The 72,089-nt window shown below is 42.5% G+C and overlaps 1 protein-coding gene across 1 annotated transcript; it reads left to right on the top strand.

Annotated features, from left to right (window-relative positions):
* The first annotated feature begins 13,817 nt into the window (after positions 1-13,817).
* LOC148349143 (protocadherin-16-like) lies at positions 13,818-71,808 on the top strand. Its single transcript, XM_088321667.1, has 28 exons — positions 13,818-14,636; positions 14,714-14,911; positions 15,118-15,891; positions 52,626-52,811; positions 55,422-55,653; positions 55,764-56,000; positions 56,076-57,128; positions 57,205-57,392; positions 57,471-57,567; positions 59,649-59,806; positions 60,571-61,002; positions 61,124-61,419; positions 61,500-61,615; positions 62,021-62,260; positions 62,329-62,454; positions 62,521-62,730; positions 62,927-63,183; positions 63,327-63,533; positions 64,774-65,170; positions 65,256-65,369; positions 65,477-65,688; positions 65,758-65,909; positions 65,979-66,109; positions 66,188-66,474; positions 66,543-66,684; positions 66,767-66,938; positions 67,241-67,650; positions 67,737-71,808. The coding sequence occupies exons 1-28, from the start codon at positions 13,818-13,820 to the stop codon at positions 69,782-69,784; spliced, it is 9,891 nt and encodes a 3,296-aa protein (XP_088177793.1). The 3' UTR covers positions 69,785-71,808.
* Positions 71,809-72,089: the final 281 nt, after the last annotated feature.

Here is a 72,089-nt window from a genome sequence, read left to right as displayed (position 1 = left end):
AACATCCTACGTGCCGACATTTCTTGTGTAAATATTGTGTAAATTATAACTATAACCTTATCCTCCTTGTTTTATTACCTTATCTTCTCCGTTCCTTTATCTTCTTGTTTTTTTTTACCTCACTGTGAATGTGTGAACCTGGAGTGTCATGCCCAATTTCGTTGTCACAATAGGTTAACCCATTTTGTAACAATGACAATAAAGGTATATTCTATTCTATTCTATTCTATTTTGCGGGAAATGGGGAGTCATGCACGTTAGGCAGCAGTCTGGCGTGAAATGATAGGAAGCCAGAGGTCGACGAGATCGATACCGATTGCCCGAGTAGATATCGGACGGATGGGGTCGATACCGGACAGGATGGGACAGACAGGATTGATAATGAAACAGGATATCGAAAATAAACAGGGCAAACTAGACGGGAACAAAAACTTGAGAGAATAATAAAGAGGACAAAAATAAACGGGAACGAAACAGGAAACATGAGGGCAAGGAAAAACTCAAAAACCTCAGCACAATGTTATATGATATGTTTGTATAACATATTCCTGAAAAAAAGGCCTTATTTTTGTTTTGTGTTCTCTCTGTAGATGATTAGTAAAGAAATTTCCTTGAATCCGAGAGTCAAACTTTCAAAAGCCAGTGAAAATAATTTGTCTTTGCCCTCGTATGGATTTCAGATCAGGGGATGGTGTAATTCTGTCACGGTTGCCCATGGCGCCCAATTGGCACTGCCCCATTTGGCGCCAGCTGCGGCTTGTTGACTGATTGGCTTCCCTCCTATTTAAGCTCTGCACCCACAAGAGGTGTGTTCTGATTCTGTCCGGTTTCATGCTTGTGTTTCCTGTCCGGTATCGTTCCTGTCTATTTTGTCCTGTTTTATATCGATCTCCAGTATTGTTCCCGGCTATTTTGTTCTGTTTTATTTCGATCTCCAGTGTCTGGTGGCGTTCCTGTCTCGTTTGTCCAGTTTAATTTTTATCTCCAGTGTCTGGTATCGTTTCCGTCTATCTCGTCCTGCTTGTTATGGGACTCCAGTCCCCAGTGCCTGATATCAATCCTGTCTGTCCCGTCCTGTCCGGTATCGACCCCATCTGTATCGATCTCGTCAGCCTCTGGCTTCCTGTTGTTCCACGCCAGACTGCTGCCTTACGTCTTCCGCCCAACGATCGCCGAATCACTGGCGTTTGGGTTAACGTGTATGACTGCCCCATTTCCCGTAAAATAGAGCTTTTGTGAGAAAAGTCACGCATTTGGGTCCTCCTGTTCCGGTTCATGACCAATTCGTAGTCTTTTAATTATGGGTTTTATAAATAAACATGGCTTGACATAAGAATGCAAGCATCACTTATTTTCGTCGATTATAACCACGACCCTCGATTCCATTGTAAGTTGAGCGCAGTGTGTGGTGTAACAGTTGACTGATCGGGGCTCATGTGTGGTCTCATTCATTTTTTAAGAAGGCTCAACTTACTTGCTTTGTTTTTTTTCCATGTTTTTTTTTTACAAGTCGACCGATACACGACAAAAAGGCGTCATTTTAAAACAAAAACAGAGAAGAGGCGACATCTTTGATCACTCGCGAAACTAGTGTTGGAGAATGGGCCGGTGCCGATACCAGGTACCGATAACGATACGTTTTAGCACAACAAATAATTAGGTACAGTTATATGAGGGCAGTATTCCGAAGAGAAATGGAATATTCCCAGTATTCCGGCGACGTAAAACCATGTAGACACTCACAATAATTCGATTGAGCTCTTTGACCGACTTTGAGTTTTCGGATTGCGATGTTTGGGTTAGTCCGTTCGTTTTCCGATTGCTCGTGCATGTATATGCATGCCAGTAATCCGATCGCTTGAGCAGACTTTTAAATCTAAACTTTAGTAGACTCTGAAAATAAGAGGAGAAGACATCAATGGATTTTGAATTTGCGAGGATGACCGGGAGAGAAGCTTTCAAATAAGAGAATTCCATTTCATCCTAAAGCCCTCAACTCAAGCCCTTTAAAAATATATATATATATTATAATTTTCTGTTTATTCAGTGTTTCAGACAATTGAGGGGGACATGGGGGTCTCCATGAAAAACGACTTGTATATATGCCATTGCCCACCCAGACAACACATTCAACCATACAGGCACACCATCCAGAAAACTAAAACAACTGATTAAGTAAATAAATATGATATGAAAAGGGGACGAACATGTATTGTAATAATAAAACATCTAAATTGAAAAGTTATAAACAGTAATAATCTCATCTCATCTCATTAGCTGCACCGCTTATCCTCAGTAGGGTCGCGGGGGGTTCTGGAGCCCATCCCAGCAATCATCGGGCAGTGGGCAGGGGACACCCTGAACTGGTTGCCAGGCAATCGCAGGGCACACAGGGACAAACAACTCGCTCGCCCATTCACACCTAGGGACAATTTGGACCGGCCAATCCACTTGAAATGCATGTCTTTAGAATGTGGGAGGAAACCGGAGTGCCCGGAGTAAACCCACGCAAGCACGGGGAGAACATACAAACTCCGCACAGGAAGTCCGGTAGCTGGATTTGAACCCACACAGGAGGTTCCCAAGACCTTAGAACTGTGCCGCACACGCGCTAACCACTGCCCCCACAGTAATAATCAACTAATTTAATAATGATAATAAAAGAAAGAGAAAAATTAACGAAAAAGGAAAAAAACAATAGATAAATAGGGAGGCGCTTAGAGGTAATCTATGATAGAAATTCTATATCAATCTGCAGGGTGGTTACCAGGTCTCCTTGCCTGCCTGTGGGGAGCAACTGAGGGAGATGCTGATTTTCTCAAGCTTCACATCTTTCCCCCTTTTTATTTAATCTTCAACAGTTCAGCCCCAAAGGGTGTGGAGATCAAAGAACAGCAACACGATTGGCCGATCGCAGCAATGATGTAATAGTCAAAGCAGTATAAAATGGTATAAAAAACCTGTATTGATTGATTTTGTTGGGGCATTTTCGTTTGATTTTACGGCCCCATGGCAAACGTGCTACAGTTGCATCCATCCATGTATAGTGTACTTGTAGAACAGGGACATGTGATACACGCCAACTCTGACTGAGTTGCTAAAAAAAAACGTGTATTTATTGATTTTGTTGGGACAATTTTGCTTGGTTTTACGCCCCCATGGTAAAAATACTACAGTTGCATCCATCCATGTATGGTGTACTTGTAGTACAGGGACATGTTATACACGCACACTCCGACTGAGTTGCTAAAAAAAACTGTATTGATTGATTTTGCTGGGACATTTTCATTCAATTTTACACCCATATGGCAAAAATACAACAGTTGCATCCATCCATGTATAGTGTATTTGCAGAGCAGGGACATGTGATACACGCAAACTCCGACTGAGTTGCTAAAAAAACCTGTTTGATTGTTTTTGCTGGGACATTTTCATTCAATTTTACACCCATATGGCAAAAATACAACAGTTGCATCCATCCATGTATAGTGTATTTGCAGAGCAGGGACATGTGATACACGCAAACTCCGACTGAGTTGCTAAAAAAACCTGTTTGATTGTTTTTGTTGGGACATTTTCATTCATTTTTACACCCATATGGCAAAAATACAACAGTTGCATCCATCCATGTATAGTGTACTTGTAGAACAGGAACAAATGATAAACACAAACTCTGACTTACTTGCGAAAAAAGTGTGAATTGATCCATTTCTCCAGGAATTTCTGTCTTATTGTTATTTACCCCAACGGTAGAAACGCTACAGTTGTAGACATCCATATATAGTGTAAGTAAACGCTTTTGACTTATATGAGCACTTCTTGTAAACACAAAAACGAAGCAATAAAGCTCACTTTTGGGGTAAAAAAACGTAGTATTTTGTTGTATATGGGGTTATTCGTTTGTCTCTAGGTAAAATATTCGTTCGGGTTGCTCAGAAATTCAATGCTGTCTTCAGTTTCTAATAATATTATTGCCTGCATGTAAACGCCGCCAATATTTGCAAATACTGCAATTAAGGCAGCTGCTTTAGACTGTTGTTCTCTAGTCAAATAAAAGGTTAAACCCCTCAAAATATCATTTAGGTTCTAATTCCGTCGCGTTTGTATTCAATGCTTCGATTTAATAATCTTAAGAAAACAACTGTAACTAAAAATATTACTGGACAAATCCCTGCAAGCTGGTCTGTCCTGGTCGCTCTAATGCTTTTCACAGAATTGGCCCCGCTTCTTAAGGCCAAACCAAATAAGTGGAAGGGGGGGAAAAATGTCAGGCTGCTTCTGGCAGGGCTGCAGAATCAAGTAAAAAATCGGATTCTGAACTGGAAACTTTAAGGAAAAATAACTTAGGGATGTTTTTTTTTTCACCTTTGTGTAATTTTTCACTCAATAACTCTGTTTTTACATTGAAATAATTTCGTTCCCTTTTTCGGGATAACTTTTGTAAGGGTCTAAAACGCCACCTTCCTCCAAAGGGCGCCAACCAGGAAGAAGTGGCAGGACTGTGCACGCCTGGGTCCAATCTCCCTTTGTACTGTCTATAATCATCCCAGGCCTTTGTATAGGGATTTATGTTTTTTATTTGTAGGTTGTTTTTAATCACTTATTTATTTACTACTTCATCTGTTGGTTTTGATAATTTCTTATTCAATGCCAGATGTTTTTCTTCAATTGCCAGCCAATATTTGCTAATTGAACTCATTTTCGTGGGCCTACAGAAAGTTTTTGTAGCTATATGTGTATAGCACATATCAAAAGAAAGTTTGAACCCTCATCTTTTCTATAAAAACTGGCATTTATTGTTGTTTGGTAAACAACAGTCAAGCATTGCTAATTTTCTTGAAAATACTTGTTTCCAAGAAAACTACTAAGAAAAACAGTTTTTATGTTTTTATAAAAGGATGCATTTCAAGCAGAACTTTCACTAGCATTTGTGATACATCCAATACCTAAACAATGCTTTCCATAAACACAAAAGCAATTTGCTTGCTAAATAATATTTTGTTGCAAGAACACTGAAGATATGTGTGAACGATGTATGAACTTTGCAATAACTAACACGATCTCGGTCAACATGGTGATCACGTTCCTGGGGAACTGCACGAAACGTCATCCCTCTCTGAGCAGATGATGACAATCGGACTTCGTCATCTTTTTTATGAAAGGAATAAGCTCTGTTGAAGAGTTAACTTCCTATTACCATTTTTCCAAATCTCACGACACTCACCAAACTGCTTCACTACACCTACTCACCATATGGGAGCGCATAAACACACTAGGAAGTTGGGCTTCTTCGATGTGTGGACAGAGAGCTGATCAAAGCCACTCCTGCCATCTAAAATAACTCCCAGAGGTTTGATACTTACCGACAAACAGCGGCAAACCCTTTATAATAGTTTTTAAAGGTACATTGCGTATCGTCAAATACGGACGAAAATCAGTGCCAAATGAGCACAGCATAGCAACAAGATGCCAAACAAACATGGTGGGGACTACCAGGTACGGATTCCCCTATGTAAAAGAAATACAAATTTCTCGATCTATGATTTTTTTTATAAAAAACTAACATGGGTGTGATGGTTAATGTGTTTTTATCCATTAGTCAAATCCATGTTTTTTTCAATTTACTGAATGAAGGTTTTTTGTACCACTAGGAGGCACTAAATGTGTCGTTTTAAAATACAACGAGAAAAACATATTTTCCAGTTTTGCCGCTCAGGGACAATGCTTCTTAAAACATATTTATACGCAATCGCATTGAATGAGTTGCCTCCGTTCCTGCTTCCCTGCATTTGGGTCCTCCCGCCAAACTCAAAAGATGGTCGAAATCCCAAAACTTTTTGGCTTTATCACCGACATTTTCCTATGTTTTGGATTGCCGCTAGAGGGAGTTACTCATTTTCGATGATGTCATTGATAACCTTGACAAACTTCGGTCAGCGCGTCCTCCAAACGTGCCAAAAACTAAAAAGTACAGCCACATCCGTGGCCTCCACATGTGGAGGGCAGCAAGCGTAACAGAGGGGCCGTCGTTACGCCCCCCCTTCGGGTCCCCGGGGACACATAGAAGGATTATTAATGGGGCCTCCTCGGGGAGCTGGTAAAACTAGCACATGTGGTCACGGTCAGAGGGAAGGCGCAAGTTGCTTAGTAAATCACCCTTTATATTTACTTGTAATATATCTCAAGGAGCACTTGAAAAAATATATCCCTAGGCCGCTCCCCTCCCTTAAAAAAAATCAATCGTAGAAAGGGGTTTGATGATCCTGCAAAAAAAACAACCACCACATACAGTGGAACCTGGGTTTTCGAACGCCTCTCAGTTCGAACAAATCGGAGTACGACCAAAAATTTCGAGAAATTCTTGCTTCGCTGTTGGGTCAAAAAATCGGAGTTCGAACGCCGGTAATGCGCGAGTGCGTACGCTAGGGTGCGATGCTGAGCGGCGTACGGTGTAGATTGCTCTTTTCGTCACCTACTGTTATCGCGTGCGGACGTGCTTCTTTTTGCTTTCGCTTTAGATATCGGTGAACGGAGTGTTTTAGCCCCTAATTATGCCTCCGAAGAAAGTCAGTGAAAGCAGCAAAGTTGCTACAGGTGAAAAAAGAAAAGTAGTGCGTACAACTATTGCATTTAAGAAAGAAATAATAGCCAAATATGAAGGAGGTGTGCGAGTGTCTGATCTTGCCTGCGCCTTCTGCTGACCACCACAAAGGTAAAAAATCCTATTCATAATTATTTTCGTTATCCTTTTTTTAAAATTTTAACACGTTCATGTTAGCGTAATCTTTCGTACGGAAGATTACGATAACGCGAACGTACGATTAGCCTGGGTTAGCTTCGTTTACGTTGAACATTCGAGGTAAACATTCAGGGTGTTGGAACGGAGCCCAACATTGAGGGTGTTGGAACGGAGCCCCCTTTCCAATGAACCGCTCACCAAGCCCTTTGAGACTCTTCGTGATTTAGGGCTATACAAATAAAAATGACTTGACTTGACTTGACTTGAGACCCGGGTGCTAAACGACTTGTAAACGACCTGATTTTTTTATTTTTACACGTTCATGTTAGCGTAATCTTTCGTACGGTAAGAACGTACAATTAGCCTGGGTTAGCTTTATGTTTATGTTAAACATTCAAGGTAAACATTCAGGGTGTTGGAACGGATTAAAACGATTTACATTATTTTTAATGGGAAAAATGATTTCGGTGATCGAACAAATCGGTTTTCCAACAGGGTTCTGGAACGGATTATGGTCGAGAACCGAGGTTCCACTGTAAGTTCTTTTTGCTTGGACCAGTGCTTGCGCCCCCAAGATTGATCTTTTTTAAAAAAGTGATCACAAAATATTGGTAGGGACGAAACAATCTATATCAATGGCAACACGTTAATAATAATAATAATTTCCTTTGTATTGTCATTCTTTGTAACAATGTACACAGAACGAAATGTCGATACACCTGACCCGTTGTAGCGAGTCGATGCAGCCGCAGCCAGAGGGCGCCGCCATTATACCAATTAGGTATGTCTCGGTCGAGGCGCGAACCAGCGACCTCCCAGTCTCAAAGCGGGCACGCTACCATCTAGGCTACTGAGCTGGTAACTCCATCTATGCCAAATCTACGCCTTTCAGCACATTTTCACTGAAGAAAAACTCAATTGTCTTCTCAGAGTGAACAGGTTGTAATGTCTGAAGGTGAGAACTTAGTTAAGTTGGGTTCATGCTGTCCGCTGCCAACATTTCTAACATACCAAGCACGTTTCCCTCCGTGGTCATAGTGAAGTGCTAAGTATGCTTTGTCAAACTATGTCTTAGCTTTCGGGAGGAGACTTTTGTCTGTCTCTTTAGCCTATTAATGTCCGTCTCTCCGTCCGTGTTAAATATTTTTTTCGTGGGGTCACTTGAAGGTTTGCTCCACTTCGTGTCTACACTTCACACTCAATGCTTATATTCTGTGCTATATGAACCGCGTGGAGGTTAAATGAAAACAAAACACCCTGCCAACTAAGGTGCAATTGCACTTTATTCTGGGAAAGTTAAAAAAAAAAAAACTACCCTGAAGTCAAATGCGCTAATGCGCCCCTAAACGGGCCCTTGTGCCCCCCAGGTCAACCCGCCCCACTATTCAAGAACCACTGGCTTCGACTCACACCTCAAAAGCACTGAGAACCTCCAAGAACACCATTTTTTTTCCTTTTAAGCAAGCTAAACCCAAAGGCTAGCATGTTAGCGCATGGTTTCAACATCCAAAACATTTTGGCTTAAAGGACTGCTTTGTACTTAAATTACGATAAAAACAACAACAAACTTTCTTTAAACATGGGGCTGTCCTTCTTTATTTTGTGGAAAGTTGAAGAAGGGAAGACAACACATAACATAGAATTAGTATTTTATTTCTTTGTTAGCAAGATAAACTTGAAGGCTAAATCGTTAGCGCATGGTTTCAACTTCCAAAAACAAGTGGGCTTGAATAACTTTGTTGTACTTAAATTACGACAAAAAGACAAATTACGTGGTTTCAACATTCAGCCGATTGTTCCTGAAATGTTTTTTCAATTACTGTAGTTTTATTTCAAAGTATTTTAAATCATTTCTGCAGTTGTGTTTTTGTAGTATTTCCATAGTATCGTTTTTGTAGTATTTTGATGTTATAAATTATGTTGTATATGCTGACGCCGCTATTGAGTGTGTGTGTGAATGGGTAAGTGTGAAGCACATTGTAAAGCACTTTGGGAGGTCTTCAGTGACTTGAAAAGTGATATATAAATCCAAACCATCATCATTTTTGTAAAAAGTTAAAAAATGGAAGACTACAAATAACATCAATCTTTTTCATTTGTAAGAAAACTAAAAGCTAGCACGTTAGCGCATGGTTTCAACTTCTAAAAAAATTGGGGCATAAAGAACTGCTTTGTACTTATGATATGACAAAAACAACAACCTACTATGTTTCTTTGTGGCAAGTTGAAGAAAGGAAGTCTAAAAATAGCATTTTTCCTTTCTTTGTAAGCAAGCTAAACTTGAGGGATAGCATGTTAGCACATTATTTTAACTTCACAAAACAGGTGGGCTTAAGGAATTTCTTTGTACTTAAATAAATACAAACTTCTCTCTTTGTTTTATAAGCTAAACTTGAAAGCTAACTTGTTTGTCGTATGGTTCTAAATGTTAAAAACAAGGGGACTAAAATCATGACCCCAAAAAAACTTTGTTTCAACATCAAGCTGATTTTATTCTTTTGTGAAAATTGAAAGAATAGAAGACTAAAATTAACACCAAACATGTTTTTCTTTGTAAACAAGCTAAACCTGAAGGCTAACGTGTTAGCGCATGGTTTCAACTTCCAAAAACAGGTGGGCCTAAAGAACTTTTTCTCACTTAAATTACGACAAAAGCAACAACAACTGACTTTGTTTACTGGTGAAAAGTTATAGAAGGGAAGTCTACGAATAACACGTTTTTCTTTCTTCGTAAGCAGGCTAAACTTGAAGCTAGATCGTTAGCGCATGGTTTCCACTTATGACAAAAATGGACACAAATGTTTCAACATCAAGCTGTCTTTCTAAGGTTGGATTTGGAAAAACGAGCTGAAAGAAATGACATGCATTCTACAAATAGCTCGCTCTAAGTTGTTATTATTTATGTAAGCTAACAACAGCTCCCACCCAAAAAAACAGAAAACTAACATGTTAGCGCATAGTTTCCACTTACGACAAAAACGGACACAAAAAACTTTGTTTCAACATCAAGCTGTCTTTCTAAGGTTGACTTTTCTTTTTAGCATGAATTCCATAAATAGCACCTGGTAAAAAAGTTAACTTTTGTATAAGCTCAAGACAAATAAAACAAAAGTTAACATGTTAGCACATAGATCAGGGGTGTCAAATTCATTTTAACTCAGGGGCCACACGATAGAACAAACATTCTGTCGGGGGCCGGACTAGTAGATTAAAGAGAAAGAAAAAGAGAAATAAAGAAATAAGAGAAAGAGGGAGGGAAAAGGAGAGAGGGCGGGACAAAGAAAGAAAAAGAGAGAGAGGGAGAGAGCGCGAGAAACAAAAGATAAAAAGTCGTAAGAGAGGGGGAAAAGATAGGGTGAGGAAGAAAGAAATCCAAAGAGAAATAGAAAGACAGAAGGGGAGAAAAGAGAAAAGAAAGCGTGAAGGGTATGGAGAGAGAAAGAGAAAAGAGAGAAAAGGAAAAAAGGAAGTTGAGCAAAAGAGGTTAAAAGAGAGAGAAAGAGACAAAGGGCAACATAGGAAGAGAAAAAGAGAGACACAGAGAGTGAAAGAGACACAGATAGAGTGGGAGAAAAGGGGTGGAAAAGAGAGAGAGAGAGAGAGAGAGAAATAAATACAAGTACAGTGTTTTTGTGAGAGGCACCTGGCTTTGGCAACATCAAGTTGACATATTCCAACCTGCAGCTTGTTTTTCTCTTGCACTTCTCTGAGTGTTGTCTCGCGGGCCGGATTCAATTTCATAGCGGGCCTTATCTGGCCTGCGGGCCCCCATTTTGACACCTGTGACATAGATTAAACTTTTGATAAAAAGTTAGGTTTAAACAAGTTGTCTGTACCAAACTTCAGTCAAAAAAAATGGTTAAACATTGAACTAAGGTTATATTTTCAAACATGGATGGTAGAAATCCAAAACAAGAGTTCTAAAAATGCTGTCCTTGCCTTTTGTTTAAGCTAACACCAGCAAAGATTAACAACCATAAACTGCTAACAGATGGCACCAACATTATTATTATTATTTTGATAGTGACTCATTTGAAAATACAGTGGAACCTCGGTTCTCAACCATAATCCGTTCCAGAACCCTGTTCGAGAACCGATTTGTTCGATCACCGAAATCATTTTTCTCATTAAAAATAATGTAAATCGTTTTAATCCGTTCCAACACCCTGAATGTTTACCATGAATGTGTAACGTAAACATGAAGCTAACCCAGGCTCGTACATTCGCGTTATCGTAATCTTCCGTACGAAAGATTACGCTAACATGAACGAGTAAAAATAAAAAAATCAGGTCGTTTACAAGTCATTTAGCTGGCTAGCGCTTTATTGGAAAGGGGGCTCCGTTCCAACACCCTGAATTTTGGGCTCAGTTCCAACACCCTGAATGTTTACCTCGAATCATAAAGCTAACCCAGGCTAATTGTACGTTCACGTTATCGTAAGCTTCCGTACGAAAGATTACGCTAACACGAACGTGAAAAAAAAAAAGATAAAGAAAATAATTATGAATAGTATTTTTTACCTTTGTGGTGGTCAGCAGAAGGCGCATGCTGTATTTCCTAGCAAGATCGGAAACTCGCACACCTCTTTCATATTTAGCTGTTATGTCTTTCTTAAAGGCAATAGTTGTACGAACAACTTTTCTTTTTTCACCTCTCCTGCTTGCACCGACCTTCTTCGGATTCATAGTTAGGGGCTAAAACACTCCGTTCACCGATATTAAAAGCGAAAGCAAAAAGAGGCAAGTCGAGATAACAGTCGGTCACGAAAAGAGTGATCTCCACCCGTACGCTGCTCAGCATCGCACCCTAGCGTACGCGCTCACGCATTACCGGCGTTCGAACTCCGAATTTTTGATCGAACAGCGAAACAAGAATTTTTCGAAATTTTTGGTCGAGAACCGATTTGTTCGAACTGAGAGGCGTTCGAAAACCCAGGTTCCACTGTACAACACATAAGAAGATAAAACAATACCTCAAACCTTATCCAAAATGCTAGCCGTTAGCCTGCTAACCGCCCCTGGATGTGTGGCAGATGTAAGGGACATTCCTGCTACTCAGTGTTCAAATTTGATTTGCACCGCAGGAACCGTCATGCGGATGAGCGCCGCTCGCCCGATACCTTTGGCTGACGAATGGCTAACGTTAGCTCAGTGCGCTCCCGTCACGCTGGGATGTTTTGCTTGGACGGGTTTCCCACCAATTGGCGCCAACCCATGACGACCTGTAGCGTGTCAGCATTTGACTGTCCGTCAAGAGTTTCTCTTTATGTAGCGCTGTAGCGTGAGGACAGGGGCTAAGCGTGCCCCGTCGTCTCCCTCCGGACGCTCGCTAACTCTTTCATGTCCCGACTACAATCCCGTCTTTGTGACTTGGAAGTGAAATTTCCTTTTTTGGAGAGTTCTGTAGTTTGAAAGTTCAATACAGACTCATGACCAATGTTCCCTGTAATTTTCCACGGGTCTGAGCGTTCACACAAAGTCGGTGAGCAACGCTTGAAACAACAGTGAGCAACCATAATCCCAAGTGTGGCAAGATAATTCATTATCAAACATGTCCAAAACTTGACATTTTGCTGAGTTTCCGGCAATGCAAAATGATTTTTCTCTTTTGAATGAATTGACTCATGTACTATTGCAAAGGTTGTACGGCCTACAAACGTCGTTTGTTCTTACGATTCGTTCACAAAATATCCATTTATTTTTATTTCCTGATATATTTTGTCGCATAATATTAACATTTGGGCAGCACGGCGGCGCAGTGGTTAGCGCTTGTGCGGCACAGTTCATGTCATGGGAACCTGTCGTGGGTTCAAATCCAGCTCCAGACTTTCTGTGCGGAGTTTGTATGTTCTCCCCGTGCTTGCGTGGGTTTCCTCCGGGCACTCCAGTTTCCTCCCACATTCCAAAGACATGCATTTCAGGTGAATTGGCCGGTCCAAATTGTCCCTAGGTGTGAATGAGCGAATGAGTTGTCTGTCCCTGTGTGCCCTGCGATTGGCTGGCAACCAGTTCAGGGTGTCCCCTGCCCACTGCCCGATGATTGCTGGGATGGGCTCCAGCCCCCCGCGACCCTACTGAGGATAAGCGGTATGGCTAATGAGAGATGAGATGAGATATTAACATTTATGGGGGCTTATTGAGTCGGTTGTGAGATACAGAACTGTTCTTATTCACATTTTTTAGTGGAAGTACAATGTTGGCAACAAGATTCACTTGATATAATTGGGAATGATTTGAATGCAGCACAAACTTTTTCTTCTTTTTTCCGTGTTTTTTTTCTACTTTTTTTTTTAACTTTTATTTTTTCCGAGCTGTTCCTTTTTTCTCTTTGTTCTCTATTTACTTTTTTCCTACATTTCTTTCTTTTTTTCTGGCTTTTTTCTAAATTTTTTTCTCTTCCTTTTGTTTATTTTTTTCTCAGCTTTTCATTTTGGTATTTTTTTTCTTTTTTGTTCTATTCCCCCCTTCCTTTAAGTCATTTTGTGCATAATTTTACTTAATATTTGGTCATGTTGGGATGAAAGAAGCAAAACCAACGTGAAGAGCCGTTTAGGACCCGAAGAGCCGGTTCCTTTTAGTGAGCCGAGCCGAAGAAGCCGGTTCTCGACAAACTCTACTAACTTTACTCAACTTTGTTCGACTTCAAAATACTGCATTTAGGACACATCGTCAGGGGAACCCGTGTATTTTTACCTTCATGCACTGTAACTTTGACTTAAGTCGCTTCTTAATTAGTAATTTTGAGCCCTCATTTTTGTGCGCTGGCTAGATTTTCTTGTGCGCTGAGAATGTGCGAGCAGTGCGCGATTGCGCACGCGCGCAGCTTAGAGGGAACACTGCTCATGACCATTATTTTTTTTTTGTCTAATTGTTTTTACTTCCTGGAACAAGGTTTTCCATATCTGGTTCTTGGACTGGTCGTGTGGGTACTAGACAATCACAGGGAAGCAGTGAACACCTAATGGATAGGTTGCCAGTTACAGCCGTGGGGACACGGTTTTTCCTGTAACCATTGGGGACACTGTCAAAAACTAAAATTTTCAAATTTCTGTTTTGCTCAACCAGGTGTAGCTGAGCCATGTCTTTAAGAAGCAAATGGTCGCGACGACGGCCCTACAGCCAGTCTTTCCCGTCACCTTCTTGGCGACCACTCATCTTCTTACCCGTCCTTCTGGTGCTCCTCCGGTCTCCTGTGGCCATATCAGAGACGCTGGAATTGCAGCTGGACGAGGAGCAGCCAGCAGGAACAATTGTCGGGGACATTAGCGCCGGACTACCTCCAGGCGAGTCCGCCAGCCTCTACTTCATCTCAGATCACGAAGGGACGGGCGTGGGCAGCGACCTAAACATAGATGAGACCACAGGGATCATAACCACGGCGCGACGGCTGGACCGTGAGCAGAGAGACCACTACAGCTTCATTGCCGTAACCATGACTGGTGTCACCATCCAGGTAGCCATTACTGTCACCGACATCAACGACCACACTCCGGAGTTCCCAAAAAGCAAAGCTCACCTCAAAATCCCCGAGCACACAGCCGTCGGGACACGGTTTTCTCTTGAACCGGCCGGGGATGCTGACAAGGACCAATTCACTACGCAAGGATATTCAATCAGGGAGGGGAACGTTGGTCAGGTGTTCCGTTTGGAGACCAAAAGGATGGCTAACAAGGCACTATATCTGGACCTGGTTGTTAGTGGGCTCCTTGACAGAGAAAAACGGTCAACTTACATATTAGTCCTGGAGGCCTTTGATGGGGGCTCGCCAAAACGGGTGGGCTCCATGACTCTAGAGGTGGCTGTGACGGATGTCAACGACCATGCGCCGGCTTTCAACCAGAGCCGCTACCATGCCATCATTTCAGAGAGCCTTCCCCAGGGTAGCAGCATCTTACAGGTCAGTCTAAATATGTCCCCATTATTTAAGTCACACCAGGTTCAGTAGGTGACACCTACACTATTTTGTTTGTGCAGGTCTTCGCCACAGACCAGGATGAAGGGGACAATGGCATGGTTCTCTATGAGATCAACCGCCGGCAAAGCGATCCGGAACGCTACTTTGTCATAGACCTCAAATCCGGAGTCATCACGCTTAATAGGCCGCTGGATTACGAGCTCAAGAAAGTGCATGAGCTAGTGGTACAAGCCAGGGACAACGCCAGCCACCCGGAGGTAAAACAACAGTTAAAATCTAAAGACTGGTTCTGAGGTGTCAAGGACTGCAGTAAATTGTAGGATATGTATACAGCAATGAACTGGCAGCTGGGAAGGTGAAAATTTATAACAAAGCTCAAATATAAATTCTGATATTTTCACTAATTCAGACTCTAAGAATCCAGGTTTTACTGAACATATGCTGATCTTTTCTTCTTTTCCAGGCGTCCAACGCTTTTGTAACCATTCACGTGCGTGATTACAACGACAACCAGCCTACCATGACCATCATCTTTTTAAGTGAAGACGGTTCACCAAGAATCTCGGAGGGTGCTCAACCAGGCCAGTATGTGGCCCGCATCTCTGTCTCCGACCCCGACTACGGCGAATATGCCAATGTAAATGTATCATTGGAGGGCGGCGATGGAAAGTTTGCTCTCACCACCAAGGACAGCATCATCTACCTGATCTACCTGGACCAGGTTCTGGACCGAGAAGAGCGCGACTCCTATGATCTCCGGGTGATGGCTACCGACTCGGGTACGCCCCCTCTCAGGGCTGAGTCCTCTTTCACCATCCGGGTGACGGACGTCAACGACAACCCGCCTCTGTTTGACCAGCGGGCCTACAGACAGACCATCCCTGAGGTGGTCTACCCAGGATCTTTTGTCCTTCAAGTCACTGCCAGGGACAAAGACCAGGGTCCGAATGGTGAAATCCGCTACAGTCTTCTCAAGGGAAGGAATTCCCATTCAGAATGGTTCTCAGTGGATCCGGTGACAGGGATCATCACCACAGCCGCTGCTCTGGATTTCGAGTTGCAGCCATCGCCTAGCGTGACGGTCGTGGCGACGGACGGTGGGCAGCCACCGTTGTCTTCCACGGCTCGGGTAGACGTGGTCCTACAGGATGCCAACGACAACGCCCCGGTCTTTTCCAAGAGTTTTTACAACGCCACCATAGAAGAGAACACTCCGTCTGGGACCTGCTTCCTCCAGGTAAGGCTACCCTCATCTGGTGCTCCCCAGTCACAGTCAAAGGTCTTTCTCCTAAATTGTCGTTTTGTTAACTGGGATCTGGTGATTACGTGGAACTGGAATTAATGACGTTAGTGTTACAGTTCCTAAAATCAAATGTCACAAGCTAGTCACTCTGAGATCAGTTTGTGGTCATTTTGGGTTGATTGGTCAAAGAGGATTACAGAAACTGTGCTAGTTAAGCTTAGGTAACCAAGTAGGACCTATGATAGCATTAGGGCTATCAGAGGCAAATCTGCATTTTTGTCTGGAAAAATGTGTCGTTTTTCTATATCTGAAATGGAGTTATCCATTTATTTAGTATTTTTCAGATTGGCCCTGTCCAGACTCACAAAATTTCCATCTCTATAAATTTCTAGGAAATTCCAAAATACTAATAAAAGCCCACTCAATAAAACACAGCAATAAGTCAAAGGAATGCTAATGCTAACGGCGAAACGTGTGCCAAATTCAATTTCGTATCTCATGTTGATTATTTCAGTGCAGCTGTTGCTCCTCAAGCTCTCGAGCGCTAACGGGACCAGATGCCGCCAAAGACACGTCCCCCGGTAGAAAGTGAGGGGTTTAATGGGGGAAGGGTGGGGATTAAAGCTCACAAATTTGAAATCCGCCAACGCACACAAGCGTGTCGTGTGTCATTGTTTGGCAGCTGCAAGAGCAACTCTGAAACCGCAAAAAGCTAATTATCCAAAACGAATAATTTACGTTTTTTTGTCTGTACATGTTTTTTTCAAATGTCTGTTTTCCTTTTCCTCTTTTCGGAAGACTTTTTTTACATATCTTGAATGAAAAATCCTAAGTATGTAAAACCCTGGCAACATTTTGCAAGACCGATCGTGAGCGTGAGGCCGAACGACCAACAGCTGCACTTTGGTTAGGTTAAGAACCGAAACTCGATCAGGTTCTGCCAGCTAATGACCTCCCAGCTGCCGATGACTTGAAAACACAAGTAATTACAACCGGGGTCTGCCACAAAAAGCTTTGTCGGAAAGATCGAAGGGGATTGCATTAAGTTGAAACTGTATTTTGAGATTTCAATCATAGCTCAAAACCCTTTATGAAATCTTAAGCACTCCTTGAATCCTCACCCTTGACTGCCTACCCCTTGTCTGAAACCTTAATCTAGTCACAAAACTGTCCGGGAACGGATAAATGGGTCAGTAGCCAGGACAGGAGAGCAAAAACCTGGTCGTGGTCGGAAACGAGTTGTAAGCAAGGAGAGGAGAGTAGACGTGGTCAGGATCCAAAATGGGTCGAAGCCAGGAGCAAAAAACAGGTGGTAGTCAGGGTCAAAAAAGGCTTGCTTAGTGTAAACTGAGGTTCGTAGACGGACTGACAACAGGTGACTGAAAGGGGTGGGTTTAAATAGGGACAGGGAGCCAATCAGAGTCCGAGACAGTTGGTGCCAAAGTAGCGGGCACAGGTGCATCACATCGGTAAACATGACACAAAACCATGATTTTAAAACCTAAACCCATCTCAAAACCCATATTTGCCCTCCTGTGCTAAAAATATTAATTCCTGTAGACCCCAGGCTAAGGCAAACTTGCATCTGGACGTTTCACAATAAGATGTTTTTTTGGTCCCACTTTACAGCTTTAACCCCACTAAACAACATAAGATGCCTGTCTAATACTGTGTCATATCAAACGCTGGCCCGCTGCTTCATGGGCAACATCGAAATGTTTATAAGCTATTGGCTGAACTACCTCCCACTATTCCTTTCTGTCGTTTTACAGTTCAAATTCTCGTGTGCTTGAAAACTTAAGGTGGGGTGCCATCTAGTGATCCAATATTACACATTCGGGCTTTAATATACATTATTTTATGATTTCAATGTTTTGTCTGGAGTAAGAGGGTTCGGAGCTATTTACCATAGAATTCCACCACCCCTATTTGGTAATTTCACTTTGCGATCCCCATGCTAGGGTCTGGCACGCTTTTCCTTGATTATCCTGTTTCCTGTTTTTGGTTCGGACGTTCCGTTTGTTGTTTAGTGCCCACTTGTTTGTTACTTTGTTTGTTGAATTTCCTCTGCCACAACAGGTTTGTTTTTGTCAGGACCAGAACGGAAACAGGACCCAATTGCGTAACGTTCACCACAAGTTTTATTGAAAGACAGAGGAAGGGCTGCGCCCACGATCCGGTGTTTGTTGGACGCGGGAAGCAAGTCGCTTTCGCCCCCGGATTGTGATCCAATACAGAAGTGGATCTTCTGTAGCGAGTGATGGCGGTGTCAGGGATGGAAAAGCAGGTCGGTAGCTGGGACAGGGAGAGCAAAAACGTGGTCGGGATTGAAAACGAGTCGTAAGCCAGGACGGGAGAGTAGATGTAGTCGAGATCAAAAATGGGTCGTAAGCCGGGATAGGGAGCAGACGTGGTCGGGGTCAAAACAGGTCTTAGCCAGAGACAAACGGAAGCAAAAACAGGACAGGCGGGAGTCAGGGTTGAAAAAGGCTTGCCTAGTATACACTGAGTTTCGCAGACGGACTGACAACAGGGGACTGACAGGACTGGGTTTAAATAGTGACAGGGAGCCGATCAGAACCTGCGGCAGTTGGCGCCAAATGAGCGGGCACAGGTGATACTAATCAGTCATCATGGGAGTTTTTGGTTTCTCATTAGGACAATTCATTAGTGTTTAGTACCCACTTGTTTGTTACTTTGATCCTTGCATTATCATTTTTGTTTAGACATCTTAATTGTTTTGTGACCCATTTTTTTGTTTTTTACTTTGTTCCTGGTTTTGTTATTAAACACCAGTCTTATTTTGAGAACCCCTGCTTCCTTTGGGATGACACCCTAGAACGTAACGTCGCACCCGAGAACGGCTTAATGTGGTATGCTCATTGAATTTGGATAGCACGGTGTCCCTAATGAAGTGTCTGTTCAAACATGGGAATTTTTAACACCAGTCGTTGTAAAATTATCCAGTATTAAAAAACATGTCAGCGTGAATTATTGATGCACAAGCACGCACACACAGAAACTTTTCCCAATCCCGATTCACATAAGAAACACGAGACGCGTCCACAAACGCAAAGCAAAAGGATGACGGTCGTCATGGCGATGATGGATGAAAGCTGAAAGGGGGAAAGAAAATGGGGGGGGGGTCTCACTTAATCACACATTTACCCCCTCGCGCGTCAACGTGCGTGCAAGGGTTCGAATATTTGTCACCCCGTGAAGGACGGGCTGTAATGATGTCATACGGTAAACGCTCGTGCAAGGGTTGAGGTGCGATATTTTTCAATAGGTCGGAGTCATCCTTCAGCCGTAACCATGGAAACAAGCCTCTAAGGACGACAGGGAGGGGAAAAAGGGAGAAATTGTCCTGATGGGGGAGGGTATCATCTCATTAGAGGGGGTTCAGCCTTGTGTGTGTTTAATGATAAGAAGTAACGGATGGCACCCTTGTATTTCTTTTCACCCCCAAATCATTTTTAAAATGAGCTCAGCGCTTTTGACTCATCGGCTTGTGAATCTTTTGAGCCGAGCCGACTCGAACGTTGATCCTTGAGTCGCCCGCCATATTTCTTTGGGGTGCTTTACTTTGACTTAAAATATTTGGTACTGTAATCCATCTTGCATGTTTAGGTTCTATTGACTCATTTTGTTTTGGGTGTAATTCCACAGTTGACCAATAGGGGAAGCCCTGCAATTTTGGAAATTCTAAGAGAATTTATCACTTAATTGATACTAAACTAAATATCTGTTGAACATGCACCCGAATGAAAAATATTTTCTATTACTGCCCCTTTAGGACTGGAGTGTAAAACATCAGAAATGTGCAATTCTTGAGGATACATTTTATTGAAAGCTTTATGCAGCAACAATTCCATTCTATTCTATTATTGCCCTTTCAGTTCTGGAGTGAAGGAATTAAAAATATGCAACTATTTCATTATTTTTTCTTCATGGGTTCCCTGCTCAAACAATTATCTCATCTCATCTCATCAGCTGCACCGCTTATCCTCAGTAGGGTCGCGGGGATGCTGGAGCCCATCCCAGCAATTATCGGGCAGTGGGCAGGGGACACCCTGAACTGGTTGCCAGCCAATCGCAGGGCACATGGGGACAGACACCTCACTCGCTCATTCACACCTAGGGACAATTTGGACCGGCCAATTCACCTGAAATGCATGTTTTTGAAATGTGGGAGGAAACCGGAGTGCCCGGAGGAAACCCACGCAAGCACGGGGAGAACATACAAACTCCGCACAGTAAGGCCGGGAGCTGGATTTGAACCCACTCAGGAGGTTCCCACGACCTCAGAACTAACCGCACGTGCTTCCCTCAAACAATTATATTTGATTATTTTGTATTCTATTACTGCTCCCCACAGGACTGGAGGGGAAAACATCAGAAACCTGCAACCTTTGAGTCCATTTTTTTATCGGTGGTTTTATGCGCCAACTTTTCTATTTCTTTCTATTCTATTCTGTTCTATCACTGCCCCCTTGAGGACTGGAGTCAAAAACACCAGAAAATAGGCAACCCCTTAGTCTAATTTTGTTCTTGTAGGTTTTATTCTATTCTATTCTATTCTATTCTATCACTGCCCCCTTGATGACTGGAGTCAAAATAGAAAATATGCAACCCTTGAGTCAAATTTTCTTATTGTCGGTTATATCCTCCAATAATTCAATTCAATTCTATTCTATTCTATTCCTGCCCCCTTGAGGACTGGAGTCAAAAACATCAGAATATAGGCAACTCCTTTGTCTAATTTTGGAATGATAGTTTTTTTCTATTCTATTATTTTCTATTCCATTCTATTCTATTCTATTCTATTCTATTCTATTCTATTCTATTCACTGCCCCTTTGAGGACTGGAGTCAAAAACATTGGGAAATATTTTGTTATTATAGGTTATATCCTCCAATTATTCTCTTCTCTTCTCTTCTCTTCTCTTCTCTTCTCTTCTCTTCTCTTCTCTTCTCTTCTCTTCTCTTCTCTTCTCTTCTCTTCTCTTCTCTTCCTACGTCTTTCAGGTCTGGAGTGGAAGCTTCAGAAGTATGCAACTATTAAGTCTAATTTTGTTTTGGTAGGTTTAATCCTCTATTCTCTTCTATTCTCTTCTATTCTATTCTATTCTATTCTATTCTATTCTATTCTATTCTATTCTATTCTATTCTATTCTATTCTATTCTATTCTATTACTGCCCCCTTGAGGACTGGAGTCAAAAACATCAGAATATAGGCAACTCCTTTGTCTAATTTTGCAATTGTAGGTTTTATTCTATTCCATTCTATTCTATTCTATTATTTTACTGCCCCCTTTGATGACTGGAGTAAAAAACATTAGAAAATTTGCAACCCTTGAGTCAAATTTTCTTATTGTAGGTTATGTCTTCCAATTATACTATTCCATTCTATTCTATGCTATTCTGTTCTATTCTATTCTATTCTATTCTACTCTATTCCTGCTTGTCAAGTCTGGAGTGGAGGCTTCAGAAGTATGCAACTATTAAGTCTAAATTTGTTTTTGTAGATTTTATCCTCTATTCTATTCTATTCTATTCTATTCTATTCTATTCTATTCTATTCTATTCTATTCTATTCTATTCTATTCTAGTACTGCCCCCTTGAGGACTGGAGTCAAAAACATCAGAATATAGGCAACTCCTTTGTCTAATTTTGAAATGATAGGTTTATTATATTCTATTATTTTCTATTCTATTCTATTCTATTCTATCACTGCCCCTTTGAGGACTGGAGTCAAAAACATTGGAAAATATGCAACCCTTCAGTCAAATTTTATTATTATAGGTTATATCCTCCAATTATTCTCTTCTCTTCTATTCTATTCCATTCTATTCTATTCTATTCTATTCTATTCTATTCTATTCTATCCTATTCTATTCTATACTATTCTATACTATTCTATTCTATTCCTATGTCTTTCAGGTCTGGAGTGGAAGCTTCAGAAGTATGCAACTATTAAGTCCAATTTTGTTTTGGTAGGTTTTATCCTCTATTCTATTCTATTCTATTCTATTCTATTCTATTCTATTTTGATACTGCCCCCTTTGGGTCTGGAGTGGCCAACATCAGAACTATGCAACTTGTGAGATTATTGTCATTGTAGCTTTTACACCTCACTAAGTCATTTCCTAGTGCAGCAATTAACCCCAAATTTCATTTCTATCGTGTCTTTTTTCATTTTCATTCATTTTTCATGCTACATTTATTGACTTGTACGTCAGCACTCGCCAGCAGCTTTAAAACAGAACCTTTTGTTTCCCAAATCATCTCATTAAATGCCGCTTGAATGAGGCCTTTGCACAATGACACACACAAAGCACACAAACCAGCTGCTACATCAAGAAGTGAAAAGGGGGGAGCACCAGGGGGGTGTTAGGCACGAGCCCCTTTACGCCCCCACTTCACATCCTCGGAGAAACCTTTTCCTCTCTCACTCACACACAAAAAGGAAAGTCAATGTATTTTTTTTCTCTTAGACTCAAAAGGGGGATGAATGGATGACCGAGTGGCCCCCGCCCCCCACGTCATCTGCTAACCATAACTGCCGCGTGTGCACAAATGAGATGCTTATAATCCACCTCTTATATTTTAGAGCAGGGGTGTCAAACTCATTTGAACTCGGGGGCCACACGATAGAACAAACATTCTGTCGAAGGCCGGACTAGTAGATTAAAGAGAAAGCAAAAGAGAGATAAAGAAATAAGAGAAAGAGGGAGGGAAAAGGAGAGAGGGCGGGACAAAGAAAGAAAAAGAGAGAGAGGGAGAGAGCGTGAGAAACAAAAGATAAAAAGTCGTGAGAGAGGGGGGGAAAAAAGGGAGCGGAAGAAAGAAATCCAAAGAGAAATAGAAAGACAGAAGGAGAGAAAAGAGAAAAGAAAGCGCAAAGGGTAGGGGAGAGACAGACACCGGATCCACTGAGAAAGAGAAAAGAGAGAAAAAGGAAAAAAAGAAGTTAGAGCAAAATAAGTTAAAAAGACACAGAGAGAGAAAGAGACAAAGAGCAACAAAGGAAGGGAAAAAGAGAGAGAGACAGAGAGTGGGAGAAAAGGGGTGGAAACGAGAGAGAGAGAGAGAGAAAGAGAGAGAGAGAGAGAGAGAGAGAGAGAGAGAGAGAGAGAGAGAGAGAGAGAGAGAGAGAGAGAAAGAGAGAGACATAAATACAAGTACAGTGTCTTTGTGAGAGGCACCTGGCAACATCAAGTGGACATATTTCAACCTGCAGCTTGTTTTTCTCTTGTGCTTCTCTGAGTGTTGTCTTCAATCCCTTAGCGGGCCTGATTTGGCCCGCGGGCCGCCTGTTTGACACATGTGTTTTAGAGTGATTTCATCAGATTTTTTTCCATGCGGCGAGAAGAAAACAGTTTCTTAGTGCAATTAGCATCAGCGAATTTCGGAATAACTGTAATGACGAGCAGATGGGAGAAAGGGGAAAAAACCTCAAATGAATTTGGTTTAATTTTTGAGCCTGCGAGTTCTCAAGCAATGTTCCCTGTAATTTTCCTTACGGGTCTGAGCGTTCACACAAAGTCGGTGAGCAGCGCTTGAAACAACAGTGAGCAACCATAATCCCAAGTGTGGCAAGATAATTAATGATCAAACATGTCCAAAACTTGACATCACGTTACATTTTGCTGAGTTTCCGGCAATGCAAAATGATTTTTCTCTTTTGAATGAATGGACTCATGTACTATTGCAAAGGTTGTACGGCCTACAAACGTCGTTTGTTCTTACAATTCTATCACAAGATATCCATTTCTTTTTATTTCCTGATAGATTTTGTCGCATAATATTAACATTTTGGGGGGCTTATTTCGTCGGTTGTAAGATACAGAACTGTACTTAATCACATTTTTTAGTGGAAGTACAATGTTGGCAACAAGATTCACTTGATATCATTGGAAATTATTTGAATTCTTTTTTCCGTGTTTTTTTTCCACTTTTTTAAAATTTTCCTTAAAAAAATCTCATTGTGTTTATTTTTTCCGAGCTGTTACTTTTTCTTTTTGTTCTCTATTTACTTTTTTCCTAAATTTCTTTCTTTTCTTTTTTTCTGGCTTTTTTCTAAATTTTTCCTTCTTTTTTTCCTCTTCCTTTTGTTTCTTTTTTTCTCAGCTTTTCACTACTTTTTCATTTTGGTATTTTTTTCTTTTTTGTTCTATTCCCCCTTCCTTTAAGTCATTTTGTGCATAATTTTACATAATATTTGGTCATGTTGGGATTAAAGAAGCAAAACCAACCTGAAGAGCCGTTGAGGACCCGAAAGAGCCGGTTCCTTTTAGTGAGCCGAGCCGAAGAAGCCGGTTCTCGATGAACTCTACTAACTTTACTCAACTTCGTTCTACTTCGACTCGACTTCAAAATACCGCATTTAGGACACAACGTCAGGGGAACCCGTGTATTTTTACCTTCATGCACTGTAACTTTGACTTAAGTCGCTTCTTAATTAGTAATTTTGTGCTCTCATTTTTGTGCCAGGCTAGATTTTCTTGTGCGCTCAGAATGTGCGAGCAGTCCGCAATTGTGCATGCGCGCAGCTTAGAGGGAACACTGTTCTCAAGTATTTCTTATAGATCCAGTTTGGTCTCATCAGACCGCTCTCGCTCAAATGTCAAGGAGTCGTTTAGCCCTGTTAACATAAGAATTATCTAATTATTTCCACTTTCGAAGGAGTGATTCCGTCCGCAGTCGTACTCTCGGTCTCCGTGGAAACTTCAAATAAAATGACACATTAAGCGGGCGGTATTAAAAGTACCGCGTCATAAACATGGCGCTTGAGTGTTGGCGGGCGCAACAGGAAACGGGCAGCGGCGAAACATCGGCGCCGATTTAAGTAGCGTGACAGAGAAAATCTGCATCTGGTGTATGAGTTAAGTTTGTTGAGTGAGGGGAAACGCCTGGACGCTGTTTTCTTTTATATATACATATAAAAAATCAAAGATTGGATTTGGCTGCTTGTAGTGGTTGGTGGTCGGGAGCTGCAGTACACAATTTAGCCGACAGAGGGTGTTAAGAACCCGAGGAAAGCAGGACCATACAGAAGTAGATGTTTATGAATTGTGCTGGTATTTTGGGGGGTGCCCACACTTGTTAAGTCTCCCGATTTGGTCAGGAGACTTTGGCTTCGATTCTCCCGCCTACCGATCTGAGAGCAACATGTACCGATTTCTAAAAATTTCTTTTTTTTTTTTTTTTTTTTTTTGGGGTCGCCGAAATTTTTATGTTAACAAAGTTTTGCCAATTAAAATGTAGCCGAATTGTCCATAGTCTTTATCATCGTCTTTTTCGCCGTTCTGCACCGGAAAAAGCTTTGATCGAGACTCGGCAATCTTAATCTCGAACTCCACGTGATCTCATTCCTTCGAGAGCAGCAGACGAATATGACTATGTTAAAGAACACCAGAAAATTAAACATTGTAATAATCACATGTTAACATAAAATAACAATAAAGTAAATTAAAAAACGAATTTTATTGTTGTCTTTTCAAATAATAATGATAATAATCGCGTCGAAAAAAAAAAACTCCCGATTTCCCATTTCTGAAACTTAACATCTATGGGTGCCTTGACACGAAACCTAGCTAAAGACACTCGTGGAGGAATAAAGTACAACTGTGTAAATTTGCACAAAAATCGGTTGGACTGTTTCAAAGTCTATAAGTCACAAACATTCAGAGGGCTTTACAGACCCCACAAAAGCAAACCATTCAAAAGTAGATTTTTTTTCAATTTTGTTGGCATTTATGGGGGTGCGTTGAGACGAAACCTAGCTAAAGACACTCATGGAGGACTAAACTACAAGTGTGTAAATATTCAGAAAAAATGGTTCTGCTGTCTCGGAGCCTATAAGCGACATACAGCAAGGGGGCGTTACAGACCCCATTAAAGCAGACCACACAAGGGGGATTACCACTTGTGGGGTCCCTTCTCAAGGTTTCTCTTTTTCCTCACGCTGAGGTTTTGAGTTGTTCCTTGCCCGCATGTTGGTTTAAGATCAGGTAATTGTGTCATTGTAATCCTGTGCAGTCCTTTGAGAGTTTCAGGTTACAACGTAGTTGAACGGGAAAATATTGCCTCTACAAAGGCGTTTCAAGATTCGAAGTCAAAAACAGTTCGCGCTGCTATGAGCCACTTCCAGCGTTTCCCGAACGTAAACAAACTGCCTATCGCTTAAAATCTGCCTAGCAACCCAGTGCGTATGCATGCTCTTCGTGTCACCGCCACGGTTAAGAATTCAGAGTTCAGAGACGACGACGAGGAGAACGCAGCCATCATTCAATCAGCCCAAATTAAAGACATGTCAGCAAAAAATTTTGAAGCCTCAGAATTCGTGGAAAAGAATCACCCGGTCAAAAGCAGACGTCACTGAATCAGTCAAAAACTGAAATTTGTTCTTTATTTTTACAATATGTGCCTCTTGTTTTATGTCTATTGTGCGGTAATCTATATCTAACTGTATTTGTTTCATGTTATAATGCTTTTTTTATGATTTGTTAAAAAAATATACTGTACTTTTGAGAGGTTTGGAACGGATTACATCATTTATTAGGGGTATTAGGGGTTCAGTGTCTTACCCAGGGACACTTCAACATGTAACACGGACGAGCCGGGATTCGAACTGGGATCCCTTGATCCCAAGACGAGCGCTCTACCTCCTGAACTACTGCCGCCCTTAAGTAGAGATACTACTGTATTTAAAAAATATTGATGGACATATAGTTAACATCACTTGCAAGGTTGGGTAGGGTTACTTTAATTTGATTACTTTCAATTACTTTTGGATTACTCCAATATATATGCTAATAAAAGACAAAAGAAACTAAATATGAATAAAAAGACTAAATTTTGTGCAGGCTTGGGGAGTAACGGAATACATGGAACGGCAAAGATAATGTTGGCAAGCTGTTTGGATTTATTTTCGTTTTGTTTTGCCGGAGATCAAAGAGATCAAAGCCAGGAGAGAAAGCTTACCACGTGTTGTGAGTCGTAATTTTAGTCATATTTATTTTCTTTTGTCTTTTCTTAGCATATTTGGCATTGGAGTAATCCAAAAGTAATTGAAAGTGATCAAGTTAAAGTAACCCTACCCAACCCTGATCACTTGATTCAGACATTTTTAAAGCCAGCAGAGAGGGACTTGCAGGCCCTGGCTGCCTTCCACTCCTAAGAATCTAATCACTGGGAACCAAACAGAAGCAGGTTTCCAATTTCCATGCCTTTATCGAGACCCGTCTCGTCACGTCTGGTCTTATCTGGCGGGATCGGTTTCCGTCTGGTTCTCTGGCAAAGATCCTTTTTCAAATCCCCTCACCCGAAAAAAAGCAAAGCGACCGATACGTGCCTCCGCGAAATTCACCATGGCGGTGTTGACTTAATAGTCCTTGTTGTTTATGAGCCTGTAAAAAAAAAATCAATGAGGGCGCGTAGCATGTGTAACACAAGCCGGGGTTAGCTTGCCGCAGTTGGCGTCACCGACCCCCGTTTGTAGAAAGCGGGCGTAAAAGTGTCGCTAACCGCTAACGCTAACAGTTCGGTTATCTTCTCCGGGCTATCGGTGGTGTTTGTGTAAAATTTATGCCGCGATTGCGTCCTTAGACGTCCCTTTCCCCCGACCGTGTATCGTCCCCGGCAGAACGTCCGCTTTTCCCGTCTCGACAATAGCGGCCCGGCCGAGGGTTTCCTGCGTCACGCCGCGTTTCCCGTCTTGGCTTCCGATAATCCTTGACGGGACAATGTGCAAAAGGAAGTCCAGCCAACAGTCAAGGAACTCACACGGTTCTGAAAATTCTCACGCTTGAGGTTAGATATCTGAATCAAACCAGTTTTGAAATCCTGATTTGTGTGGGGGTGTGTTTTTTGTGACTTATAGGCTCTGACACCTTTACATAGTACTTTAGGTCCCCGGGAGTGTCTTTAGCTAGGTTTCGTGTCAAGGTTTCTCCAACAATATCGATAAATATTTGCTTTCGTGAGGGCCAAATTCGGTACGGCAACTCCCCACTGACCACTCCAAGCAGCCAAATCCAATCTTATATAAGAACATTTATGCATTTCCTTCACCTGAGTAGAATGTCCGGAAAAGGCGAGGCCATTCGCTTGTTTCCTCTAATAGTTTTTGTCCCGAACTAGCTTTGTTTTATCGTTGCCTATTACCTTTTTCCTGTACTAGTTTTTGGATATACTAGCTCTACAGTGGACCTCCAGGATACAGCGTCCCCGTCTTATGCAGTTTTCACTTTACGGTGTTGAAAGCTTTGTCAAGATTTAGCAAGTTGGACATACAATGAAATTTTTCTTTGTAATGTATCTATAAACTATGGGTCCCAAGACTTGCAGTGATGCTAAAGGAAGAAGCAAAAACATAATCACCATCAGAATGAAACTTGCGATTATCAAGAAAGTTCTGATCAATCCTTGCAAGTGGAAGCTTTACAATCAGTGGCAATTTATTTTCATTTATTTACCCCCCACCCGCCACCTATGTCTGCATCCACCCAGTAACTGCACCGTACCACCTAAAGTCAGGTCACTCCAAAGCTAAATACAATGTAAATCCTCCTTTACTGTCAGGACCAGAACGGAACCAGGACCCAATCGCGTTACGTTTCTCACAAGTTTTATTGAAGTAAAGAGAAAGGGCTGCGCCCACGATCCTGTGTTCGCTGGGCGCGGGAAGCAAGTCGCTCTCGTACTCAGATTGTGATCCGAACACGGAAGTGGATCTTCCGTGGCAAGCGATGGCAGTGTCAGGGACAGGAAAATGGGTCGGTAGCCGGTACTGGGAGAGTAAGGCGTGGTCATGGTCGGAAACGAGTCGTAAGCCAGAACGGGAGAGCAGACGTGGTCGGGATCAAAAACGGGTCGTAAGTCACGACGGGAGAGCAGACGTGGTCAAGATCAAAACGGGTCATAGCCGGAGAGAGACGGGAGCAAAAACGGGACAGGTGGGAGTCAGGGTCGAAAAAGGCTTGCCTAATATTCACTGAGGTTCACAGACGGACTGACAACAGGGGACTGACAGGACTGGGTTCAAATAGTGACAGGGAGCCATAACCCGTGGCGGATGCCGCCAAATAAGCGGGCATAGCTGAGTCATATCAGTAATCATGACATTTACGTGTATATCTATGTCTGTTATTTAATCATTTTCGCGTATATTAAATAAAAGTAGTACTTATTATATACTAATTTGTTATTTTAAAGTTTTTTGGGGGTAATGAGGGTTTGGAACACATTCGCTAATTATCATTGATTTCTATTTCCTGCCATATGATAAGTTCACTTGGTGATCCCCACTTAAGAATGGATTCATGTCGTATCCCGGGGTCTACTGTACTAATAATAAAAGATTTCAAAATTCTTGCAGACTTTAGGATAAACTATGACTTGGACAGACCCCCATTTGAGACTCCAACGCCCCCTTTAGGGGATCACACTGAATCATCCTGACACGATGATGTCACAACAGGAAAAAGCCAATCAAGGACATTGAAAAAAAAAGATAGTTGAAGGTAAAAGGATCGGAATAGAAAACTAGTACAGTAGCCCGCAGAACAAGAATAACAATGAACATTTTGGCTCCTACACAAAGTGAATTTGTTGTATGGAAACCTATGGTAATCAGCTGATGTCTTCCAAACCTCCAGAACCACTTCTAAAAACATAATAAGCACAACTTATCTTTAATATATGTGTATATAATTAAATAGCATGAATAAACATGCATGTAAAGAAATCAGAAATTTTATTCAACATTTGTCCTGGTACGTTGGAGTTAGTGAGTGGATGCAGAGGGGGTAGGAGACAGCAGATTAAAAATAATACTGATTTTAAAAAGTTCCACTTGCGAAGGGTGCCTTTTTTTTTATAGAAAAAATGAACCGCTTAAATCGCCTCCTTTTTAATAGTTCTCACGATTGTCTATGGGTTACAGACATACTAGCGACATACTGGTTTCATGTGCCTTCTTTGTATTTCTCGCAAGCTTTGTTTCCATGGTTATGATGTTTTTTCTCCTCAGTTTACTGCAAATCTTGGGACACATAATTACATTACCAAAATATTGTAATGCAGTGGCAACTTACTAAGTCTTGACAAAGCATTCTACCCTGTGAAGTGAAAACGCCATAAGGCGGGGACGCTGTATTCAGGGGAAAGCTAGGATTTCAAAAAAGTAGTCCAGAAAAAAAAATATTTGAAAAAAGCTAGTCTGTAACAAAAAGAGTGTCAAGTGTAACTAGTAGAGACACAAACTGTTAGAAGACATTGAAAAAAAACTGGTGGTTGACAAATCTAGTATACAAAAAGACTATTGTATAACCAATAAAGAAAACTGGTAGAAGGGTGAAAGTAGTAAAAAAAACTGTAAAATGAGTGAGGACAGTACAGTACAGGATAAAATTAGGAGAGGAAAACGCTCATAGAAAACCAACTGCCGAGTGATCCTCTGTGTCGATGACGGGAAGCAAAGTGTTGGAAGATGGAGGGCAGAGTCCACACGGTCCGCTAACCAAAGACAGAAAGCAAGGAGTGCCAAAACGAGCCAAGAACTTCTGTTCCCGGGAGCCTCGTTCGGCCCTTGATGTGCTGAGCTCAGCTGAATGTGAGTCACAGTCCAGATGAGGACAGAGAAACAATAGGGCATTTTAATGACTGAGAGACCAAGTCCAAATCTTCCTAGACTTGGGTTTTCCAACCTTTTTCAAGATGGGAGCTACTTAGAAATAATCCAAAAATTTAGCCTGATATCTATCAAAAAGAGTGAAATGATAGTGAGATAGCTTAAATAGCATAAAAAGGTAGCTTGGAAGTTAGCTAGAAAGGTAAACAGGTAGAAAACTAAAAGGGCGCTAGCCAGCCAGCTAGCTAAAGTAGTAAAAACTGTAAATAGTCAGATAGAAAGCCAAAAAACCATGCTAGATAGCTAGCTAGAAAGTAGTTCAAAAATTTAGCTAAAAACCAGCAAAAATATGTTGGAATTAAATATGAAAATGTACCGTTTATCAAATTGTTCGAATGAGTAATCTGACTCCATCAACCAAACACAACCTACATTCAGCCAACAATTTATGCGCACTCGTTTCTTGAGGGAAAAGATGAACAGGAAGCAGATATTTTCACACGGGGGCAGATTTAATTTCCCTAACCAAAGAACTAAGTGAACTCCATCGTAAACGGCCAAATTAGTGACGCTGGAGTCTCTGGGAAGCCTTTTTCTCAAGTCCTTTAGCTTTCTCCTATTGGCCATCTTCTCCCCGCATAATGGCGTGCCGACTCCTCCCATGGGCGCGTCAAGGAAGCCCCCTGGGCTTCACAATCTCATAGAAGAGCGTCCCGATGTCTGTGGTACTCAAAACAACGCCGAGCGTTTCTCAAAACAACGCCTGCCATCCTCCGTCAGAGTCCGGTTATCAACAGAACTAGACAAAATATTCTGCATTAGGAACATCCTGACCTGTCATTGAACTAAAGCCTACTCAGTGAAAATCTTCATTGCATTATGAGTAAATCGTATAAAATCCTTTATAGTCAAATGTATAAAATCCTTCAAAGAGTAAAATGTTAGCTAGATAGCATGCTAAATGGCTTTAAAAGATTAATAGTCGGCTAGAAAGGTAATTGGTTAAAAACCAAAAGGGAGCTAAATAGCTAACTAAAAGAGTGAAAGCCATCTAAATAGTTTGATTGGAAGCTAGAAACAAAGCCAGATAGTTAGCTAGAAATGAGTCCAGAGTTTAGCTTGATAACAAGCAAAAACAGTAAAATGGTAGCCAGATATCTTGCTAAATAGCAAAAAGATAAAAGGGAGCTTCATAGTTAGCCAGAAAGGTAAACGGGTAAAAAACTGAAAGAGAGAAAAGGCTTCTAAATATTTGGACAGAAAGCTAAAAACAAAGCCAGATAACTAGCTAGAAATTAGCCCAAAATTTAGCTTGATAACTTACAAAAATATTAAAATGTTAACTATAAGGCTTGCTAAATCGGTAAAAAAAGTAGATTGATAGGTAGCTAGAAAGGTATACAGGTGAAAATCTAAAAGGAAGCTGAATAGCTAGCTAAAAGAGTAAAAATAAAAACTTTTAAATAGTTGGATCGAAAGCTAAAAACAAAGTAAAATGGCTAGCTAGAAAGGAGCCCAAAATCTATCTTGATAAATAGCAAAACAAGTAAAATGTTAGCTAGATAGCTTGCTAAATAGCAAAAAAAAGTATCTTGATCATTAGCTAGAAAGGTATACAGGTAAAACAAAACTAAAAGGGAGCTGAATAGATAGCTAAAAGAGTAAAAACAAAAACGTTTATATAGTTGGATAGAAAGCTAAAAACAAAGTAAGATAGCTAGCAAGAAAGGGGCCCAAAATCTATCTTGATAAATAGCAAAAAAAGTAAAATGTTAGCTAGATAGCTTGCTAAACAGCTAAAAATGTGTAGTAGTATTTTGGTAGTATTTCCATAGTACTCTTTTGTTGTATTTCTATAGTATTCTTGTATTATTTCTGTAGTATTTTGTAGTCTTTCCATAAAAGTATTTTTGTAATATTTCTGATGTCATAATTCTGCATTAGCGCTTTTGTATTAAAGCATTATTGTAGTAATGTTTATGTTGTATTTCTATAGTATTTTTTTCTTTTTTAAATGAAAGCAAAATAATATATGAGGTCCCTGTTTTTAAGCACTAAATATTATATTTAGTTTTATAGCAATTTTGCGGTAGTTTTGCAGCATTTATGTCAAAGTATTTTTTGTGGACACACAAAAGGACAATGGGGACAAATTTGGAACCAAAAACATTTTTATCTGTAGTACTTTATTTACATTTATAGACATATTGTCATTATATTTTGACCATTTTCGTTTGGCGGGCCAGATGAAAAAGCCCGCCGGGTCGCATGTGGCCCGCAGGCCGTAGTTTGCCTACCCCTGGATTACAGTATATTTCTTAGTATTGGAATTTTGGTCACCAGGGATCCAACTGTTTTTGTTTGTACAGTAATTTTACAGCATCCAAGGTGACAATACAACATAAAACAAACCAACACGATATAGCGGGCCAGGAGTTTGACACTGGGTTGGGTAGGGTTACTTTAACTGGATTACTTTCAATTACCGTATTTTCCGCACTAAAAGGCGCACCGTGTTATAAGGCGCACCTTCAATCAATGATATATTTTTAAACTTTCTCCATACATAAGGCGCACCCCATTCTAAGGCGCTATAAGTGCATGCTGGTTTAAGATCAGGTAATTGTGCAATTTTGTGATTGTATTCCTGTGCAGTCCTTCGAGACATTTTTGTGATTAAGGGCGTCATAAATAAATGTGACTTGACTTGGCTACAGTAGAGGATGTAGTTACGTTATGCAACCATTAGATGGTGCCGCGCTAAAGGTAATGTCAACAAAACAGTCAGATAGGTCAGTCAAACTTTATTAATAGATAACAAACAAGCTTTCCACAACTCCATTCACTCTTTTATTATTTTCTCTGAGGTAAAGCATTTTCGTGACACATCTTTAACATCTTTGAACAACAGCAAGGCATAACATTTTACTTTTCCTCCATTTAGTCAACACGCAAAAAAACGTCTGATACTGTTATGGTAAATTAAACGTTAGTGCAATCGCAATATAGTGACACTCGTAATGTGCAAAAACAACAATTGCAAAACAATAACATAATAACTGTAAAATGTAAAACGTAAACACACACCAAGTAGGACCACCTCTGAATTCTTTAATGTTAAGTTCCCGTGCCAGCGCTGTTGCCTTCATTCGAATAGTTATTGTACTGACACTTCTACTTGCTGCTCTTTGTTCAACAACCCACTGTTCAAGTGTGTCGTCTAACTGTGTCGCTTTATTGCCACGGAAACTTTGTTTAATCTTCCTTACTTGGCCATCGATTCATTAATGTTGAACTCTCTCGCTGCTGCTCTATTCCCGTGTTCTACTGCGTGACTGATCGCCTTGAGTTTAAACTCTGCGTTGTAAGCGTGTCTCTTAATAGGAGCCATTTCAGGGTCTTTATACAAACGCACAAATAAAAGAGAATCGTTGTTTAATATTTCCCAGTATGCACAGCGCACTTCTTCTTCTACGCGAAAAATGGAGTCGGTGGCTGCCGTAAGTTGCGAGACCTTGTAATTCAATATTGATCCATATATAAGGCGCACCGGATTATAAGGCACATAGTCAGCTTTTTAAAAAAAAAATCTGATTTTATGTGCGCCTTACAGTGCGGAAAATACGGTACTTTTGGATTACTCCAATACCAAATATGCTAATAAAAGACAAAAGAAAGTAAATATGAATAAAATGACTAAATTTTGTGCAGGCTTGGGGAGTAACGGAATACATGGAACGGCAAAAATGATGTTGGCAAGCTGTTTGGATTTATTTTCATTTTGTTTCTGTCGCATTTTATGTTAGTTTTGCCGGAGATCAAAGCCAGGAGAGAAAGCTTACCATGTGTTGTGAGTCATCATTTTATTTATATTTAGTTTCTTTTGTCTTTTATCAGCATATTTGGTATTGGAGTAATCCAAAAGTAATTGAAAGTAATCAAGTTAAAGTAACCCTACCCAACCCTGCGATATGGCATCGGTTGAACGGTCAAGTTCCATTAGTCCAGTTTTTGATAATGGTTTTTCGGCCGAGAGTTTTCCAAATCGACGAGTTATTTTATTTCCATACCCAAATACTTTTAGCATAGCATAATCTTCATCGTGCTCCGTCAAGCTCAACACTTTAAATCACTAGCTTTGATGTGGCTTCTAATCTTCTGTTCGACTCCCAGGCAGCTTTGGTCTTTCTACTTGTCCCCAGCTTCTCCACCTCCCCTGCCGCCTTCCCCGTCATGTGATGACTACGACCTCCTCACATTCCCGTCGTGCGCTACAGAGTCAGTGCCAAACCACGTCGGAGGTCCGCTTAAACCCGTGACACCCTGTCCCTTTAATCCACACCCTCAGAGTCCAGTCCGAACCCGGTAATCTCCTTCTTAGTCCTTGCGGTAGAAGTGCAGGCATATATACACACAGTAATCGGTAAATGGGGAACAGAATCCTTCGTGAAAAGTGAAATTCCTTCATAAAAGTCCCCAAACTTACCTCGAGATGTCATCTTTACCAACTGAGAGTATAATATAAAATAACAGCTACGGATCTGGCAGCACGGCGGCGCAGTGGTTAGCGCGTGTGCGGCACAGTTCAAAGGTCTTGGGAACCTCCTGTGTGGGTTGAAATCCGGCTACCGGACTTCCTGTGTGGAGTTTGTATGTTCTCCCCGTGCTTGTGTGGGTTTCCTCCGGGCACTAGTAAGTAAGAAAACGATTTATAGACTGACTACCTGCACGTTAGCATCGGGCAACCTCTACTTGAGCCGGGTCGGCGTGATGATTGAAATACAAGTCACGAATGTAGCAGTTTCTTACGAGTTGTAGCTCCAGGTCATCTGTTTCATGGGTAATGAATCTGGCGTTGGTGGGATACAGGCTCAGCAAGGGTGTCACAAACCAGAACAGGAAACAGGAAGCAGAACCCAATCGTGTAACGTTACTCACAGTTTATTGGGGAGAAGAGGAATGAGTGCACACTCGATCCGGAGATCGTTGGTGGCGGAAGTAGATTGATTGGAGGTCAAAATCAAACAGATCGGGCCGAGAACAAGACAGGATCAAAACACAGGCAAAAACGGAGATTCACAGGACTTGACGTATCACAACAGAGTCTAACAGGAGTTTCGCAGACGCTCCGACACCATATACCCATAGACAGCCTTTAAGTAGTCAGGGAGCAATCTGTCAACGCGTTTCAGCTGGTGTCTGTGGGCGGGGCCAATTGGGCGCCGTGGCAACCGTGACAGAACCTGGCGCCACACGTCGGGGACCAATTGGGCTCCATGGCAACCGTGACAAGGGGTGGCTTAACCCTTGGCTGCATGACCTACCAGTGCATAATCTCTTCCATGAGTGGTGGTGGAAAATGTATGGCCAAAAAAAAAATATACATCATGTCCTAAACATGTTTTGTGATATTGAACAATAAAAACCCATGGGGTCATTTTTGACCCCACTCATGCATTGAAGGGTTAAGAGAGTTGTTACGTAGCCTAGCTGTAGCACTAGCCCAGACCTGCCTCTATCTCTTCCCGGACCCAATAACAATCCACAGAGACCCGGTGGTGATTAACATTTCTTTGCACTCTTAGGACTTTCCTCTGAGTCTGATTTAATCTATACATTTATTTTCAGTGTAACAAGCCGCAAAAATACTAGCTGCCACTATGCTTCGCAGTTTGTTTTGGTGGCCATATTGTGCCCGCCTCGCTGTTTGATTGACAGCATACACCATAGCCAATCACAGTCACCCCCACCAAACACACATAAACAAAGCCCTCCCCAACCTGCTCCCGTGATATGGATTGCTGTGTGCCTTCTGTTGCAGAACACAATGCACGATACGTTGATATCAATGACGATAAAGACAATTCAATTCATAATCCGCAAAGTATCGAAATGGTGAAAAGTAAACCGCGATAGAGCGAGGGATTACTATATATGCAGGGTTGGGTAGGGTTACTTTAACTTGATTACTTTCAAATACTTTTGGATTACTCCAATACCAAATATGCTAATAAAAGACAAAATAAACTAAATATGAATAAAATTAGTAAAATTTGTGCAGGCTTGGGGAGTAACGGTATACATGGAACGGCAAAAATGATGTTAGCAAACTGTTTGGATTTATTTTCATTTTGTTTCTGTCACATTTTATGTTAGTTTTGCCAGAGATCAAAGAGATCAAAGCCAGGAGAGAAAGCTTAACACGTGTTGTGAGTCATCATTTTATTTATATTCAGTTTCTTTTGTCTTTTATTAGCATATTTGGTATTGGAGTAATCGAAAGGTACCGTATTTTCCGCACTATAAGGCGCACCGGGTTATAGGACGCACCCCCCAAAAATCGTTTTTGGTCCTATATTTTCCTTACATAAGGCGCACCGGATTATAAGGCGCTACAATGCAATTATTCATATTTAGTTTATTTTGTCTTTTATTAGCATATTTGGCATTGGAGTAATCCAAAAGTAATTGAAAGTCATCAAGTTACAGTAACCCTACCCAACCCTGTATATATGCAGTGACATATTTCAATATAACAACAAAACAGCACTTCCTTGGTTTCAACATTTCAGGGTTCTTTTCTCTTTTTGAACCAAAATGGCCGACTTCCCTGTATCTTTTTGGCCATGGCTTCTCGATGCTTTTCAGAGTGTGTCCTGGTGATAGCGTGTGACTGGATTTTGTTGATTAGCATGCTTTCCTTCCTAAATAGGCCAAGCTAATCCTTTGCAAGAAAACAATGTAACCGGTTACTATCTGGAAGACGTCCCTAGTGGCTTTTATCCGCGGAAGCACGTCTATTGTTTATTCGAATGCGTTCGGGTACGAGGAAAAAAAGGATAGAAAATCGAGTCAAAGGCTAACAGGAAAGAGCACAATAAGCTATGACATCACCGTCGCGGACTCGGAGACACGATAAGCCTCCGCCAACTATATTATCTGTCCGTCAAAAGACCTCCGGAACACGTGCCGGAACCTTCGCGGCGGACAGCTGATGTTGAATATTTATAACCGTTCGTTTCGAATCCGTCTGGTACCAGAAAAGGATTGACACCTGTGAAATGAGGGACCTCAACCTCGCTAAGCGCTAGGAGGGATGCTAATGAAGAGCTTTGGGGGGCGAGTATCAAGGAGGACTGTTGTGACTGTGAGATACGCGCTATACATAAGTCAATATTCAGACTGTTGCCTATAAGCTTCCACGGGTCTGAGCCTTCGCACAATGCCTGTGAGATTAAATGGAGTTACATTTTGCTGAGTTTCCGGACAATACTACCGTAAATTCCGGACTATAGAGCGCACCTGAATCTAAGGGACGGCAGTAGCTCAGGAGGTAGAGCGCTCGTCTTGGGATCACGGGATCCCAGTTCGAATCCCGGCTCGTCCGGGTTACATGTCGAAGTGTCCTTGGGTAAGACACTGAACCCCCAATACCCCCAATAAGCAGGTTAGCGCCTTACATGGCTGCAAGGCCGCTATTGGGAAATGTGGAGCACATTGTAAGCGCTTTGGGAAGTCATTGACTTGAAAAGCGCTATATAAATGCAGATCATTACATTACATAAGCCGCACCCACCACATTTTAAGAGGAAAACCGTTTTTGTACTTCCACAAGCCGCACCTGTATATAAGCCGCATGCGCCCACATTAAAAAATGTAACACAAAATTAACCCAATCCCGACTTTAAGTCCCGCGATTGAAACTGAATGTCCTTCATTGAAGTACACAGCCGGCAAAATGAACGGAAAATGATACCGGTACTTAAGGTTTGATGCAGACCTGCAGAGTCCGGGTCCCGTTGAAAGTAATCCGAGGAAAAAAGTGTATATTTCCAAAGGTAAGGGTGGGAAAAATATATATCCACTATTGTCCGCCGCGTCCACAAACACATCTCACGTTTACTCCACTTCCTGTCAGCCCCCGTGGTTTTCGTCCCTTATTTTTGATTCGCCCGTGCAAAACATATCAGAATAAGTCTCTAAAATAAATACATTACAAAAATATACAGTTGCAAATACATATTATACATGGTTACACATAGTTACAAAGATAGACGGTACACCGAGAGAGTTTTCAAAGCTTTAATAATAATAATATAACTTTCATCCCAAACGGTGCCTGTGACAGGTAGCAACACGCCAGCAACACGCTCGCAACACAGTAAACAGGTCTGTTAAAAAAAACGTCCTCATCTTCCTCCTTAGAACCGAAGCCATCAAAGTCGTCTTCCTCAGTGTCGGAAAGAAACGTTGTCATATAGACGTCGTCACACGCTCCCATCCACTCCTGATTCGGTTCCCTCCTCTTCGTCACGCAGCAAAACCGGATTTTCGGAACCCGTTGGTGATGGTGGATTTTTTGATGCTGCCCCACGCTGACAGGATCCACTGGAAGACTTGGGATGCGGCCAGTTTTAGTGAAAGATTTCTCGCTGCTAGTCAAGCCAAGAAGTTGCAGTCTTCCTCGGCGCATATATTCCACAGGTCTAAATCTTACCTTTTGTACTCGAGCGCCACTGGTGGCAGTTAGAAAAATTACATAAATTAGCCGCTTCACTGAATAGGCCGCAGGGCTGAACATTTGGGAAAAAAGTAGCGGCTTATAGTCCGGAATTTACGGTAGTTAGTTTTTCAAATGTTAATTAATTGACTAATGTTCTTTTGGAAAGGTTAGACGGGCCAGAACTTTTACAGGAACTTTCCTTTCTAAAAAAAAGTATATTTTTGTCACAAGCCAGAAACGGAGGCAGGACCCAATAGCGTTAGTTTTTACTCAGTTTTATTGAGAAAGAGCAGTGCTTGCTTCCACGGGTAGCTGATGGCAGGAACGCGGAAGTGGCACTTCCGTGTCCAGCGAGGATAGTCGTAGGCAGCGGGAAAACTGGTCGATAGCCGGGACGGGGGAGCAAGGGTGGTAACGAGTCCAGAAAAGGTCGGCAACAGGTATCAGCCAGGAAACGGGGCAAAACAGGTCGATGGCCGGGATGGAAGAGCAGGGCATAAACGGGTCCAGAAACAGGTAGACAAGAGGTATCAAGCAGGAGAAAACAGGGCAGGAGAATGTAGGAAGGTACAGAGCTTGCCTTGCTGAAAGCATAGGTTTGCAGGACAGTCTGACAGTTTACTCTTGGAAGCCTGGGGTTTAAAAAGAGTCAGGGAACCAATCAGCGACCAGGGCTGTTGGCGCCAATCAGCAATCATGACATATTTTGCAATATAATACCAACCTTTTGTAAATTTGTTTAGATGATTGCACAATAGAGTAATTTAATCACACTTATTAGAGGAAGTACAGTATTACCAAAAATATTATCTACAAAAAGATATTCACAAATTATTTAAATCAACTGGTAAAAAAACGTGCCAAAAATTGTCTTTTTTTTCTTTATTTTTAAAATTATTTTTCTCACTTTTTTCTCTTCTTTGTTATTTTTTCCCATTTCTCTTTAATTTGTTTTTGTCTATTGTTTCTTTTTTCCCTAACTTTTTACTTGTTTTTTCTTTCTCATTTCTTCTGAATGTTCTCTGTAGTCCCCCTCCCCTTCTCCCTGGCTCAAGGAACTCAAGATCGTATACGCGCTTACGTTCGTTTACTCAATTTCTTGCTGACATTGACTTCAAAATACCACACCGCAGAAGGAGTTTCCGACAATACTAGCTAGTTTTTCAAATGTTAATGAATTGACTAATGTACTTTTGGAAAGGTTACACAGCACAAAACTTTTACATGAATTTCTTTTTTAAAAATAAGTATATTTTGCAATATAATACTAACATTGTGTAAATTTCTTTAGCACAAAAGAGTAATTTAATCACACTTACTAGAGGAAGTACAGTATTACCAAAAATATTATTTGCCAAAAAGATATTCACAAATTATTTAAATCAATCTATCAAAGAAAACCCTTTTTTCCTGATTTTAAAAAATATTTTCCCGTTTTTTTCTCTTCTCTTTATTATTTTTTCCCCATTTATTTTTAATTTTTTCCTTTGTTTCTTTTTCCCTCACTTTTTACGTGTTTTTTTTTCTTTTTTCTTCCAAATGTTCTCCGTAGTCCCCCTCCCCTTCCGCCTGGCGCAAGGAACTCAAGATTGTATACGCGTTTACTTTCATTTACTCGATTTTGTGCTGACATTGACTTCAAAATACCACACCGCAGAGGGAATCGACATTGTTTCTACCCGCGTGCACTGTAATTCAGACCGAATTTGCTCGTGAATTAATCTCCCAATTTCAAGCTTTGCTTTTAATGTGTGCTCAGAAGGTCTGGACAGTGCACAGTTGCACACGCACGCAAGAACATGGATTCTGATTTTCCTTATGGTAAACATTTTGGTCATCAAAGCTGGATGGAGTGCGTGGAGTGTATATTCAATTTTAGCACAGCGGTGTCTTCTCCAATAAAAACATGGCCAGGATGCGGTAGAGAGATGGAGGAATCTGTTGTTTTTTTGGCATTCCACTGGTCCGGAATGCTAAGACGATCATCCCGTGGTGCGTTGGCCCTTTATGATGGAAATGAAGCTTGGAATTATGGAAGGTTTGTTTTGTTATAGTTTGGAATTTGTAGCGAGCCAGGACTTTTTGACTTTAAATTCAACTTGTGCTACTGAACTGTGAGCTGATTTTAGTATTTTGAGCCACACAGGATATACGGTTTTCTGAAAACACACTAGCTCGTATGACTCTAATTGCTTTAACTCAGTGCTTCTCAATTATTTTCTGTCACGCCCCACCTCGAAAGAAGTAATCTTATTTTTTATTTTCCTCATGTTGAGGTTTTTGAGTTTTTCCTTGTCCTCATGGAGGTTTTAGATCAGGGGATGGTGTCATATTTGTCTGTAGTTTGCAGTAGTCTGTGGTCTGTGCAACCCTTTGAAACTCTTTGTGATCAAGGGCGTTACAAATAAACATGACTTGACTTGAAGTTTTTGAGTTTTCCCTTGCACTCATGTAGGTTTTAGATCAGGGGATGTTGTCATAATAGTTTGTAGTTTCCAAAAGTCTGTGGTCTGTGCAGCCCTTTGAGACTCCTTGTAATTAAGGTCATCGCTAATAAACATGACTTGACTGAAGTTTTTGAGTTTTTCCTTACTTGCATATTGGTTTTAGATCAGGGGATGGTGTCATATTTGTCTGTAGTTTGCAGTAGTCTGTGGTCTGTGCAACCCTTTGAAACTCTTTGTGATCAAGGGCGTTACAAATAAACATGACTTGACTTGAAGTTTTTGAGTTTTCCCTTGCACTCATGTAGGTTTTAGATCAGGGGATGTTGTCATAATAGTTTGTAGTTTCCAAAAGTCTGTGGTCTGTGCAGCCCTTTGAGACTCCTTGTAATTAAGGTCATCGCTAATAAACATGACTTGACTGAAGTTTTTGAGTTTTTCCTTACTTGCATATTGGTTTTAGATCAGGGGATGGTGTCATAATAGTCTGTAGTTTGCAATAATCTGTGGTCTGTGCAGCCCTTTGAAACTCTTTGTGATTAAGGGCGCTACAAATAAACATGACTTGACTTGAAGTTTTTGAGTTTTCCCTGGCCCTCATGTAGGTTTTAGATCAGGGGATGTTGTCATAATAGTCTGTAGTTTCCAATAGTCTGTGGTCTGTGCAGCCGTTTGAGACTCTTTGTGATTAAAATCATGATTTTTTTACTTTACTCCTGAGAGGCAGTGGCTCAGGAGGTAGAGCGCTCGTCTTTGGATCAAGAAATCGCAGTTCGAATCCCGGCTCCTCAGTGTTACATGTCGAAGTGTCCTTGGGTAAGACACTGAATCGCTAATGCCCCCAATAAGCAGGTTAGCGCCCTACATGGCTGCACGTCCGCTATTGGGAAATGTGAAGCACACTGTAAAGCGCTTTGGGAAGTTTTGACTTGAAAAGCACTATAAAAATGCAGATCATTTCATTTCATTTGACTTGACTTGATGTTTTTGAGTTTTCCCTTGCCCTCGTGTAGGTTTTAGATCAGGGGATGTTGTCATAATAGTCTGTAGTTTCCAATAGTCTGTGGTCTGTGCAGCCCTTTGAGACTCCTTGTAATTAAGGTCATCACTAATAAACATGACTTGACTTGAAGTTTTTGAGTTTTCCCTTGCCCTCATGTAGGTTTTAGATCAGGGGATGGTGTCATATTAATCTGTAGTTTACAATAATATGTGGTCTGTGCAGCCCTTTGAGACTCTTTGTGATTAATGGCGTCAAAAATAAACATTCCTTGACTTGGTTCATCGGCACAGATTTGTCCACCTAGTCGCTTTCTTTCTTTTTGTTCTTTTATGGTATTTTGTAGTATCAAACACCCCTATAAAATCTCCATGACACATCACTGATGAGTTATTTTTGTGCGGGGTCTTCTCAGTTGTTCTTAGGGGCTACCTGGGGCTCGTGGGCACCAGGTTGGTAGCCCCTGGTCTAGTTGCTTGTGTGTACATTATCTATTATTTTATATTGACATAATCTCTTCATGTTCTGATCAAAATATAGAAGAAATATTAGTTAAAAAAAATCTTATGACAGTCAATCCCTGTTTTGAATGTGAAATTCATTTAGTATTTCAAACCTATTTGATAATGCAATGGATGAGTATGCATATACTGTAGTCTAATGTTGAGGTTTTTGAGTTTTTCCTTGCCCTCATGTAGGTTTTAGATCAGGGGATGCTGTCATAATAGTCAGTAGTTTGCCATAGTCTATGATCTGTGCAGCCCTTTGAGACTCTTTGTGTTTAATGGCGTCAAAATACTCATGATTTGACTTGACTTGAAGTTTTTGAGTTTTCCCTTGCCCTCATGTAGGTTTTAGATCAGGGGATTGTGTCATAATAGTCTGTAGTTTAAAAAATCTGTGGTCTGTGCGGCCCTTTGAGACTCCTTGTGATTAGGAGCGCCAAGAATAAACATGACTTGACATGACTTGACTGAGGTTTTTGAGTTTTTCCTTACTTGCATATTGGTTTTAGATCAGGGGATTGGGTCATTGTAACCTGTGCAGTCCTTTGAGACATTTTGTGGTTAAGTGTCAGGACCAAAACGGAAACAGGACCAAATCGCGTAACGTTTCTCACAATTTTATTGAGATAGAGAGAGAAAGGGCAGCGCCCATGATCCGGTGCTCGCTAGACACTGGACCATGTGTACAGTAAGATCAAACATCTAGTTGGATCCGCCCATCTCTGTCTGTCCCTCACCCCCTCATACACCCCCCCCCTCCGGAGGAAACAAGCCTATACAACAAAGACAGTTAAAACATCTTCTTTGTTCCTTTATCTCTTTGTTTTCCTTATCCTCACTGTAAAATGTGGAACTGGAGTCGTCCAATTTCGTTGTCACAATATATCCCATGTTGTAACAATGACAATAAAGGAATATTCTATTCTATTCTATTCTAGACGCGGGAAGAAAGTCGCTCTCGCAATCGGATTGTGATCGAATAAGGAAGTGGATATTCCGTAGCGGGCGAATGCGGTGTCAGGGACGGAAAAACAGGTCGATAGCCGGGACAGGAGAGCAAAATGTGTTCGGGATTGGAAACGAGTCGTAAGCCAGGACGGGAGAATAGACGTAGTCGGGATCAAAAATGGGTCGTAAGCCGGGACGGGAGAGCAGGCGTGGTCGGGCTCAAAACCGATCGTAGCCGGAGACAAACGAGAGCAAAAAAACGGCCAGGTTTGAAAAAGGCTAGCCTTGTATACACAGAGGTTAGCAGACGGACTGACGACAGGGGATTGACAGGACTGGGTTCAAATAGTGACAGGAAACCAATCAGAACCCGCGGTGGTTGGCGCCAAATGAGCATGCACAGGTGATCACATCGGTAATCATGACATTAAGAGCTATAGAAATAAATGTAACGAATAAATGTGATTGAGCGACTTTCATTCCTCGGCCTGTTCATTTTGTATCCAGTTTTTGAGGCGGTCATAATACAACCATACTTTTGAATCCTTGCGAAACCAAAAAAACATACATTATGTTTCAAGTGTTTTATTTTGGACTCTAGCTAGCTGCAGTTTGCTGTGGATCAAAGTTGCCGGTTCGTGTTTGTCTTTTGCGGCTTGACGTTTACATTTTCTTCTCAAGCGAAATGAAAAATATATAATGTACTTTCCCCTCCGAGTACAAACCGCGAAGGAAAACACGTCCGAGAAGCGCACGACGTACACGAGCGCCCGTCGCCGTCAGTGCCCGTCACGAGACCTTTCCATCAAAATGTCGACGTCACGGAAAAACCACGCCGGTCGATTAAAACCCCGCCGCAATGTGGATACATTTAATGTCATTGAACATGAAGCCGGACGCCGTCGTCTCATATTCAAAGTCTTATTTTTCCACGTCTAAACATTTAGATTTAGCGCGTAAACCGAGACGCGGCCATGTGGGAGGTTTGCTCGATAATAACGCACACGTTGTTTATTTTATATCAAGAATTAAGTATTTTCACTCTAAAGTCCCACGATTGCTGTGGGTTTTTTTAAGCTAACTGCAACCAGATAGCAAAACTGGGCCAGATGTAGTCCAAAATGCATCCAGAATTTACTAAACAGTATGGCTGGATGGATACTTGGATCAGATCTATGAGAGGCTGTTTTAGAAGAAAATCATACTTGCTGCCCTACTTATGAACGAGGTTCCGGACGATCATTTGTATGTTGTATTTGTTCGAAAGTTGCTTCAGTGCTATATTTTGTATGTTTAAGGTTTATATACTGTAAGTATGTTTAAGGCTTGTACAAGTAACCTGTATTGTTTTGTACTAAAAATAAACATTTCATAAAATAATATGCTCAATAAAGATAAATAAAGTTGAGTTTAACTTACTTTTGGAAAATGGGCTTCAAGAGGTCCTCCTCCATGGTAGAGAGTGGACAAAAAAAAAAGCGATCCAAGCATTTTCTCAACCGCATCAAGCTTTCTTATTCCACTTTCATTTCAGAAGAAACTTCTTTACACTTTACACCAACCATATTGAATGGTTGCACGAGATATTAAACAATAAAAATGTCAAAGTTCTTAGCGCGCTGGAGATACAGTATAGAATGTTTACACACAAACTAGGAAGAGGAAGCGGATTTCCGTCAGGACCAGAACAGAAACAGGACCCACTCGCGTAGCGTTACCACAAGTTTTATTGAAGGAAGAGAAAGGGTTGCGCTCACGATCCGGCGATTGCGGGACACGGAAAGCAGGTCGCTCTGAACTTGATTCGGGTCCCAACTTGTCATTAGGGTGGAATGGTGAGTCCTGATGGCGAGAACATTTGAGAACCAATGCGCTAAACTTCAATTTAGACACTATTACCTCATGATTTTGCAATCATAGCAGGAACAAAAAGCCTCGTGTGCCTTATTGTTCAACACACGCATTAGCGTTAAGCTAATCAGTGCAATCCATTAAGTCTCTTTTACGAGACAAACCAGACAATTCATCCGACAGGCCACTCATTTCATTTAGCTTCACTTTCTTGTTCCGCTAACTAGCAAAGCGACAATTGTCCGCTTCTCCCGTGACCCGCGTTTGACACGCTGGATTGAAGTTCAGACCCGGGTCAGCGGCCGGGTTAAGGGGTGCCCGATAATCCGTTTAGGCTAAAACGCTGCAAATTGCACTTTAGGGCTTTGGTGAGAAAATGAGCCTTTTTTAGCATTGTGGCTAGCGAAGCACGGGTGCAACCGATGTATAGTGAGTAACATCGTCAACACAAACTTTTTCTTCTTTTTTCCGTGTTTTTTTTTTACTTTTTTTTAGAATTCCTTTAAAAAAAAATCTCATTGTGTTTATTTTTTCCGAGCTGTTGCTTTTTTCTTTTTGTTCTCTATTTACTTTTTTCCTACATTTCTTTCTTTTCTTTTTTTCTGGCTTTTTTTCTAAATTTTTCCTTCTTTTTTTCTCTTCCTTTTGTTTCTTTTCACTACTTTTTCATTTTGGTGTTTTTTTCTTTTTTGTTCTATTCCCCCCTTCCTTTAAGTCATTTTGGGCATAATTTTACACAATATTTGGTCATGTTAGGATTAAAGAAGCAAAAACAACCTGAAGAGCCGTTTAGGACCCGAAGGAGCCGGTTCCTTTTAGTGAGCCGAGCCGAAAAAGCCGGTTCTCGACAAACTGTACTAACTTTACTCAACTTTACTCGACTTCAAAATACCGCAGAGGACACAACGTCAGGGGAACCCGTGTATTTTTACGTCATCGTTTGTGCATTATGTGCATTATAATTCCACATGATTGTCTCTTTGAGCAAATATGAATAGTACGCGTTAGAATACATCTTTTCTTGTCAAGACCAGAACGGAGACAGGACCCAGTTACGTTACGTTTCTCTCAGTTTTATTGGAAGAAAGGAAAGGGTTGCACTCACGATCCGGTGATCACTCGTCACGGGAAGCAGGTCGCTCTGAACGCGGAAGTGGGACTACCGTGGCGAGCGATGGCGGTATCGGAACGGAAAAAACGGGTCAGTAGCCGGGGAAGGAGAGCAAAAAACGTGGTCGGGATCAGAAACAAGTCGAAAGCCAGGAGAGGAGAGTAGCCGTGATCAGGATCAAAAAACGTGTCGAAGCCGGGAAACAGATGGGAGCAAAAACAGGTGGGAGTCAGGGTCAAAAAAGCTTGCCTAGAGTACACTGAGCTTTGCAGACGGACTGACAACAGGTGACATACAGGAGTGGGCTTGAATAGGGACAGGGAACCAATCAGAGTCCGAGGCAGTTAGCGCCAAAGGAGCGGGCACAGGTGATTCACATCAGTAATCATAAAATGTCTTCCCTTAAAATGCTTACCGATTTCTAAAATAATACGTACCACTTTTTTTAAATGTAAACAACAAAAATATATACACATTTACTGCCCTCTAGCGGCCAGAAAGAGCATTTGGTTTGCAATTGTTGAAAAAATATCATCACTTTTGATAGAAATAACCAAGAGTCTCGCTTCTTCTTTTGACATATTTAGAAATTCACGGCAAGAAGGATTAAATCCTTCAACAACCCAGGTCCATGTTTAACAAGCCCGGTGTAAAGTTTCTTCTCCTATTTCTTTTCTTTTTTCGATAATCCATCAAACCGAGCAAGTCTTGTTGTTGTTCCTCTCTCGTTGTGTTCCTTAATGACGCCAGCGGTCTGTTTTTTTTTTTCCTCCTCCCAAATATAGAAGTCAATCTCCTCTTTCCATTCCCCCCGTTTCACCTCTCATCCCTCTTGAAATTCCAATAATAATTTCCAGCTGTGGACGCCACATGAAAGCGGTGGCCATAATGGGGTGCTGAAAGGAGAGGCCGGGGGAGAGATGCTCGGGCAGTAGAAAGAAAGAAAAAAAAAGAATAAGGAGGAGTAGACGGGGGCTCACTTCACTCTCAAGGTCTCATGTTGTCGTCAGGTCCTGCCTTTTGTCTCTTTGCCAAAATCAAAAACCCGCCCCGGCTCTCTAGATCTTAATGATGCTTAACTTGTCAAGGCCGGAGAGGCAAATTGATCGGGAGGGTTTAGAATGTTGACCCATGCGGAATGTGTTGAGCTGAGGAGGGGGAAAAAAGGAGACAGTGAGAGAAAAAAAAAAGAGCAAAACAATGTTTTTGCAATCAACCTTCACTTGTCAGTGTGCCCGTCCATCTTTTTGGGGCTTGCTCACAGCAGGAATGCACAGAAAATAATCCACAAGGTCAAAAATTGGTCATTATTTACATAGTAGGGTTGTATTGACATTACACTAAAAAACATAATTCCCGTCAACTAATAAGATATGGGATTGTCTTCGAAAATGAGAATATTGCGACAAAGTTCTCTATTTTTTATAAAGCAATAAAAAAAATTACAGATCAAGTTCAATTTTACAAGTCTCATATTGTTTTAATTAACTCAATATTCTGATTTACTGAGACAATCCTTTGTGCTTGCTGCAATCCGAAAAGTGAAAAAAAAAAGCAAAATATAACTAAATACATAAGAGCAACACAGCTTCACCCGTGTTGAGACGCAAAACCATTTTTTGGGTGGCATTCTCACTTTGAAAGTGTCCTACATGATTGCTTGTAAAAGATAGTGACCCTGGCCAAACTTGTTTCAGTCTAAGAGAGTAACATGTCTTTCTGGGAAAGCTGCTGAATCAGCAAAACCAAAAATGCAGGGTCACATCTGGTGTAACCCAAAGTTATGGTTAACATTTAATGTCATTCTGGCCTGTGAGAGTAGACTGTCTTTCTGGAGAAAATGCCAAGTCATGAAAGCCAAAAGTGCTGAGTCAACTTAAAAAAATTGTCTGCAAAACATTGTGTTGAAATTGAATGTCGCTCTGGCCTGAAGGGGAATTTCATTCTGTAAAAACTGCCGAATCGCTAAAACCAAAAGTACTGAGTCAGCTTTTGGGTGGCATTTTCACTTTGAGAGTGACTGACATGATTGCTTGTTAAAGATTATGATACTGGCCAAACTTGTTTCGGCCTGAGAGAGTAACATGTCTTTCTGGGAAAGCTGCTGAATCAGCAAAACCAAAAATGCACAGTCAGCTATTTTGAGCAGTTTTCCCATCTAGAGTAACCTACCTTAATGTCTGTAAAAGTTATGGTATTTATTCAATGTTGTTCTGGCCTTTGAGAATAAAATGTCATTCTGGAAAAAATGCAGAGTCAGCAAAGACAACTTAATTTTTTTTTTCCCACATATAGGTCAACCCTTCTAACCGTCTGCCAGACATTGTGTTGAAGTTGTAGTTGAATGTTGTTCTGGCCTGAAGGGAAATTTCATTCTGGAAAAACTGCTGAGTCGCTAAAACTAAAAGTACTGAGTCAGCTTTTGGGTGGCATTTTCACTTAGAGAGTGACAGACATGATTGATTGTAAAAGATTGTGATCCTGGCCAAGACAGTAAATGAATCAGCAAAACCAAAAATGCAGAGTCAGCTATTTTGAGCAGTTTTCCCATCTAGAGTAACCTACCATAATGTCTGTAAAAGTTATGCTTGTTATTCAATGTTGTTCTGGCCTGTGAGAATAAAATGTCTTTCTGGAAAAAATGCCGAGTCCGCATAGCCAACTTTAAAAAAAGTATTTATCCACATATAGATCAACCCTTCTAACTGTCTGCAAGATTTTGTGTTGAAGTTGAAATTGAATATTGCTCTGGCCCGATGGGGAATTTCTTTCTGGAAAAACTGCTGAGTCACCAAAACCAAAAGTATTGAGTCAGCTTTTGGGCGGGATTTTCACTTTGAGAGTGACTGACATGATTGCTTGTAAAAGATTGTGACCCTGGCCAAACTTGTTTCGGTCTAAGAGAGTAACATGTCTGGGAAAGCTGCTGAATCAGCAATACCAAAAATGCAGAGTCAGCTATTTTGAGCAATTTTCACCATCTGGAGAAACCCACCTTAGGTTATGGTGGATATTCAATGTTGTTCTGGCCTGTGAGAGTAGAATGTCTTTCTGGAAAAACATGCTGAGTCAACTTTTAAAACATTACTTTCCCCCCCCCACATATAGGTCAACCCTTGTAACTGTCTGCCAGACATTGTGTTGAAGTTGAAATTAAATGTTGTTCTGGCCCGATGGGGAATTTCTTTCTGGAGTCGCCAATACCAAAAATACCGAGTCAGCTTTTGGGGGATTTTTCACATCTAGGGTAACAGATCTGACTGCCTGTGAAAGGCGGTGTCAATGATTAATGTCATTCTGCTCTAGGGGAGTGAAATGTCTTTCTGGGGAAAAAAGCTGAGTCCACAAAACCGAAGTGTTGAGTCAGCTTTTAAAGGACCGTGGTCATATCTAAACTCTGTTCACTCTCCAGGTTGGAGTGACACACAAACAAAACGACAAACAAATGTAGATCCAAAACAAAAACATTAAAAAGTTAAAAAAGGACTTCGATTTTTAAGCTCAGGTAAATGCTAACGTGACATACTACCTCTACAATTTCTGCTACTGTTATTATTCATCTCATTCACGTTCCACCTGTTGTTTTGCTTGTCTTGTATTTACCGCACTGAGAATTTTGCAGACAAAAAATGTGACGAGCAAATAAATCTCGGCTTACTTAAAAGGTTAAGCCCGGAGCATGTCTTGGAAATTTATTAGAAGCGCCTTTACGTGCCGCGCAGATGTTTTGTCGGGCGTTTTCTTTCCGCCGGTAAAGCCGTTTCAAAGTTAGCGTGCGGCTGCAAAGTCCTGCAGGACTAGCTGCAAACATCCTAGCAGGAGATCGACACCATATATAGACAAAATGACCAAGCGCTTAAATGGATGCTTTGCTCCTCAAGTTTCTGACCCGTTTTCGGGAAATCTGACACTTTGAGCAACAAAAAACGTCATAAAATGTTCACTTGGGGTTGGGAATAGTGTTAGAAAAATGGAATTTGAATATGTTTTATTGTCATTGATATTGTAGTGAGCACTATTTACGATGAGATTAGAAGTGGCACTCCACGAAAAAGCATGTACTGTAGAATAGAATAGAATAGAATAGAATATACATTTATTGTCATTGTTACAACATGGGATATATTGTGATAACGTAATTGGACGTGGCACTCCAGTTCCACATTTTACAGTGAGGATAAGGAAAACAAAGAGATAAAGGAACAAAGAAGATGTTTTAACTGTCTTTGTTGTATAGGCTTTGTTTCCTCCGGAGGGGGGGTGTATGAGGGGGTGAGGGACAGACAGAGATGGGCGGATCCGACTAGAAGTTTGATCTTACTGTACACACGAAGGTTAAGGTAGGAAGGTTAAGGCGGGCCGCCAGGCTTTAATTGGTCCCGCCAGAGTCTCATAAACATCCATCCATCCATCCATTATCTGCACCACTTATCCTCAGTAGGGTCGCGGGGGTGCTGGAGCCCATACCAGCTATCTTCGGGCAGTGGGCAGGGGACACCCTGAACTGGTTGCCGGCCAGTCACAGGACACACAGGGACAGACAAATCGCTCGTTCATTCACACCAATTAACCTGACGTGCATGTTTTTGGAATGTGGGAGGAAACCGGAGTGCCCCAGGTAACCCACGCAAGCACGGGGAGAACATGCAAACTCCACACAGGAAGGTTTGATCTCATGACTTCAGAACTGTCCCGCACACGCGCTAACCACTGCGCTGCCGTGCCGCTCAGCACCACATCCATGCATTTGAATTTAAAATGTTCTTCTGGAGAAGCATGCCCCTGGACATCCCAAATATGTCTACAAATTCTATGGGAACCACCGTAGTGTAGATAATTCAGATTCAGATTCAGATTCAGATCTACTTTATTGTCATTCTAGTACACGTGTATACAGAACGAAATGTCGATACATCTGACCCGCACAGTTTCCTTGAATGTACAGATATAAGTAAAAGTTGTATTGTATTATGGCTACGTATAGTATTTTACCATAGTGCCGATAGTGCAAGAGGAGTAGCTAACCGGATGTGCAAAATGGGCAGTCAGGTTAACAAGTCAGGTAAACAGTAACATTAACACTGTAACAATAACGCTGTAAGTACAATAGTGCAGAGAGCAAATGTGCAAGGAGTGGCAAGCTATAAAGAACTGCCAGTAGTGCAAAAAGTCAGATTAGCAGCCTTTTAGATTTAGGTTAACTATATGTTAGATTGACCATTTAACAGTCTAATGGCCAGGGGGACTAGACTACTGCGGAACCTGGTGGTCCTGCAAGGCACACTGCAGTACCTCTTCCCAGAGGCTAGCAGAGTGAACAGTCCATGATGGGGGTGAGAGGGGTCCCCGATAATGTTCTTAGCATGGGATAGGCAGCGCTTCTGGCCAATGTCCTGAATGGAGGGAAGTGTAGTCCCGATTATTTTCTCTGCTGTCCTCGTTACCATCCTCACACTACCCCAGTCGGTAGCGCTGCAGCCTCCACACCACACAGAGATACAGCTGGTCAGGATACTCTCTATGGTGCCCCTGTAGAATGTGATGAGGGAGGGTGGGGGCAGGTGGGCTCTCCTCATCCTCCGCAGGAAGTACAGGCGCTGCTGTGCCCTCTTAACAAACCCAGGAGTCTCATTTTGTCTACCAGATGTTGTGGGATGATGGTCCCCATCTAGAGTCGAATTCTAAATTGTATAACGAACTGTTTTTATTTTTATGGTCTTTCCTCAGGTGTCTGCCACGGACGGCGACCGCGGTTCTTTCGGTACGGTGTCCTACGCGCTCGCTTCGGGATCGAATGGCGCGGCAGTTCACTTCACCGTCAACAAGGAAAGCGGCCAATTGTGCACCAGTGGTGTAGTGGACCACGACGAGGGGCCCGGTGTTTTCGAGCTAACAGTCACGGCGACGGACGGGGTAAGAATATAAGGCAAACCTAAGACAAATCTTGCTAGAGCGACGATAGCGTACGATAAACTCTTGGGGGTTTATAGTTATTATGCAATCCACTCACAGCTCATGGATCCCTTGATTGCCAGGATCCACCACTTCCTGGTTTGTGTCTTGGGCAAATCCGTTTTTTGGTTGTAGGGGTTTGCTAGCCCCATGAAACAGGTAGTACTGGTTTCCATGGATACCAGTAGCAGGAGAAGTCTTTTGATCTGACTCAGATACGGCACTTTTATCCCCTGGTCGCCGTTGTGTTTCAGTGTGTAGTGTCATCTTGCTCTTCTGAGCCAAAGCTTGGTAATATGGGCAGCGGCATTTGTGTGACGATACTGAGACTAGAGTCTAAATCACTACACTGAAACCAGTGAACAAACCTTAAGCCTTTTTTTTAACAAATAAAAGTACTGTATAAACATTTTCCTTTCTTAGAATTAACCGCCGTATTTAAATCATCACTCGAGGGTGGGCAAAGTTTTTGAGTCGTGGGTGGCATTAGGTTGATAAAATGTGCATAAGGAGCCAGGCCAGAGAAAAAACAGGTTGATTGATGTATTTCATTTTTGTATATGCCGTTTGAGAGTCCGAAATCCAGTACCTTGGCAATACATTAGGGGAAAAGACCAATCCATTTTTTTTTTCGTTTGAATTTACCTGCACAATTTATCTTTCTATCTTTTTTATCTGTCTATAGGTTTATAGAGCGATCATTTTATCCAATTGGTTTTGAAACACTTAAAAATAAAAATAAATATGTATGTATATATTTTCAAATAAAAACTTTAGATACAATAGCAAAGTAAAATCTACCTTTTCCAAACACTAAATTTAAACACTTGCATTGAAAAACCCAATGCAACAGGACCTCTTCAAAAGTCTTTTATCGCATGAAATTGAATATCTTGATGGATAAAATAGATTTTTAAAAAGCAAGAAACAGAAAAATTTGGCCAGCTATTTGAATTTTGGCAATGAGGTACACGGCATAATAAATGACACCTGTTTGGAAATTCTGCTGTTAGATTTCATATCTTCTGCAAAGACAATCTAGTATTGCTAGCATCTAATTGTGTATTCTCTAATCCAGGGGAGTGCAATGTTATTGCATTAAACAGGGCTTCCGTGACTTCTATTTTAAGTCCAATAACATCGGCATGTTTTTTTCCACAAATGTTCTCTGGTTGATAAATGGTAGTCAGCAAATACAGCTACAGTGGGATTGCTTTGCAAGTGGCAAGGGCTTTTGGCAACATTCAGTGGACATATTTACAACTGCAGGTCAAATGGAGAACGCTCTCGAACCTGCGGATCTCTTCTTGGCTCTTGGGATCACTAGTAGACCAGCATTTTCAGAGCGAAGACTCCGGACCGGAACATAGGCGAAATTAAATCTGAAAGTCCATCCATGATTTTGTATATTACCAACAGAACCTTAAATTCACATCTTAAGCTAACTGGGAGCCAATGCAGGTTCCTCGAGTTGAGGTTTTTGAGTTTTTCCTTGTCCTCATGAAGGTTTTAGGTCAGGGGATGGTGTAATAATTAGTCTGTGGTTTGCAATAATCTGTGGTCTGTGCAGCCCTTTGAAACTCTTTGTGATTAAGGGCTATACAAATAAACATGACTTGAATTGACTTGGATAACGTGCTGCAGATTTTTTTCTCTTGTGCTACTCTCAGCATTGTTTCGCGGGCCAGATTCAATCCGTTGGCGGGCCTGATCCGGCCCGTTGGTCGTAGTTTGCCCACCACTGATATAGCTGATCAAAATGCAGAACACAATTCATGATGGAAATCACTTCAATGTAGGTTTACTGTACTACAAGATGTCACACGTTAGAGCTACTGTATGCGATGTTAGCAAAGTCGAGATGGTGCTTTTAGCTGGCTCTTTTAGCAGTGGCCTCACCTACGAGTTTGTATTGGATTAGATTTAAGTGAGTCAATCAATCCCCAAAATCAACCATTTTCTATAAATCTAGGGGGCAGCCATTTTTTAAAGTGATTATACAATGAAGATGACATTTCAGTGGCTCAAGGTTCAGACAATAACCAGTCATGGCTTAGCTTCAGAAAGCAGGCAAACTGTGATTGGTTGATTCTATTTTTGGATTCTACAATTTTGATCTTAATGAAAATGAATATTGAGGCCCTATAAAACAAATTATTTTTAGAAAATCCCTTCAGTTGCCTTTGGCTTTTATACAAGTAAAATTTAAATGAAGGTTTTAACTATGCACGTCTGCACTCGAGTGTGCAGCCGAGTGTTCTCAGGATTTGTTCTTTGTGCAGAACAAATCCCTAGATAAGAAAACGTTGCTCTTAAAAAGGATTTTTGTGTGGTTGAATTAAGTACTGACTACTTTATTTCTGTCATAAACGCAAGGGCCAATGGTTCTTGCTCATCCTTTAGTTTCCTTCTTTAACCTGGCTCTGATTCCTGGCCATGAAATGAAGGAAAAAACTTCAATCTCCATGGGCAAGAAATATCTTGCTAAAGGGGAGGATGTTTGTCCTCATGCATTGAGATAAAGTTTTAAATACCAGCACTGTCTCATCCAAAAAACATTTTCATTCAAAGGGCGGCCTGAGCTCAGCGGTCCGGGTGGGGTTGAAGGTGACCGACGTCAACGACAACAGACCCGCTTTCTACCCGGTCTCGTATACAGTTAGCCTGAGCGCACACAGCGCCCCCGGTACCTCTGTGGTTAGGGTGACGGCCCACGACCCGGACGCCGGAGAGAACGGGCGGGTGACGTACAAAGCGGCACCCGGGGGGGCTTCTGCCTTCTTCACCCTCAACAAGGACACCGGTATGATCGAAAACCACACAGTTTTATGTATTTTTATGTGCTATAAGTTTACAAGCAGGACTTTACGATATTCAACTTCACCTTATGCCTATTTGGATCTTCTCTCCAAGGTGTGATATCCCTTTCCCGCTCACTGCATGGCAAGGCCAACTCGATCATCTCCATGGTGATATCTGCCCAGGACGGCGGTGGCCTGATGGCTCCAGTGGACGCCAGAGTGAATGTGAGCGTGGTGGGGGGATCAACATTGTCTCCTGTGTTCGAGCAGCCGCAGTACTTCTTCACTGTGTCTGAGGGTGTCCTCCGGGGCACGGCGGTGGGAGTTGTTCGTGCAGCCACCAAAACAGGTCAGGATAACGTTTAAAGAAGTTTTTTTTTTTTCCCCCCACGGATGTTTAATGCTGTTTGTGTCTTTGGTTTAGCTCTATCAAAAGGCATCTCCTATTCCATCTCCTCTGGAGATCCTGATGGTTACTTCACTGTGGATAGTTCGACAGGAACCATCCGCACCGCCCTCCCTCTAGACCATGAATCCTGCTCAAGGCTGGACTTGGAGATACAGGCACGAGTTGGTTCCCCGCCAGCTTTTGGGACCAGCAGAGTGCGCATTTCCATTTCGGACGTAAACGACAATGCGCCCACCTTCCTTCCGTCATCATCGGAATCCTTATTACTTCCCGAGGTCACCAAGATGGGGACGGTCATCTATCGTGTTCAGGCGTCTGACAAGGACTCTGGTCATAATGGTCAGCTCAGCTTTGACCTGGTGTCGGCCGGGTTTGCGGGCAGCAGCGGGCAAAGGACATTTAGTGTTGATCGAGGCAGCGGGGAAGTTCGACTAATTGGGGGTCTGTCCTATGAGACTATACCGCGCTATGACCTTCAAGTGGTAGCCAAAGATGGAGGAGCGCCTCAACTGAGCTCCACCTTCACCCTGGTGGTTCACATCCAAGCTATGGATGCACAGGGCCCGCACTTTGATACCCTGACCTACCGCGTAGAACTTCGGGAGAACTCTCCTCTAAATGCTCGCTTCCTCCAGGTTCGAGCTCTCAACAGAGAGACCTCAGGGAACGGTGGCAGCACCTCCTCACCCGGCAACATCTCTTACCGTCTCCGACCGGACGGCGACGCAGCTGGCTTTGGCATCGTCCCTGATAGCGGTTGGCTTTTTGTGCGAAGCTCCCTGGACCGTGAAGTCAAGGATGTTTACATGCTGACCGTCATGGCTACCTCGGGTCAGGGCGGGAATGGAAGGACGGGCAGCGCCACGGTTAGGGTGACGGTGACGGATGAAAATGACAACTCGCCCAAGTTCAGCCAGGACCGGGCCTTCTTAGCCGTGCGGGAGAACCTGCTGGCAGGGACTGGCTTCGGTCGGGTTTCGGCGACTGACCGGGATGCCGGACTAAACGCCCGGCTCACCTACAAGTTGTTGCATGCTGATAGACACTTTCAGATCAACTCACAAACAGGTAAAGACAGGCATCAAAATCGGTTGCTTTTGTTGGGCTGCAATTCTGATCTTTTACCTCGATTCTTTCCTCCCAGGGGAAATAAGTACTCGCCAACCTCTGGATCGTGAGCAGCAGTCCAGCTTTCAGCTTGTGGTGGTGGTGCAGGACGGCGGCACGCCTCCGCGAAGTGCCACCGGTACTGCTCACGTCAGCGTGTTGGATGAAAACGACCATGCACCCAGTTTTACCCGCTCACGACCTGACAGAGAGCTCATCTTTCAGGTTGACTTTAATCAGCCAAAGATTTTACATCTGATCCATGGAAGAATGAAAATAATTTTCTCTTTTTTTTCATTATAGGTGAATGAAGGGCTTCCACCCGGCACAGTTTTAGGCATGTTGTCGGCCAAAGACCCAGATGAAGGGGAAAACAGTACCATCTACTACTCGTTAACAGGCAAGTCTTACTAGAAAGCCTTTGAGTTTGTGGAGAACTCGACTCACATGGTTTGATTGATGTCAGCGTCAAGTCCTCAAGTTTAGGACTCTCGCCTGGCTAAAACTCGTGAAATGACTCAGCCCCGAACTTGATGGCCTGGCAAGTCTTCTCAAGAATTATTACCTGGCAAAAGCCCAGTGGCCTATAATATGATGCGTTCACAGGCCACCTGGTGAAGCCGGTATCATGTAAAGAAATCTAAAAATGATTACTTTTAGATTTAAAGACTATGAGTTTAATAAAAAAGCGGAAATGAAAATTTCAACATGCTGCAAAACGACAAAAAGACTATGAGCATTATAAAAAAAATAACTCACACTTACCTGGTCAGAAGCTACATATTTGTTATGCTTTTATTCAAGGACACATAATAAATGCCGATCAAGAGCCAAAAATTGCGTGTTGTAAAAAAATCTGATGTCATCTAGGGAATTTGCTCGGGGATTAGCTAGGTACAGAGGAACCATGTGAGTAAAAACATGCAAGGGAAGGAACGACAAGCTACCAGCACGTGGAGCAGTCCTTTTTCAGAGACCAATGGCCCAGATTGACATGATACATACCTGTCAACCTATACATTTTTGCCGTACAAATTATGTTTATTATGCATTTTAAGACGTGTACGACGTACAAGAAAATCTGTATGGAGAAACGCAATTTTGTCAATTATGGGTACCATCCGGTATACACCGACAATCACGAAACGGCAAATCAATCAAGTCGAACGAGTTCGCCGCGGTAGCCTCTATCTCGGTATCGTTTTTTTCGTTGCAAACGAAGCGAGCGGTTTGATGCTACTGTTCGCATGCGTCTGTCGCCTGGGGATTTCCCATCATGCATCATTCCGTGGTAGTTGTGTAGTGAACAGTAGTCCGTCTCTTTTTAGAGAACCGGCTTTTTCGGCTCAACTCATTAAAGAGAGCCGACTCTCAAACGGCTCACTTGCCTTGATGAAATGAAATGATTTGCATTTATATAGCCCTTTTCAAGTCAATGACTTCCCAAAGCGCTTTACATTGTGCTTCACATTTCCCAATAGCGGCCAAGATCTGTGCAGCCATGTAAGGCGCTAACCTGCTTATTGGGGGTTTTGGGGGTTAAGTGTCTTACCCAAGGACACTTCGGCATGTAACACGGACAAGCCGGGATTCGAACTGGGATCCCTTAATCCTAAAACGATCGCTCTACCTCCTGAGCTACTGCCGCCCCCTTGATGCATTATATTACGAATGATTAATGTTGTATAAAAAAGTTAAGAAAAAAAGGAAGTAAAAAAGGTGAAAATGAAAAAAAGACAGGTTTGTGGTTATCCTTTTAATCAGTATATTACTAACAATAATCTAATGCAGAAATAGAATTAATAATTTTAATAAGAAAATGTATTATTCTACTTAATTATACTGTATTTGCATGTATTTTTCCTTCTACAGTGAACGTCCAAGCTACTTAATTTTTGAACTTTTTTTATAATAAACCTCATTCATGTCAAGCAACTCAGTATCTCACAACAAAACGCAGTGGCTCAGGAGGTAGCGCGCTCGTCTTGGGATCAAGAGATCGCAGGTTCGATTCCCGGCTCCTCCGTGTTACGTGTCGATGTGTCCTTGGGTAAGACACTGAACCCCTAATACCCCCTTTCATGGCTCCACGGCCGCTATTGGGAAATGTGAAGCACACTGTAAAGCGCTTTGGGAAGTCTTGACTTGAAAAGCGCTATATAAATGCAGATCATTTCATTTCATTTCATATATATGATGTAACGAAACACATGTACAATATAACATGTTAAACTACATAAACAAACACGTTTGAAAAAATATATATAGTGTAAGATTATTTTTTATTTTGTAAGGGAAAATATGACAGTTTGTAAGGGCATGGAGCCCTGGAGCTTGACAGGTATTATGATAAGGCCATCAAAAACAACACCACACCCACACCCACTGTCCCTTTCTCTCATTTAAAAAGTGCAAAATTGATCTGTTGCTTTTGATTATCTCTCATTCATTGTCTTCTCCAAACTTTGACTTTTCCCACAGGCTCCAGAGTGGAGCGCTTCTCCTTGAACGGCGCTACCGGGGAGCTGCGGACCGCCGCCCCACTGAGGTGGGCTGAACGTGCCGAGTATGACCTGACCGTGACCGCCGCTGACCACGGAACGCCGAGCCTCAGCTCCACCTGCCAGCTGCGGATACAAGTAATCAGCTATCCTCGGCAAAATTCAATTTCGTGCCTGTCATTTTTTAGGAAAAAGTGTAATCCTGCAGACTTTTAATATTAAAAGGTGAATATGAGCCTCAGAATTTGTGCCTAAGCAAACCAAAGCATCACTGCAATCTTTTTAAGAACTTCCTGTCCCAAAGTTTTGCGGAGTAATCAGAACCTGGGCTAAGGGAACGACTTGTTGTCGTGAACTCAGGTCACTTCCCCACAAATCAGCAATGGAATCTATACAGATGGCGATAAGCTTTTCGAAACTCCTCGATGGAAACAGTCGCTAATCGGGGGGGGGGGGGGGGTTATTATTGTCGGACTTGGTTTTATATTTTTTGCTCACCAGACTGCGATTAGATGAAGGTGACTCGGTCAGCTCAGAATCAGATGTTCCCTTTCAAATGCAAGGTGATGAGAGGCAGCTGTTTCTGATCATACCGGCCATCTAGGTACCAAAACCAGTTTGCACAATAGAAATAAATGTAATCTAGCTGGGTTTCACTTAGTAAAATAATTGCATGTGAAACCATTATCTCAATTACAGACAGAAACAAACTTTCGCTCAAGGTTTCTCACAAAGGGATTTGGGCTGGACTTTCACTTGCCACATGGCCTTGATAATCCCTCAAGAGCTTGCGTAATGGGCCAGACACAAGCTCTTTACGTTCATTATCAAATCAAGTGATTGGAGCAGGCAGGTCTTGCATAAAAAACACTGACCTGGCTTTTTCCTCTCCGTATCTGCAGGTTCTGAGCTCTGCTAGGTCATCACTGAAGCCCAACGTGCTGTCAATGGCACTGAATGTAGTAGAAGGAACCATTCCAGGCTCAGTAGTGGGCTCATTGCAGCAACCTGAAGTCAACGCACCAGACGGGCAGGTCACCTATCTGGTGGTGGGTGGCACAGACCGGGACGGGACCTTCATGGTGGACCGTTTAAAGGGTGACGTGTACCTAGTCCAGGATCTGGACTACGAGAAGGGATCTGAGTACACCCTGCAAGTGGAGGTGTCCGACTTCTCCCAGGCATTTCCCAGTAGCCATCTGGTGAAAGTGAGCATCGAAGTGCAGGACAGTAATGACTATACGCCGCAGTTCACAGAGGACCCCGTGACTGTTGTCGTTCCTGAAAACCTCAAGCCAGGTTCCTCCATATACACCTTCCAGGCTGTGGACAAGGTAGTATTATGAAGATTCTTCTTCCAAAGTTACTTTAAGCTATTAAAATCTGTACTTATAAATATTTCGTATGTTTATATTCAGTAAAAGTTTATTTCAGTAAAAGTGTTTGTGCAAACAGGACGGCAGTGGTCCCAACAGTGAAGTGCGTTACTCATTGGAGCAACGCTGGCCGGACAAAGCCGGCATCCTTCAACTGGACCCCATCAGCGGTGTCCTCACCCTGGGCGAGATACTGGACCGTGAGACTGTTCCATCTCTACACCTAGTGATCCGGGCCACCGACCAAGCGGCAGATCCGTCGCAGAGACGTTGGGCTTCAGTCACGGCGCAAGTGTTTATCACTGACCAAAATGACAACGCCCCTATTTTCAGCTCGCCGGCAGCTGTCAGCGTGATGGAGGATCAGCCTGTCGGGTATGACACCTTGTGTTGGACTGTCTCAGCTTGAAAATATGACCAGCATTTAAAACTGTTTTCTATTGTTACTTGTGTAGCTTTGTAATTTTGTATGTGAGAGCTCTGGATGCAGACCAAGGGGAAAACGGACGGGTGTCATACCGAATCCAGACAGGAAACAGCGCCGGTCACTTCAGTCTGAACCAAAACAGCGGTAAGTCGAGCACCTTTCACCAAGTGTGGGGTCTAGAGACGCCCGCCAAATGAAAATAGTTCTCCATGAGGTAGAGCTTTATGAACTTCCACATTGGATGATTTTCCTAGGAGTAATATTTCTTTACCTTGGTGGTGTCTGAGGTTGAGGTCAGGTAGTCTTTTGATGGAACTTCCAGATGGAGCAAAAGTCTTATGGGTGCGGTTTGTATTAGCCTGCGGTCTGATTTCTCAGACGGTATTCAGCTTTAACAGTAAATAAGTAAGTACAGTAAAAATTGGAGGTCAGTTTTCCCTGGCAATGGGTACCAGAGTAAAATAAACTTCCACACAGAAGAAAAAATATATGTAATCTCTCGTCTCTGTCAATGAAAATGAAGACTTCATATATTTTTCTCATTTGTAGGCTCACTATCTATAATAAAAGCCCTGGACAGAGAGGAGCAGGAAGTCTTCAATTTGACAGTGGTGGCTAAGGACGGGGGTATCCCTTCCCTCTCCACTGCTCAGAATCTTCGCGTGCAAGTGATGGATGTCAATGACGAGGCACCTGTGTTTCTAAAGGCCGAGTTTGAGACACAAGTTCTGGAGAATCAAGGCCCCGGAACCACAGTGCTAACAGTGGTGGCCACAGACAGGGATCAAGGTTCGGTTTTGGCCATGTAACCACAAGAGTAGTTTGGAAGATTTTGGCTTATGGGTGTTTGTACACAGGCTCCAATGGGCATGTGATATATGGGGGAGTGACGGAGGAAGGCTTTGTTATCAACCCTTCGACTGGCGTCATCACCACCACCAAGGAGCTGGACAAGGAACAACAGGATCATTATATTCTCACTGGTACTAAAGTTAGTGGAGAATAGTGGAAGTTCTTATTACAACAACAAATCCCGTCTTTCTGTCCAGTGTACGCCCAAGACGGAGGTCTGCCTCCAAACTTTTCCAAGGCAAAGGTGCGGGTGGAAGTGGGAGACTTAAACGACAACTCTCCAGTTTTCGCCAAGCCGTGGTATGGCCTGGAAGTGCCCGAAAATCAGGACCTCGTGGAGTTTTGTGTCCTTAAAGCAAATGACCCTGACTCAGGTGCCGGCGGGGATATTGAGTACAGGATTACCGGTAAGAGCACTCCCGCCCGTCTCCTCTGCCAACTTTCTCATTAGTTCACTGGAACGGCACCAGATGCTCACTTGAGCAAGGCCCGTTTGTATATAAAAACGTATTTACAGGTCTGACACTAATCTGGCTGTTCAAGTTGGCCTTTAAAAATTGGACCCAGATCTGCCCTCATTTTTGCCGCCACTGCTCCTTCCAGCCGGTGACCCGGATGGGGATTTCCACCTCCACACCAGCTCGGGATCCTTGTCGACCCGGCGGAACCTCGACAGAGAGACCAAAGCTGAGTACACACTGGAAGTGACAGCCACCGATCGAGGAGACCCGCCTCTTAGCTCAGCCGTCACGGTGGCGGTCCGCGTCCTGGATGTCAACGACAACAACCCCGTTTTTTCCAAGAGTGCCTACAGTGCTGATGTTTTCGAGGATGCCACTGAGGGATCACAAGTCCTGACGGTAGACAGATGATAAATTCTCCGCCTTGCTCTTCTTTTGTTAAGTGTTAATGACGCATTCACTTGTGGCCTATTTAACCCAAAATAGATAGAATCTTACTTTATTTATATCGGTGTAATTACCTCTGGTTGATTATTTCGCAGGTGTCTGCTACAGACGCCGATGATGACATGAATGGAAAAGTTCTCTACTTCCTGAGCCATGAGGCTCGTGGTGCATTTGCGGTGGACGAGCGCACCGGCCGTATCACCACCTCCGCCCCCCTCGACCGTGAAAAGCTAGCATCGTACAGTTTCTGGGCATATGCCACTGACCTTTCCCCGGCATCGCCAAGGAACTCCTCAGCTCAGGTGAAACAAAGTTTGTCACACTTATAACAAAAAGTGTACACCATTGAAAATTCTGAAATTATTTTCTTTTGTACAAGCAGCACCTTATACACAATTCATAACTAATGTATTGAATCTTGTAGATCATGTAGTACAAGGGTCTTATCATTATTACGTCTGGCTCTGAGAAGAAATGGGTTATGCACAGTATTTCATTGGATTGATACTTATGCGGCTGATCATGGCATGTGCGAAGCAAATATGACTTAGAATTGACCGAGGTTTGGTCCAGTATATGAACGGCAAAGTTTGTTCTACAATTTACAGTCAGGGTGTCACAACAACATACTCCTTTTTGGCTGGAAATCGCTAAATAACCCTTATATATAAGCTCATTAAGCTCATGTTCATTGTTGAGACACTTTATAATGAAAAGCCAGGTGAAAAACACCCAGAAGCCATAGCAAAGCACCCAAGACAATGATTGGGTGAGCGTAGGAATGGGTGGGCCTACACTAAGTCTATCTTCCCACCCACCGTCATCTGCACTCAAGGTTGATATGTTGGTATCCTTGTTTGCAATGTTTAGGGACATTTTTACAAAAGAGCTTTGCTTGCACTATTGTTTAAAACAGGCAGTACGGCGGTGCAGTGGTTAGCGCGTGTGCGGCACAGTTCTAAGGTGTTTGAACCTCCTGTGAGGAATTTGCCTGTTCTCCTACTGCTTGCATGGGTTTCCTCCGGGCACTCCGGTTTCCTCCCACATTCCAAAAACACGCATGTCACGTTAATTAGCCGGTCCAAATTGTCCCTAGGTGTGAATGAGCGAGTGAATTGTCTGTCCCTAAGTGCCCTGCGACCGGCTGGCAACCAGTTCAGGGTTGCCAGCCACTGCCCGAGGATGGCTGGGATGGGCTCTAGCTACCCTGGCCTACCTACCTATGACTGAAGATAAGCGGTGCAGATAATGGATGAATGGATGGGTGTTTTAAAACCATGATTTAGGACAAAACAGAGCCTCGTCACCCTAAAGTAACTGGAACGGTGACGAATTTTAAGTGGTATATTTATATTGATTTGGGACACTGACTCTGGTATTATTATTACTTCATACGCTTTATCAAATTATGTTAAATTATGTCTTAAATAGTATGTTGTGAATCTCTCTTTATAGCTCTTTGGGTCGAATTGGCCTGATATAGTATGTACTTTACAAGTTCTTTGGTAAGACAAATCGTAAATCAGCTTGTCAACCCATCAGGTGACCATCACCATCACAGATGTCAATGATAACACGCCCATCTTCATCCAGGACCCGTTGGTCATAGAAGTATCCAGCAAGAGATCCCAGCGGGTTCTAGCCACCATGAAAGCTGAAGACAAAGACTTCGGGGCCAACGGCTCTGTCTTTTATCGTTTTGCTGCCCCAGTGACGGGGTTCAGTATCAACTCTCTGACCGGACAGATCCAGGCCACAGAGCCTCTCGAGACTCTGTCCCAAGCACAGAGGACTTTGATTGTGGAGGCCATGGACCAGGGCACCCCGGCTCAGTCCGCACAGGGCGTTGTGGTCATTTACGTGAAGGAGGTGACATATGATGGTATTCGCTTCTCAAGGAACGCCAGAGATGTCACTTTGCAGGAGAACGCAGTTAAAGGTCTTGCACAATTTTAACCTAAAACAGGGATAGTCATCTCATTTTATTGTTAATGAATAATCTGTATTCTGGTTTGGTAAATTAGGTACAGCTGTGGCTCAGGCCCAGGCCAACTATCCAGATGGAAATCGAAAGGGGATCAGTTACAGTATCTTCAGTGGGAACAGACAGCAAGCCTTCAGGATCAGCTCATCTACAGGTGAGCACTATCAGCTACTCTTTCAAAATGGAATGGAATGGATGCAGTAATGAATGGGGCGAAGCCATAATTTCCAAAACACAGAAATTCATACATGTGACTTTTAGGTGAAATTTGGGTGCAAAGCTCCAAGGGTCTGGACTTTGAAGACACACCTAGGCTACGATTGGTGGTGAAGGCCGAAACTGTGTCCTCCACTTCCTTCATCGGCATTAACTTGATGCTGCAGGACGTAAATGACAACCTGCCTCGCTTCCAGCTGCAGAACTACGTCGCTTATATGAGAGAGGCTCAGGGATATGAAACACCAATCATACAGGTGCCGTGCGATGCAATTACTCTCAGTCCGGCCTATGCAAGTTTTTAAACTTGCCATGAACGTTCCCAGGTAATGGCTGAGGACGTTGATCAGGGCCAGAATAGTCAGGTGACCTACTCCATTCAAACTTCGGGTATGAGTGGATTATTTAGGATTGATCCGGTGACAGGCACCATCACTACCACAGCTATCATGGACCGTGAGATCTTTACCCAGACCAAGTAAGAGCATTAAGTCGGTAAGATTGTGTTGGAACACAGCCATGTTTAATAAGTAACATATTTTCTTAGGCTGGTGATAACAGCAACTGATAGAGGAAGTCCAAGACTGGCAGGTTCAGCATCTCTCACTGTGATTATCGTTGACCAGAATGACAACAGTCCCACTATTCCACTTCCACAAGAAATTCGCATCTCAGAGAGTAAATATTAACAAATTAGACAAAACTGTTATAGGCGATATATGTGCAAAAATAACTGACATCGTTCTTATCCATCAGGCGCATTAATAGGCACGGAGATCACCCTGGTGACGGGTAACGATGTCGACTCTGGTCCCGCTCTGGCATATTCACTGCATGTGGCCCCAGATGCCAAGGGCACATTTGAGATTCACCGCTACACCGGAGGAGTTTCACTCAACGCCCCGCTGGATTTTGAGGAAAAGACGTGGTATACTGTTACTGTCAGAGCAACCGACAGCCTTCACGACACCGAGGCCAACATCACTATTCTGGTAGAGGACGTCAATGACAATGTACCGATCTTTACACAGGACCTCTATCAGGTATGCAAGACTCGAGGAAAACTGTGCATTTGCAAGACTGTAACTGCTCATACCAATGATCTCCCCAGGTAACCGTGCCCGAACACACGCCACCTGGCAGTGTGGTCGTCACGGTTACAGCGACGGACAGGGACTCTGGAGAGAACGGAAGGATCTCCTACAGTGTCATGTCATCCACTCAGGAGGGCTTCTACATTGATCCTAATAACGGTAGACAGGCACTTCCTCCTCCTCATGGAAAGTCACAAAATCTACTAAATTTGACTCACTGACTCGCTTATCTGGTTTTCAGGGACTCTTTTTATCAACCACCGAATAGAGTTTGATGCTGAACGTCCTTCAGTGAATGTGGTCATTGAAGCTCGTGATGGTGGCTCACCCTCGTATTCTGCCCTCACAACGGTCCAGGTTCAAATCGCGGATGTCAACGATAATGCCCCTGTGTTCCACCAGTCAGAGTACAGGTTAGTCAGAGTAAAAGTCATTTATGATTTCTTTTGTCCGAGTTTTAATGACTAAGCGAACCAATTCTGAAAAAAAACGACATTAAAAGAACCCAGGACAAAGATGAACCGATTAAGGCTGTTTGAGACTTCCAGACCAAAGATAGGAAGATTTTACTAGGGAAGTTACCTTTAAAAAGCAGATTCTAAAGTGGGTTGTAGTAAAGCTGTTTGCCTAGAACTTATGACGTGAAGATTGAATGAGGTACTGGACCCCTTTAAAGATTTAAAGATTTACATAAATTGACTATTTTATCTTTCAGGGCGGTGGTTTCAGAGGACACCATCCCTGGAGTCACGGTCTTAACATTCGAGGCCTTTGACAGCGATATCTCCCGAGAAAACTGCGGATTCGACTTTGCCATCGCCAGCGGCAATGAGGGCAATGCCTTCCAGATGGAGAGCAGCGTGCGCTTCGTGGAAGACCGCGGCTTCCAAACTGTGGGGACACTACTCCTGGCAGAGGCTGTGGATTTCGAAGCCAAGCCACTGTACAACCTCACCGTGGTGGTGTCCGACCGCGGCGTACCCCAAAGGAGCTCCAGCGTTGCCGCCGTCATCACCATTGGCGATGTGAACGACAATCCACCTCTTTTCAGCAGGGCAGAATACACAGTGGCCTTGAATGAAGGGGCTGTTGTTGGGACAGAAATCATACGACTAACTGCAACAGGTACAGAAAACATGTCTGGTTCGGATTTCTTGAACATACATTGTCTGAGTTAATTGAGAACCTTGGTCGCTATTTTTCTTCACCAGATCCTGATTCAGCACCCAATGCGGAGATCCAGTATTCGATAAGCTCCGGGGATGAGGTCAACCTATTCACTGTGGACCGATGGACTGGAGCCTTGCGGCTTCAGAATGCATTAGACCGCGAACACAGGCCCAGTCACACCGTCATTATCCAGGCCACAGACGGTCAAGGGCATTTCGCTCTGGCTCCTGTAGTTGTGGAGGTAAAAGACGTGAACGACAACCATCCTTTCTTCCCGGTTGAAGTTCTGACAGCTAGTATTAGAGAGAATCAACCTGCAAATTCAGCTGTGACAGTTCTCCACGCTATTGATCACGATACGGGAGTCTTTGGTCAACTCAGATACCTGATGGTAGAGCACTCGCCATCTGGAAATTACTTTTCTGTAGATTCTACCAATGGGGAAATCCGGACCAGGAAGCCGTTTGACTTTGAGAAAATCAATTCATTTAACTTCATTGCGCTGGCTGTCGATGCGGGAAACCACTCTGCCACAGTGACGGTGCAAGTGTTTGTCATAGGCGAGGACGAATATGATCCACTTTTCACATCCTCCGATTTCTCATTTGAAGTTCCTGAGGATGCCAAAAAAGGCCAGAGCATAGGCCAAGTCATGGCACATGACGAGGATGGAGGTGTAGATGGGATTGTCCTCTATTCTTTCCCCACAAGTTCTCCGTACTTTGAAGTAAATAAAACCACCGGGGTGATTTTCCTCAAAGTGGACAACTCGGGGAGCCGTTACAGCAGTAACAGTGGATCAGAGCATGGCAAACAAGAAACACGATTTATGACTCTGACTGTGAGAGCTCATAGTCCTCTGGATGTGTCCCGCCACAGCATTGCGCATATTTCCATCGACGTCACCAACACAGGCTTTGGCCTGGCCCCCGACGTTAACATTTTGCTCATTATCATTATTGCTGTATCGCTCGCATTGATCATTCTCTTGGTGATCATGGCGGTTGTTGTGTATTTGGTCAAGTCCAGCAGGAGGAAGAAGGCTCAGAATGCTACAAACAGAAATTGTACCTCGGGGACCGCTCTAAAGAACATGGACAATTGCAATTCAGGACAAGGGGAAAGAATCTACCACCAGACTTTACCTGGGTATGTTGGCGACCAGGTGGGCGGTGGCGTGGGTCCGTATCCAAGAGGAGGATCTCTGGATCCATCTCATTCGAGTGGTAGAGGATCTGCCGAGGCAGCGGAGGACGATGAAATAAGAATGATAAATGAGTATCCCCGTGTGGCTTCCATCAGCTCTTCCATGCAGGAACACATCTCAGCCAGGGGACCCGACTCTGGGATTCAGCAGGACGCCGACCAGCTCTCTGATGTTTCATGTGAGCCAGCGGCTTTGGAAGGTAGCACTTGGTTTAAGGGCAAAAAACTGGGCAGTAGTCTTAGCGGAACTTTGCTGGCAGGGCAGCTCCCGGTCTACAGGGACGAGGGAGGTGGCTACCTGGGAGTTGGCCGGGGATTGAATATTTCCCTCCCCAAGGATTACGCTTTTCCAGAGGACGGTAAACCATCTGTGGATGGTTCTCTCACTGCAATAGTGGCCAGCGATGAGGAGCTCCGCGGTAGCTACAACTGGGACTACTTGCTCAACTGGTGCCCTCAGTTCCAGCCACTAGCCAATGTCTTCACAGAAATTGCGAGACTTAAAGATGAGACCGCGCAGCAGAACACCACCCCGCGCCAGCCTTTCCACTCCAAAGCTAAACTGGATCCGAAACTGAGAATTGACCCGCCGCCGCTCATCACGTCGGTTGCTCACCCTGGAGCCATGTCTGTGCCGCCCAAAGTCCCAGTGCTCGGACGGACGTTCCCCCAGTTGGCGACCCTGCGCCGGTCACCCATCAGCCACGAGGGTTCCATTTCATCTGCAGCAATGTCGCCCAGCTTTTCGCCGTCGTTATCCCCTTTGGCGGCGCGCTCACCTGCCGTGTCCCCTTTTGGAGTCAATCAGGGGCCCTCGGCGTCCTTGATTAGCACCCGGGAGCCCTCGCTGGACAGGAGTCCTGATCACGAAATGAGAATATGAATAACTATTGACCGTCCTTTGAACTTGGCATATTTATGCTGTGTTAAAACTACTTCCATGGACTCGGACTCCAGCTCGGTGACAAGATCACTACCTAAGGTGTCAACAGCAGGGGTTTCTGGACATTTGTGGGTCCTTAGAAGTGAAACTTTCAAGCACACTCTTAGCAGAAATTAAACAAATGCCATTTGTACATTTAAATACCAGTGGAGTTGCCGGGGCCCATATTTAGTTATGCACTTTTTCCAAATTCATACAAGACATTAATTTATTGTCCCCGGACCTTGGTTTTTTTGGACACTTGCGGCGTTGTGGTAGATTTCTACGATCCCTCGCTGGCTGGCCAGAGAGCACCATGTTTCTGCATTTTGGTGTTTCAGTGTTAAGTCTTCCAACAAAACAAATGCCAACAATTTTTTATGTGCCAACGCGGGAGAGACAAAGTCTGTTGATATGATTTGTATCTATTTTTAAAAAATGAAATATCGATTTGAGATTGTGTTTGTGCATTTCTGTTTTATAAACTAGAATGAATGAATATTAGGCAAAGTGCATCTGTGATTGGTAGATGATAGCACCCTTATTGGGGAATGATATGTGAGAGTGTTCGTAAGCGTTATTTATCTCAACAAAGGAAGGGGTTTTCTACTTTGTTTTTGTTTTGTTTTTTTGTTGCCAAAATGGAGTTCAAACCAGTTCAAATGTGATCACCTCTGTGTCTTTACAATGAAACTGCTTCCTGGATAAAAAATGAGGACGTTTATCTCTGCGCAAGGAGACATATGCAAACCTCACAGCACATTGCCTGGCACTGCACATGGGTTCAGCTTGGGTTAGGTTTTAGGGAACTATGGGATAAGAATTAAAGCACAACATGTACACCAGGGGTCTCCAACCATTTTAAAGCTGAGAGTTTGATATGCATTTCTAAAATATAAACTTAGCTAGATGGCTTGCTAAATCGCTAAAAAAGGTAACTTTATAGTTAGCTAAGAAGAAAAACAGGTAAACAATTAAAAGGGAGCTAGCTAGCTAGCTATCTAAAAGAGTAAAAGGCCATCGACAAAGCTGGATAGAAAGCCAAAAACAAAGCTAGATAGCTAGCCAGAAAGAAAGCAAAAAATTAGCCTGATAACTAACAAAAAAGTCAAATATTAGCTAGATAGCCTGTTGAAAGGTCTAATAACTAGCTTGATAGCCTGCTAAATAAAAACAAAGGTAGGAAGATAGCTAGATAGCTACAAAGTTCAAAATGTTGCCAGATAGCTAGCTAAAAAAACGGCACATTTATTGCTCATTTGCTTTATAAATCCCATAAATTGGAATTCTGTTTGTTGTATTTCCTGTAAAATAATCAATGAAAAGATGAATAAATACATGGTTTTATTACATGAATACATTCTCATTCTACTCTCTTAATTAATTGCTTAAAAATAATTACCAATATTAAAAAACATGTTTGTCGGTGAAGCCTATGAACTCTTATTTATTTCAATTTCTAAAATATCAACATATGTTATTACTATGTCATTACCAGGTTAATTATTTAAAAGAGGGTGGCATAGACTCAGTCACCCAATAAATAATCATTTCACTAGAAAATCACAATGACCCAGCATTGGTGAGCTTAGGGGACACCACGTTGGAGCCCCTTAGGTTAGATTTTAGGACTGAGGGTGAAGAATTAAGTACGGGATTAGGATTAAAGCACAACATATACACAAACTCAACAATCAGTGCCAGTGTCAGCATACAAATGCAAGTCAAGCAAACTTATAAAAAGTGTGGCTGCCATAGTTGAGCAAATATGTCTGCCTTTACCTCAGATTCAGTCATCACATTTTTGTAAAAGAAAAGGGTAAATATAGCTCATCTGAGCAAACATGCATACTGGCATTTTCTCCACAAAGAAAGTGTTACGTTTATACGGTGGTACCTCTACTTACGAATTGAATCGGTTGCGGGAGTAGCTTTGTAACCTGAAAACTTCATAAGTAGAGACACATTTTGAATGTAAATGCGCCAATCCGGGCAGCACGGCGGCGCAGTGGTTAGCGCTTGTGCAGCACAGTTCATGTCATGGGAACCTGTCGTGGGTTCAAATCCAGCTCCAGACTTCCTGTGCGGAGTTTGTATGTACTCCCCGTGCTTGCGTGGGTTTCCTCCGGGCACTCCGGTTTCCTCCCACGTTCCAAAAACATGCATTTCATGTGAATTGGCCGGTCCAAATTGTCCCTAGGTGTGAATGAGCGAATGAGTTGTCTGTCCCAGTTCAGGGTGTCCCCCTGCCCACTGCCCGGAGATG

Source organism: Urocampus carinirostris, chromosome 17 (genome assembly GCF_059441175.1).
Source record: "Urocampus carinirostris isolate Australia breed hairy pipefish chromosome 17, RoL_Ucar_1.0, whole genome shotgun sequence".
Taxonomy (NCBI): Eukaryota; Metazoa; Chordata; class Actinopteri; order Syngnathiformes; family Syngnathidae; genus Urocampus; species Urocampus carinirostris.
This window is presented reverse-complemented; position numbering and strand designations above follow the sequence as displayed.

Coding starts and splice junctions, on each gene's coding strand:
- LOC148349143 (XM_088321667.1), top strand. CDS start 13,818: ATGTCTTTAAGAAGCAAATGGTCGCGACGACGGCCCTACAGCCAGTCT. Junction 59,807..60,570: donor CCTGCCAGCTGCGGATACAA/GTAATCAGCTAT, acceptor CCGTATCTGCAG/GTTCTGAGCTCTGCTAGGTC. Junction 65,370..65,476: donor CAGGATCAGCTCATCTACAG/GTGAGCACTATC, acceptor TGTGACTTTTAG/GTGAAATTTGGGTGCAAAGC.